Source organism: Eupeodes corollae, chromosome 1 (assembly GCF_945859685.1).
Source record: "Eupeodes corollae chromosome 1, idEupCoro1.1, whole genome shotgun sequence".
Taxonomy (NCBI): Eukaryota; Metazoa; Arthropoda; class Insecta; order Diptera; family Syrphidae; genus Eupeodes; species Eupeodes corollae.
In genome coordinates, this window is record NC_079147.1 from 22,615,488 (window position 1) to 22,687,375 (window position 71,888).

Sequence of the window (71,888 nt, forward strand, 5' to 3'; positions counted from 1 at the left end):
CTTGGTAAAAATTTACTCTCGACTCAAATAGCTTTTCAAATTTTGAAAATATTGTCTTCAAATTTTTTTATTTCACAGAAAATATTGTTTTCGATATTCAGTAGTTTTTTTTTTATAAAATTCCAACAGTCGTTTTTTTCATAAAAAATTAAATCTACAAAAAATAGTAAACGAATTTGGTAAATATTAGCAAGAGTTATTCTGCGTTTGATCTCAGCGTTCAGTGTTGTTTTCTGCGTTTACATCGGAGCCTAGGTAGACGAAGTCCTTGACTACCTCAAAGTTACGTCTGTCGATTGTGACGTTTTGACCAAGACGTCGGTGTTGTATTTCCTTTCTAGACGTCATTAACCGTTAAACCCATTTTTGTCGCCTCTGCCTCAATACTCACAAAAGCCCCATTGACATCACGCTGAGTTCTTCCGATTATATCAATGTCATCAGCATATGCCAGTAATTGGACAGACTTTTGAAAGATAGTGCCTCTAGTGTTGACGTGTGAGCTCTGCACTACTCTTTCAAGCACAATGTTAAAAAAAATCACATGACAGCGGCTCACCTTGTCTAAAACCTTTTTTGAAATCGAAATGTTCTGTTAAGTTATTTCCAACCTTTATGGAGCAGCGTGAATTCTCCATGGTCATCCTGCACAAACGGACGAGTTTGGCATATTGCCAATATAATTAAATTACAGAGTAATAAAGTTCAGCTTTCAACTGAATAAAAAATATGATTAGCTGTTATTTCGACATATGTAAGTGGACTGGACTAACTTTCCAGTCAACTTTCCAATAAAGTTGCCTTGATTGGAAAGCAATTTGTTGGCAGCTGGCCAATCAGATACTAGAAACAAGCCTTTCCTTCAAGTCTCTTATGTCATCTGAACGCATTAAAATTGTTAAAATTCACCCCAAAAATGATTTTTGGTAATTTTGGGGTCTTTTTTTAATAAATCAATCTTGGAGAATTGAATTTAAATTTTGATCAACCACTTACTGATTTGCTCTCTAAAAGTAGAGCACTAGGAAACGCCACCAGTGGTGGTCCTAGGCTAACAGAATGAAAAATCCCTATGTGCACCTCCACGTGGTAGAGAGTGGGTAGCGCTAACGCACATAAAGGGGACCGAATGGCTGCCGGTACAAGCAAACAACCCAGCTTTTCTGGCATGGGCACTGACTTGCCCTTGGGTTGAAGAAAATCTCCCTAAAGCCGGAAGAACTGCAAGTAGTGGTCAACGGCATGGTAGACTGGTGGCGGATGAGCCTATTCCTAGAAGGCCAACGGCACCAGCAAGTAGCGTCTGTACCAGTATTGGGCGGCTATAAAAGGCGTGTGGTTTCCCACATTGGGTGGCGTTGTTTTATTGTATGTGTTGGACTATCCAAAAGACGGGTTTGCCTTTCGAATCGAAGGCATGTGTGTATAATGTAGTTAACACATTATGCAGATAGTGTTATTAACCACATCCGGGAAAACACCTAGTGGAGCGAGAATTTATTCTTTTGTAAAAACATGACAACGAATGGTAATAATTCCCCAAGAGGTTAACTACGATCGGTAAATCCTTCTGCAGTTCCTTCGGCTGTTGTAAACCGTACATCGTATTTGGAAGTGTGGCATTTTTCATACAATAATGGCAATCGTGATGATATTAATATTGAATCGGCAACTAGAAACCGAAATATCACAAATATAACCATGGTAAATAATTTCGACTATCGTAAAAACAAAAGATTTGGAGCATGGAACGTTCGGTCTCTGTATGGGCAGGGCATTTATAAACAGGTGGAACGTGAAATGAAAACGAAGTGGAGGGGAAAAGGAGAGCTTAGATCAGCAACAAATCGGACGTGGATGCTGTATTCTGGGAGTATGAGACAGGTAGCGGGCAAAGACTGTATGGTGTTGGCATAATGCTGAATAATAAGGCTAAAAAAAGCTTAATTTCCTGGGAACCAGTTTCGGCTAGGATAATGACAGCAAGGTTTAACTCCAGAATTCGTAAACTCACCATCATCCAGTGTTACAGAACAAAAGCTCATTTTACTCACAACTGAACTCGGTCTACAGCAGAGTTCCAAAGGGTGACATAACTATCATCATGGGGGACCTCAATGCCGAAGTTGGCTTAGATAACACAGTCCTTGAGCGAGTTATGGTTAGACAAGGCATAGAACAACGAAATGGCCATGGTAATATGCTTGTCGACTTTTGTAATGCCCGTCTGCTGGTGGAAGTGGAAGTGGAACCCTTTTTCTACATAAGACCTGCCACAAAGTTACCTGGGTATCCCCTGACGGTCGAACAAATAACCAAATCGACCATTTTATAATACAACAACGATGGAGGAAATCGCTTTGCGATGTGAGAAACAAGAGACGTGCAGATGCAGGAAGCGACCTTCATCTGCTATTAGCGACAATTTGACTGCGAGCAGCTGCTATACGGAGACGTACAGACATGGCCACCAGACAAAGATTCAATACAATCGATTTTAGTGACCCAAATACTTGCCGTGATTTTTCAAACACTCTTAACGACAAGGCGTCAAATGAGGGCTTAAACGCAAATGTTCCCATTAAGACGTTTTGAGGCACGGTAAAAAGAGTTTTTATTGAAGCTGGATCTGAAACGGTACCGAGGCAATCTAGAGATAAGGATTGTGGATATCCCAAGACACCTCGGACAAATTGGCAGAAATCGCTGAGGAAGCTGCAAAAAGAGGTAACATGAAGATGCTGTACAAAATCACTAAAGATCTTGTAGGCCAACAAAATAGTGTCAACCATTCTGTTCGTGAAACGAACGGTAGTCTTTTAGTGTCAATGGGAGATCAATTGCGGAGATGGAAGAAGCACTTCTGTACATTTCTGAACAATGACAAATGCAAACGGTAATGCAAATCATCGACTGCCGGACATACGTAGATCTACCAGAGGCATTATTATTGACGGAAATAAGAACCCCGATACACCTTTTAAAAAACAACAAAGCAGCTGTTCTGGATGGCATACCTGCCGAATTCCTCAAAGCGGATCCCGACTTGGCTGCCGGTATCTTGTTGCCACTTGTTAAGTCTGTTTGGGAAAACGAAACATTTCCCAAGGAATAAGAACTGCAATAACTGGCGTGGAATCACCATTCTGTCCGTATTTCCAAAGTTAATGGCAACCATCATTATTGAGAGGATAAAATCTAAGATCGAGTCTACGCTCAGCGGGATTTTGCAGTGGTCGATCATGTGTTGACCACATTACCACCTTGAGAATTATTCTTGAACAATCGTCGGAGTACCAATCGTCGCTTTACCTCAATTTCGTCGATTTTGAAAAGGCCTTCGATCGCGTTAGTCGTGAATCGTAATGTTATCTGGAGATCGCTTGTTGCTAGAGGCATTCCTGATAAAATTGTTGCTATAATAAAAGAGTCTTACAACAACGCAAGGTGTTGCGTTTTGCACAATGGACAGCTTTCCGATGCATTTGAGACAGTGAGTAAGACAGGGTGATGTATTGTCTGATGTTTCTTGCTATTGATGATGTTAAGACGGCTACGGTGGATGAAAACGAGAGACTGGGAATGGCGCCTGAAGAAAACATTAAGCCATTTGGACTTTTGAGAGACAAGTGGCAGTAGAAAAGGTCACCCAGTTCAACTATCTGGGAAGCCATTTGGCACTCGATGGTGGAACGGACCTATATGTCACTAATAGAATAAATAAAGCCCGTAGTGCATTCGGAATGCTTTCTAGAGTCTGGAACTCCAGGAAAATAGCGCTCCGTACCAAGAGTCCAACGTAAAATCCGTGCTGTTATATGCCTGCGAAACGTGGAAGTGCTCTGCTGGCATCTGGATAAGGTTACACATTTTTGTCAACCGCTGTCTAGGTTACATCCTGAACATCCGGTTGCCACAAACCATATCTAACGATGAACTGTGGCTCATCAGGACTGGGCAAACAAAAGTGGACGTTGACATCGCGCAGAGAAAGTGGCGCTTAATTGGCCATACATTGAGAAAGCTTGCTAACATAGTAACGCAGTGTTTTCAATGGAATCATCCAGTTAGAAAGTGGCCTGGAAGACCAAGAGAAACATGAAGATCATCTGTCATGAAGGAAGCTCTGTCCCAAAACTTGGAGACGTGGTCCCAGCTGAGGTATCGTGCTAGGAATAGCGAGAGATGGAAAGAACTGGTTGCCGCCCTATGCTCCAGGAGGAGTTAAAGTGCTGCTACTAGCAGCCGCAAACGCAGAAGGCTAACTGATTTTTGATGCTCGAATTTTTATCAAATTCTGAATGAAAAGTTATCAATAATAATTCTACAATCAAAAAAAAGACAGTTATGAGCAACTACTCGAAAATGTCTGGCCACTACAAAGAAGAACTACTTAAGTTTTAAAGTACCTACATTAAATAAAAAATACTTTGTATTTTTGACAATTACTTGAAAAATACACTCTTGGAATGTTCGGCACCACTTTGATTTACCGGCGCACAAACAAAAAAATTAAATTTGTTTAACTGTCTTTCTTTATCGTTATTAATTAAACACAATATTTACTTAGACCTTAATATGATGAACAGCTGTTAAAAGTTCGCAATTCATTATATTATGTTACTTGATATATTTGAAAGAAAGATAAAAGGTTTTGAAAATTTGTTAAATAAACTTAAGACTAGTTTTGTTTCGTTTTTTTTTTTTTATTTTATATATGTAAATATAAATATCTATAGCCAACAAAACTATAAATTATTTATTTATTCATCAATCGAGTTACAATTACTCTTACAGACTACGAAACTTACAATAACTTGTTTACATATATGTACATACATTATTTGTTAATAAAATATAAATTTAAGATATTTTTGAACATTTCTCTTGTATAGTGAAAATTAAAGTCAAATTCAACTATAACAGCATTAATCTCTTTGATACAGCGATTAATAGGCTCATTTGCGGCATAATTAGTAGTATGATAATCTTGTATGAACAATTGATTTAGATTTCGGTTTCTTAGACAACGATTTGGTGCATAAAGACTGATCAAATTGAGCAAACACAAACAATTGATGCGATAACATAAAATATCTCTTATAAATATGATTGAAGATATTTTCCGACGGTTTTCGAGAGTATGTAAGCCAATAAGCTGACATCTTGAATTGTAAGGAGGCATATTTTCTATATTCCAACCGAGCCTTTTAACAACAAATCGAGTAAATCTCTTTTGGACTCTCTCAATTCTTACTGAGTACGTGATATGACAGGGATTCCACACTACACTACAATAATCCAGAATTGATCTAACATATGAGATGTATAATGATTTAAGAGCATACGGGTCTTTTAAATCTTTCGAATTCCGAATAACAAACCCTAACATTGAATTAGCTTTGTTGACTATAAAATCAACATGTTTGTTGAATCCTAAGTAAGAGTCAAAAATAACGCCTAGATCTTTCTTTTCATTTACTTTTTTTAACACGATATCTTCTAAAACATAATCAGACAAAATAGGAGATAAACAACGAGTAAACGTAAAACTTTGACATTTCGAAACATTGAGAAGAAGTTTGTTTTTATTGCACCATTGCGAAAGCCTATTAAGGTCTTCTTGTAACAGATAACAATCAAACGGATTCTTAATACATGAAAATATTTTAAGATCATCTGCAAACAAAAGACATGATGAGGTAGAAAAAGCAGAAGGTAGATCATTAATAAAAATGAGAAACAGGAGAGGACCAAGATGGCTTCCTTGAGGAACTCCAGATGTCACCCTTATTGATTTAGAAACTGTAGAATCAATTTTAACATGTTGAGTGCGTTCTTTAAGATACGAACTGAACCAATTTAGCATTTTGGAATGAAAACCTGTTTGATTAAGTTTATGTATCAATAATTTATGATCTACCCTGTCAAATGCTTTTGCAAAATCTGTGAAGATTACATCCACTTGATAACCATTTTCGATATTATTTAGAACAAAGTTTGTAAAAAGTGTTAAATTTGTGTAAGTTGACTTTCCAGACATAAAGCCATGTTGATAGGGAGATATTGTTTCTTTTAACAGAAAACTAAGTTTATCACAAATAAGTTTTTCAAACAACTTAGGAATCACTGATAATTTACTAATTGGCCTATAATTTGAAATATCTTTTTTCGAACCACTTTTATATATTGGAGTAATAAAGGAAGTTTTCCAGTCACTCAGAAATTCTCCTTTTTCAACCGATGTATTATAAATAAAACACAAAAACCTAGCAATCGAAGAAGCACAATTCTTTAGAAGTACAGCTGGAACTTCATCGGGACCGGCAGAAGTATCTTCAGTAAGACCAGATAAAGCCTTTTCAGTTTCTTGTAAGGAAATGTGTATGCTGCCAATGTTGATGCTGCTATTAGAATCAACATTTTCAAAACTGTCAGTTTGAATTGAACTTAGATAATTTGATTGAAAAAAATTCGAAAAAGCATTACAAATGTCTGATAAATTTGTGTATTGTGAACCTAAATATTCCATATTCTTTGGTATTCCATTACTATTTTTTTTTTGTCTTGATGAAAGTCCAAAAAGTTTTGCTGTTAGTTTTTAATTTAGATTCGATTGCAAATATGTAATTCTTATAAAGGAAATTATTTAACACATTAAAACTTTTTTCTAGAGTAACATAATTTGTCCGCAAACTATCATTTAACCCAGAATTTCGCAGCATTTTATAAGTTTTATTCTTTTTATTCTTCAAATTAATCAATCTCTTATTGAACCAAGGTGGCTTTGAGTTATTTTTAGTTAGTTTTTTTGGAACAAAAATATCAATTGCCGTTTTTAAAGTGACAAGAAAAGTATTATAAAATGAAGCTAAGTCAAAATTATTTGAATTTGATGGCAACGATAGATGGTCTATATAACGCGCTATACCAGAAAAATTTGCCTTATTATAATTGTATTTAAATGAATTAATTGTATTACTTTTAAAATATTTTAAAATTTTACATTCAAAGACTAAAGCTAGATGATGGATAGAATTTGAGAATATTGGAAAAACAGCTTCTTCAGTAGATATAATCAATTCTTTATCCACAAATATTAGATCTAAAATTCTGTTTAAACTATTTTTACAGTAATTAATTTGTTTCAAATCAAATGATGCAAAAGAATCTATGACTTCAGAAGCATAATCCTTATTAACGTTGAATGGTATTAATTGTAATTCATCTGAGTCAAAATTCCAATCAATAGTTGGCAGATTAAAATCACCAAGTATAATACAATTTTGATTGTGACTTAAATTCGATAAATAATGTTTACAGTTATTTACATGCTCTTTATATAAATCCAGCGAGCTTCTTGGGGGAATATAGCTTAACATAATATAGATTTCTTTATTATCAAATAACATTTTTATAATTAATTGATCTGAATCAAAAGATGATGAAAGGAGATTTAATTGACTTGACGCATGAACAGATCGAATTGCGATTAAAACTCCTCCACCCCTGGATAATCCAGTTGAGTGAGAACATCTGTCTTTGCGATATATAGAGTACTGAGTAGTATTGAACATCTCTGCGTTATGCTGATTAGGAGTGAGCCAAGTTTCTGTGAGAGCTATGACATCATACTGTTCCGAAGACGATGATAAGAGTAAATGTTGCATTTTTGTGCGAAGGCAAAAATACTCCATTACCAAGATCGGAATCTCAGACTGACATTTCGGTTTGCCTACAAGCTAAGTACACACGAAATGTGAGAAAGTGTGCGTGAAATGATGCAAAAACCAAACACATTCTCACATTTAGTGTTCCGCCCCATCAAAATGCTTCATTATAGTCTGCAGGCACATGTAAATGCTTTATTTAGAATGTTTTATGGCCTCGTTCAAAAAGTAAACAATTTTAACCAACAGAATCTGAAGTGCTGACACGGTCTTAAATTGGAAGATTTATATAGCTTTTTAATTTCAATCCAAATAAATGTTGTTAATGGATATAAAATAAGATTGACCAAATACATATATAATGATTTATTAGTGCTGGTTTTTATTTACTTAAATTATTTGCGAACGCAATATGAGCTGCAACTGGTAAAGTATAATTGGAAATGGACAAAAGTGTAACACAATACTTTGTAAAACGACAAAACAGACAATTTTTTCAGGTGTAGTTGGCTCAGAGCATTTTTTTGGCGACATTAGAAGTTCAGGTGGAAACAATAGGCGGATGCCTTCGTATTTGTTTGTACAGACAATGCTACGAGATTACGAGAAGCATACTTGTAAAGTTCCATTGCCAACTTTAGCTAGTTTAGATTCCTCAATTAAATTAGTACTTTCATCATTTAAGCAGTTCGATAGTTGCAAGACCAAATTTTAGTTTCGTTTGTTGCAGGAATATAAGTGAACATTTCTTTTTGAGGTACTATGTTAGAGTTAGGATTTCGTTTGTAGTTAGATTTTGAAATACAAATTTTAGGTAACCATGCTTTAAAATTAAGTTCCTTTGTGTAAAGCATTTTTAATATATACGTAACTCATTAATTTTGTTATTATTAGCAGCACTTTTATTAAACATACCCTTTAAACAATAATAAGTTAACTTGAACTTTGGTAACTAAACATTTTTACGGAATGAATGAAAATTATATTTTGCGTTAAACTGTGGGAATTCACTAAAAAAACTTCTTTACGTCAACAATAAACATCAATGTCGATTATTTGATCTATTGATGAGTTGAACATGAATTTAGAAAGATTTTTTCACGTTTTCATTTTGTGATATATGTCAAAATTTTCATTTTATTTGTTCTGCATTTATTCAACAGGTTCGCTATAATCGTTCTGATTAGTTTTTTGAAACATTCGTGTTCCTTTGATGCAAAGTTTTTTTTTATAGCAGACAAATGTATGCATCCAACAATCAAAAATGTTATGGATAAGGTTTTTTCGATTATAACTCTTTTTTTAAACTTAATATTTATTAATCAAAATGGAATTGAAGAATAGTTGCAAGCTTAAATCATTAAAAACAAACCATAAATATACTTGGATTAGTTAAATTAATACAGATTTTGATTACTTGCAAACAAAATATTTGGGCCGTTCATTAACGAAAATTTATTAGAATTCAATACAAAAAAATTGCGTTCGCATCCTTACTTTGATGGTTCTTCGAACGCATCTTTGATACAATAATTCGAGGTTAATTATGAAATTTCAAGAATTTCGTAGTGATTACTCTAAATTAGTGAATAAATTACAATAAAATGATGTTGAACATGCTTTTTTCAAGGCAAAAATGTACATTGGTTTGCTATCAACAAAATGAGTGCAAAATTAAAGCCTAAAACTGACTTTTTCAACGAAAAAAGTAAAAAGAAAAACCTGAAAAAAAACTTATTAGCCTCCCCATTTTGTTTTTGCTTTGCAAAGTCCCGCTAGCCCACGGCATCGTTTTTTTTTTTGTTTGTTTTCACATCTATTCATGGACTAATTGTCAAAATTACAAATACAACAATGTAAACAAAAGGGTTTGGGAGAGTGAAACGTACGAAAGATTCCGAGCCGGAGCATTGGTTTTCAAGCGCTCTACGTGACCCAGCCATCTTAGTTCTTGGACTTTTACCCTTCTGGCTAAGTCTACGTTGCTGAACGGCCCGTACAGCTCGTCGTTCCATCTTCTCCTCCACTCTCCTTCGATGCATACGGGGCCGTAGATCACACGAAGACCTTTTCTCTCGAACCGACCCAAGGTGTTTTCATCCGCTTTTGTCATAGTCCATGCTTCTGCACCGTATAGCAGGACGGGATGATAAGGGTCTTATACGGCAACACTTTGGTCCCTCGAGAGAGGACCTTACCACTCAATTGCTTTCTTAGTTAAAAGAAACAGTGGTTAGGAAGAGTTATTCTTCTTTTGATCTCAGCGCTGGTGTTGTTTTCTGCGTTTAGAGTGGAGCCTAGGTCGACGAAGTCCTTGAATACCTCAAAGTTACGTCTGTTGATGATGACGTTTTAACCAAGACGTGTCGGCCTTTTAGGTTCTTTCTTGATGACAGCATGTACTTTGTTTTGCCCTCATTAACCGTTTAACCTATTTTTTCCGCCTCTGCCTCAATACTCACAATGCCCCATTAACATCACGCTGAGTTCTTCCGATTATTTTAATTTCATCAGCATATGCTAGTAATTGGACAGACTTTTGAAAGATAGTGATTCTAGTGTTGACGTTTAAGCTCTGCAATATTCTTTCAAGCACGATGTTAAAAAAATCACATGACAGCGCATCACCTTGTCTAAAACCTTTTTTTGGCATTGAAAGGTTCTGTTAAGTTGTTTCCAACCTTTATGGAGCAGCGTGAATTCTCCATGCACAAACAGACGGGGTTGGCAGGGATGCCAAAACTAGACATGGCTCTATACAGCTCGTCCCTGTATATGCTGTCATATGCGGCCTTGAAATCGATGAAAAGATGGTTGATGTTGATTTGGTGTTCTTGGGGTTTTTCCAGGATCTGCCGTAATGTGAATATTTCATCAACTGTGGACTTTCCTGGTCTTAAACCACACTCATAAGGACGTCAGGTTGTTGACGATGGGCTTTAGACGTTCACATATTACGGCAGAGAAGATTGTGTTGGCGATGTTAAGTAGACTGATTCCTCTATAGTTGGTGCAGTTTAAAGGGTCTCCTTTTTTCAGGATCGGGCAAACAATACTGAGGTTCCATTTATCGGGCATGCTTTCTTCCGACCATATCTTACAGATAAGTTGGTGCATGCTCCTAACCAACTTATCTCCAGCTGCTTTAAAGAGCTCGGCCCGAAGTGATATACCACGGCTACAAAGAGGTAGTGGTCCGAGTCGATGTTATCTCTTCGGTGTCCTGGCGTCGATGGTCAATCTGGTTGACGGTAGATTGATCTGGAGAACTCCATGTTCCTTTGTGGATGTTGAGGTGTGGAAAACGCGTACTTTCTACTTTGACGTTTCACCCCGCAGCAAAATCTATGAGCCTGGATCCGTTATCGGAAGTGTTGTCGTACAGGCTGTTCTTCCCGATTATTCCACCAAAGATGTCTTTCCTTCCTATAGCTTGGCATTAAAATCACCCAGGACAGTTTTAATATCGTAGCTAGGACACTGCTTTATGTTTTGTCTAAGAGCTCGAATAACATATCTTTGGTGTTGCCATTTTTCTCTTCTGTGGGGGCGTGCGCGCATATTAGGCTAATGTTAACGAATTTAGACTTGATGTGTATGGGCATGAGGCGCTCATTGATGCAGCATTCAATTAAGCGCTGTTGGTTTTCGTGGTAGCAGTCAGCATGGTAAATATCGCAGTTGGCGGTGATGTCTGCTTTGTAGCAATCTAGGGCCTGCGCTAATTCTTCGGCCGCACGTGGTCTGTTAAGGGACCTAACATTCCACGTTCATATCCGAAGTTCGTTGTGCTTAATTCGTTTGCGTAGGTTGTCAACAGTAAATCCGTCCGTATCCGAGACTTGTTGGTGCTTCGCAACTATGATGTCTTTACGCTGCCAGGAAGTCACCCCGATGGCACAACCCCCAACCTGGAGGGGCTACCAATATCGTCCGGTGAAATATTGAGATTATTTATTGAAAATTCAATTTTACAATAATAACAAATTTGATTTGATTTTAGATGGCGGGCGTCTTTAATTAAGGAATTGATCTTATGTTTTTATTATATGAAGAACACGCTAAAAAATTTTTGTTGGAGTTCATATCTTTCGATCAAAATTACAGTAACAACAATTCTGGTAATAATAAAAATATAATAGAACTCTTAAATGAATATGGATGGAAAGCCAAAGATCCAAATGAAATGGGCCCGAGCCTGTCTTAAATCGACTGTTTATGGGGAAATTGAGGTGGCTTTATTTAGATTTTCAGCAAGTTAAAAATCAACGAGCTCCAGCCAACGAGCCAAGGCTCCACAATTTTATTTACCCAAATTGAACCAGATCTGAGCCAATTGGTTTTGATCGTGTTTATCCATTTTAATCTACTTCCTACAAAAAGTTGATTACTACAATAAGCACTAAAAGCACTAGGAAAGGGAGAGAGGGGTTGTTAGGTGTCGGTGCACATTGGTTTTGAATTCCTGAATATTGCAATGGCTGGGAAAGACAGACTGTGGAATTCCACATTCGCATAGTACGGCTAAAGAACGAATCTCTGTACTTGAAAGTATAATGGTTGAACTGTTTAAGGGGAGAAATGCAACTGGATATTTCTCTAGACCATAAATCATTAAAATAACTGCAAAAGAGGGTGAGACAAGAAACACTTCGACGATGTTCAAGCGACTTAAATGATCTTATGATGGTAATATCACCAATCAATCTAAATGCTACATTCAATACTATCCAAGAGGCTTAAGTAAGTTGCAGGAGCACCAGCGAAAATATGGGAGTTATACTCAAACTTTGGACGTATATATGTAAGGCTTGCAAATAACTGCCAGATCAGCGGGGGAGATAAAGTTCTTGAATCGCTTTAGAAAATCCAAACATCTTGCGGCATTTTTGGCGACATCCCGTATGTGATCATTCTACAAAAGGTATGGTTGGTGATACACGTGCTGAGAATATCGAGATGTTCAGTCTCCTCGATGCAAGTGCCATCTATGGATAATGGCAAGGGGGGTATATCTTGCTTTAACGATACAAGACAACATTGGGTTTTCGAAGCATTAAATTCCACGCGGTTTCTTATTCCCCATTGTACAATGCTGTTAGGTCGGAATCTAATAAGCTGATCATATTTTGCCGTTGCAGTTCCACATCAAAAGAGGAGGGTTGTGAGTCTGGAAACAAATATGAAAAGCTAAGAGTACTATCGTCAGCGAAACAATGTATTGGATTAGAAGTTGCAGACAAAAGATCATTAATAAAAATGAGAAATAGTGTTGGAGGTAAAACGGAGCCCTGGGGCACACCAGCATTTATTTTGTGGTTTTCAGACTTGAAACCATCCAATACCACTTGTATTGAACGATTCGAAAGGTAATTACTAATCCAATGAAGGAGGGATTCATGAAAACCGAAAGCATGCATTTGCGATAAGAGAGCCTGATGTCAAACCCTATCAAATGCTTTTGAATTATCAAGTGCAAAAATCTTACTTTCTCCAAAAAGATGTAAAGATTTGTTCCACTGTTCGGTGAGATGAACCATGAGATTACTAATGGACCTATTGCTACGAAAGCCGTATTGTCGGTCATTAAGAAGCTTTCGATTTTCGAGATATTTCTTGAGCTGATAATTAATCAGCGTTTTTCCAGGAGGAAAGAAGTGCAATCGGTCGGTAATCACACGGTGAGGAAGTTTAGCCTTTTTTGGGACAAAATGCAGTTTTCCATCCGCTCGGAACGAGACCTGAGGAGTAGGACAGATGAAAAAGCTTATGCAGTGGCCTTGCCAGCGTTGTAGAACACCTTTTCAGAACAATAGCGGGAATGCCATCCGGACCATTGGATTTATGTGTATGTTAAGATCTTTTAGGACTCTCTCTAGAGTATGAATGCAAAAAAGGATTTGCCCCATAGAATTACTAACTCGCTCAAGTACAGGCGGAGTCATAGCACTCACTGGTAGCGTTAAATTGGAGGCGAACTGCCTAAAAAAGAGATTAGTTTTTTCCAAAGAGCTAACAAATGGAGTGTCATTTACAACGAGCATAGGAACCGTCTGATGCTTTTAACCCTATTCGGGATAAAAGTTCTCATTCGCAGGAGAATCCAACTTGTGATCATGTCAGCGCTGGCGTCAACGTCACTATCGAGGAAGCATAGTGACCAGTTAAAGATCCAGAAGTAATTATTGAGACCATCCCAGTTGGCTTTCTCGTATTGCCAAACGGTTCTCTTCAGCTAAACATATCTGAGTATTTATGAATATATCCCTATGTAGTTAAATAAAATAAATAAGGTGCGGCATCGACCTCACATTCCTTTGTGCAAGTCATTTCAGGCACTAAGGGGACCTATAGCTTTTATGTCAAGTCCGAACGGCAATTTGGGAAAGCAGTTTTCATGACAAGAATTACTCTAGGAAGATTTGTCAATTGATCGCAAGAGGAATTACCCTTGAACATAAGGTGGCACAGGCAGATTGAACGAAAAACCTCTTGCAGCGGCGGCGGCTAAGCCATCAAGATTTAAAAATTTGTTATATTTGGTATCTTTTATGGACACTGAAGTTTGTTTCTTAATTTTATTTTTGATTCTAAATTTCATTCATTAATAATATATTTTTGAGGGTGGAGTGTTCGAGGTTTTTTTAATCTGCAAAACTAAACCTCTCATCTTTGGGGTTAATGGCCTCTAGAGTCTGGAATCTTGACTCAATAAACTTCAGGAACTCTTCAATGGTAGGACTGCTTCTTGGATATTTGATCGCGAACTCAAATTTTTTCCTGTGCTCTCTGTCCAATTTTTGCAATAGAAGATGCACAACTATTGGATCCCAGCTTTCAATATCAACATTAAGGTTAGTGATAACTTGCAGACACTCCTTCGTGTTGTCGTGTAGTCTTCGTAAGCTGGAACTTGTCGCTGTAGTAACTGACTGCATCAATAACTTGTTTAACTGTGCAGTCAGTAACAATCTTTTATTGTTGAAGCGTTCAACAAGGACACCCCAAGCTACCTCGTAGTTACTATCCGTAGGCTTGAAATTTTGAATTAGCTCTTGGGCCTTTCCTGTAACATTTGCCCTCAGGAAATATAATTTTTGTGCTGGTGGGATAGGTTGATCATGAATCATTTTGCTTGAATAAGTCATGAAATTGCAACCAATTCAAGTATTCTCCATCAAATTTAGGGAGCTCAATTTTTGGCAGCTTCATCATTATATTAAGAGGTTTTTGCTCAATTGATATTTCTTGGGATGGTACGGTGCTTGTTGCTAACATCAATAACGTCTCCTCTAGCCTCTCTTGTATCTTGAAGTAGTTCACTACTTTCTTTGTATCCAATTCCTGATCTTAATTGCGATATAAACAGTTGATCTCGTCTCAATTCTGCTCCAAACTTTGTAATTTTATTTGGCGGAATTGTAGGTAGAGTTTTATTCAATAATGACTCCTCATCGACTTTGTCCAACGATCTCTTCAATATATTTAGTATTAAATGAAACCGTGTCTTGTGGTTCATCTGAGTACTAAATATATTTTGGGATTCCGTACTTGTATTTCGGATACTTCTCTCTTGCTGTTTTGGAATTGCTCCTTTTCCTGCTGGAATATCCAAACTAAAGGTCTGAGTTTCGTCTTGTTTGCCCTTGGTATTTTTTTCTTGATTTGTTGCCTTGCCTGACCCATCTTCAATCTCTTCAGTGATTAGAAGTCGACGTCTTATATCACTCATAGTGAGCTCCGCAGCCTTACGCACCAGTTCGAAATATTCCTGTTTGAAATACTCGTGATGAATGTGTTCCGAAAATTTGTCTCGGAATATGGTATCGTTTTTCTCAAATTCCTCCCACAAATTCTCCAACTGACCCTTTTTCTTGTTTAGGTAGTCGAATGTCTTCCTAGTGGGACTATACTTATTATAGTTGCGGACAATGACACGAATTGATTCACCTATTTGTTGCTGTTGAGCCGCAATGTCTTCAATGGTTAAAGTATTATCGTTGCTTGCCATGGTTATATTTAGTAAAAGTTCGATTAAGGATTTTTAATTTCACTACAGGCCACTAAAAACTCTTTTTTAATATTGTCCTGTCACGGTCGCCATTGTTAATTTTTCAGATCGTAAAAATAATACCAAATCACGAGACAAATTGTAACTTTCTGCTTGAAGGTTGAACGGAAACTAAACTTTATTTCTTAAAAAAGTATACAGACCAAAATAAAGAAAAAACAGAAAATGCAACTTTGCAATAATATGCAAGCGTGAGAATTAATGAAAAAATATTAATACACAAAGTGAACACGAGAACCGTGAACTACAAAAATTTGAAATGGTCACACGTTTGCATAAATTGATAGCTACAAAATTATTATTATGTTTCATGACCAAATATTAAATAAAATTTGAAGTTTAAAATTAAATTTGAACAAAAACGTCAAAATAAGTATCCACGAAAAACTCCAATGTGAAAAGACATTTTCAAATATTACTGTACACTAACCTGTTTCCACCTTAGGCCCACAATCGACAGAATTACAAACTTCATATTCTAGTACAATTAACCATTTTTAACAGCTGTCATCTGTCAACAAAGAAAGGATGTCATAAAAATCAAAAGAGGAAAATAATATCAAAAAAAACATCAACAAAATTTAAAATGACGGATCCTTGGTTGGTCCGTGAAAAAACAATTAATCAAAAATCTTTAGAAAATTCACCAACCGATTTAAATTCCAACGAAACAAATTTCAATCTATCTGATTCGCAATCATCTTTACAATTCGAAGACAATTTTCTGCCAACGCACAACATCGCAAACGCCTCAATTGAAAAGGAAACAACTGAACACTCTCGACTTCCGGACTCTGAGGATTATCTTCAGTCTTTAGGTAAAATCACTTTTGCTTCGTATATTCGATGAGAGAAAATAAAATCAATGAAAATTAAAATTTTCACAGAGAAAAAATTAAAGAAAATCAAGAAGAATCCTAAAATTCTAGAAGCTCTTTCAGAAAAACGAGCCGAGTGTCTGCGCAATTTGTTAGAAGACAATCTTTTTATCAATAAAGACGAAACCCTTGAGCTTGACGCACCAATTTCTTCAGGTGATTCAGCAGTCCAAGAGCTCTATCGTCATCATATACAACCCGTTCAAGCGTTATCGGTAGGAGAAATTGTTCACATCGTAAAGTACGATCAATTGGAAGCTGAAGAAGACCTAGAAGAAACCGCCGACCCACAAGCACAAGACGACTCTAATAGTGAATCAAACAGTCGTTAAGCATACTAGTTTGTTTTGGATACAATATATAATCATAAATTAGCAAACGTTAAAACTAAAAAATGAATTCGCCGTTTGGAGAGGTTTTCCTGTTTCTAACAGACTTAGCTTGGAAGAGTCGCGTGACTATTCCAGTACTTGTCACAACAGTCTTCCTCATCATGGACATTCGTTTACAAATCGAAATCAATATTCAATCGGGGCAGGTAAGAACAAATTAGCTTGGATATTTTCGTCTTTTTTTTTGAAAATGTAAAGGGATATCATTTAGTATGATTTCTGAATTCGGTTTTCTTAAACATAATTCGAAAAGTCGTAATATTGCTTACAATTCTGAATGAGATTTTCAAAAATAAATGTATCTTACTAACTAACTTAAGGTGGCGCTACAGTCCGTTGTGGACCTGGGCCTCAACCAACATGCGTCTCCAGCCAGCTCGGCCCCTAGCTAGCTGTCTCCAGTTTCGCACGCCAAATTGATTGAGGTCTTCACCCACCTGAGTCGCGGTCTTCCTCTACTGCGCCGTCCCTCGGGATTGGATTCGAAGACCTTCCGGGCTATAGCGTTGATGTCAATTCGCTGTACATAACCTAGCCATCTAAGTCCTTGTACTTTAATACTGTTAACTAGGCCAGTGTCGCTGTACAGCCCGTACAGTTCGTCGTTATATCTTCTCCTCCATTCTACATCTATGCGTGCGGGACCAAAAATCACCCGAAGAATTTTTCTCTCGAAGCATCTTAAGACGCTCTCATCTTTCTTTAACAGGGTCCAGGCCTCAGCGCCATAAATGAGAACCGGGATGATGAGCGTCTTATAGATGGTGATTTTAGATGCTCGAGAGAGGACTTTACTTCTCAATTGCCTTCTAAGTCCAAAGAAGCAGCGATTTGCAAGAGTTATTCTTCGTTTGATTTCAGCGCTGGTGTCGTTGTCTGTGTTAATAGTGGTGCCTAGGTAGACAAAGTCCTTTGTCCAAGACGTCGTTGTTGAGTGTCCTTTTTTGATGAGAGCATATACTTGGTCTTGCACTCATTCACCACTAAACCCATCTTCTTCGCTTCCGTCGCAATGCTCAAAAACGCTCCACTGACATCACGGTTTGATCTTCCAATTATGTCAATATCATCTGCGTATCCGAGTAATTGGATGGATTTTTCGAAGATTGTGCCTCTAGTATTGACGTTTAAGTTTTGCACAATTCTTTCCAGAACGATATTGAAGAAGTCGCATGACAGTGCCTTGTCTAAAACCTTTTTTGACATCAAATGCATCGGTAAGATCTTTTCCGACCTTGATAGAGCAGCGTGCATTCTCCATCGTCATTCTGCACAAACGGATAAGTTTGACAGGGATGCCAAAACTAGACATTGCTCTGTAGAGCTGTTCCCTATGGATGCTGTCGTACGCGGCTTTAAAATCGATAAAGAGATGGAGGTCGATTGTGGACTTTCCTGGTCTAAGCCACACTGATAAGGTACAATCAGATTGTTGACGAATGGTTTCAGACGTTCACATAATACGGTAGAGAGGATCTTATACGCAATGTTAAGGAGGCTGATGCCTCTGTAGCGCAGTTTAGAGGGTCTCCTTTCTTATGCATCGGGCACACTATGCTGAGATTCCACTCATCGGACATTCTTTCTTCCGACCATATTTTGCAGATGAGTTGGTGCATGCTCCCTACCAAGTCATCGCCTGCTGCTTTGAATAGTTCGACAGCGATGCCGTCAGCTCCAGCAGCTTTGTTTGACTTAAGTTTAGATATAGCTATCTTCACTTCGTCAAGGTCGGGTAGGCGGAATTGTTGATCTGCGTCGCCTAGGTTGAGTGGTTTTATCTTCCTTACAGCGGAATTCGATTCGTTGTCGCCGTTATACAGTCTGCAGAAGTGGTCCTTCAATATCCTCAGCTTTGACTGCGGTTCCACTATGATGTTTCCACTTTCGTCTTTGCAGCCTTCGGTTCTAGGTGTACCTGAGAATTTCGTTTCACCTGTTCATAAAACTTTTGTACTTCATTCCTGCTTTTAAACCTCTCAACATCTTCGACCGCACGCTTCTCATGCCCTCTCTTTTTTCTTCTAAGAAGTCGGCGTTCCTCTCTCCTCTTCTGCTCATAGAGCTCATGAGCAGCTCTCGTCCTTTTATGCAGCGCCGTGGCGGCCGCTTTGAGTGCCTGTTGTTTGGCTGCATTTGCCTGCCGATATTCCTCATCAAACCAGGGGATCCTTATTGGTGGCTGCTTGAAACCCAGCACGTCAGAGCCGATTTTTTGGATTGCATCTTAGCAATGTTGTCACAGGTTCCCGATACATTGTGTTGGTGGCAGAGAACTTCCGTTCGACGTTGTTCCTTCTCCCAGAATCTCCTTGTTTTGCCTTGGGTCTGGAAACTCGAAGTGCTGCCTTGGCTACAACGAGGTAGTTGTCCGAGTCGACGTTAGCTCCACGCAAAGTTCGGACATCCATGATGCTGAAAGCGTGTCTGTCGTCGATCGCAATATGGTCAATCTGGTTGACGGTAAATTGATCTAGAGAAGTTCAAGTTCCTTTGTGGATGTTGAGGTGTGGAAAACGCGTACTGGCTACCATGACGTTTCGCCCCGCATTAAAATCGATGAACCTATATTCGTTATCGGAAGTGTTGTCGTGCATTTTGTTTTTCCCGATTATTTCACCAAAGGTCTTCCCTTCATAGCTTGGCCTTAAAATCGCCCAATACAATTTTAATATCGTAGGTAGGACACTGCTCATGTTTTGTCTTAGAGCTCGAAAAACATATCTTTGGTGATGTCATCCTTCTCTTCTGTAGGGGCGTGCGCGCTGCCATTGTTAAAATAGCAGCAAAAGTCATACTGGAACGCATCAGAGAACACCTTGAGGCCACACTCGATGCCGAACAAGCATGATTCCGCGCTGGATCATCCTGTATTGATCATATCAACACCCTGCGGATGATTATTGAACAGTAAGTTGAATATAGATAACCACTACACCTTCTGTTCATCGACTTCGAGAAGGCCTTTGATTTTTGATAGTCTTAACAGGGAGTATATCAGGTTAGCTTTACGCAGGAGAGGCTTCCTAGAAAAACTAATTGTTATCATTAAAGCAACATATGATGGATCCAATTGTCACGTTCTGCACGATGGTAGGTTGTCAGATGATTTTGAAATCCGAAGCGGAGTCAGCCAGGGCTGTATTCTGTCGCCAATATTGTTTTTGTTGGTGATAACCGATGTACTGCGCGCAGCTTTGTCAGGCAGCGGAGAGATCCAAAAAACTTTGACATCCTATTTAAAGCACTTGGATTACGCGGCCGATGTTTACTAACTCTCTCATAGGATCATGAATCCTCATCAAATGACAACAAGTGTGGAGAGAGAAGCAAAAGTTGTGGGGCTGAAAATGAATTTCGCAAAACAAAAATGATCAGAATCTAAACCCGACCATCCTCTCAATTAAATATTTCCTCGCAACCGGTGGAAAAAGTGAAGAGGTTTAAATACTTTGAAAGTATCCTCTCCATCGAAGGCGGAACCGAATAAGACGTCATCTGCCGCATCGGCAAAGCAAAAGTGGCGTTCGGTATGCTGTCAAAAATTTGGAGGAATAACTCTATCAGCTTAAGAACAAAGCTACGACTGTTTGGCACAAATGTCGAATCTGTGCTTCAGCCATTACAAGAAAGCTGGAAACCCTTCGTAACATCCTAAAGATTTGTTGGCTAAACCGTATATTAAATGAGGTCCTTCATAGAAGGACAGACCAGGAACCTATAGACATAGTACATACATATATAATACGAAGGCGTAAGTGGTAATGGATTGGAAATACGCTTCGAAAACGTAACGACTAGCAGGCTATGCAGTGGAATCCGCTCACATAAGAAGGAAGAAGATCTGGACGACCGAGAAGCACATGGCAAAAATTGGAGGGAGCTGAAACACATCTCCGGAAACCGCACACGATGGCGCGGAGGCGTAGTAGAGGCCCTATGCCCCTTGAGGGGTTCCCAACGGACTTAACAGGTCTGAGAACAGGAACAAACAAAGAGGTGCTCGTTGATGCACCTATAGCTCAAGACTTATTGCCTAAGTCTGTCTCCAATGGCAAAGCCACATGCAAATAAGAGTTGTTGGTTTCCTCCGTAGCAGTCAGCATAGTCGATATCGCATCCATCTCCATTTTCCCGGTCCATCCCATTGAATTTCCTGCATGGCGGTGATATCGGCTTTTTATAACAGTCTAAGGCCAACGCTTATTGTTCGGCTGCACGTGGTCTATTAAGGGACCTAACATTCATCGTGGATATCCGAAGTTCGTTGTCCTTAATTTGTTTGCGTTGGTTTGTAAACAGTACATTCGTCCGTATCCAAAGCATGTTGGTGCTTCGCAACTGGGTTTTCTTTAAGTGGTCAGGAAGTCACCCTGACGTACGACCTTTAACCTGAACGACCAGCTCCTTGATTTAACTCCAATGCAAAATCCGGCGTAACCATTCCTTACATTCGGGCTTCGAATATGTCGTAGTAGCCCTATAAACTGTTCACTAAGTAGTTCAACCTAACTGAAACTGTAAACACTACTTTTGAGTCTATCTTGGGAATTTCTCCGCTGCCGTCTGGATAAAAGAAGAGGTGCCTTAGTGGAAACATCTTAGAATAATCGTTATACCCGAACGTCTAAGAACACTCACTTGAGCCCAATTTCGGACGTGCTGTGTCCCCAGAGATTTTGAATCGCCGATTTTTAGTAGAAGATTTAACACTTTTTTGATCTTCGGTCCAATTTCCACCAATTAGTCTTAGGTTAGGTTGAAGTAGCTGTCCAAGATGGAAACGGACACACTTAGGCCAGTTTAATGGCGCATTGTGATACCACATGAATCTTGAGGCTTCCTACTAAGCTCAATGGAACCAGTTTGAGTCCCTTAAGAAATGTGAGAGGCTGATTATACTGAAACTGATATGATTTAGATCGTTTAGATCGTTAAAGAAGAATTCTCCTAGGTAATTGTTGCGTTTTTGAGCCAGAGCAGGGCATGTGCACAGAAGATGAAGAACTGTTTCTTCCTCTTCCTCGTTCATACAGTTTCTGTAAAAGTCATTTGAGAATACGCCTAGTCTCGTGGTGCTTTCCTATTAGAAAGTGTCCGGTTAGGACACCTATTATCGAGCTTATATGCGATCTGCTTAGAGAGAGCAAGCACCTTGAACGTTTTAAATCCAGTGTTGGCCAGATGTTTTTTGTGACTTGACACGTGGTGATGTTGTTCCACCTGGTGACTGCCCTCCTCACAGCGTCTTGCATTAGCAACAGTTTACAAGTAGCGATTGTTATGTCAATACTTGCCAAACGTGGTAGCATGGGCTGTACTGTACCGTTCCTGGCGAGTTCATCTGCCTTACAGTTATCTGGAATGTCTTTATGGCTCGGCACCCAGCAAAAATGAATATTAAACTGTTGTGCTATCTCCATTAGAGATGATCGACAGTTATGGACTGTTATAGATTTTGTAGAGACAGAGTACAGAGATTTGATAGCAGCCTGACTATCTGACAAAATACGGATATCAGAAGTTGATATCACGTTTTCTTTGAGCCAAGACAAGACTTCTTTTATCGCCAAAAGTTCCGCCTGGAACACGCTACAATGATTGGGGAGGCGGAATGACAGACTTAATTTCAGTCGTTCAGAGTACACACCCCCACCAACCCCTTCTTTTGTTTTTGACCCATCTGTGTAAAAATGGATTGACTCATCCTCCAAAAATGTCCTATCCTTCCAGAAAGATCTGGGAGGTATGGAAATCTGGAAATTTCTGTCGAATTGGAGTTGAGGGATGGTGTAGTCTGTGTGCTTTGGAATTGATTCTAAATACCTGAGAATTACGGAGTGGCCAATGTTGTTGTTAATCCACGGCGACGAAGCATTGAGGCGAATAGTAGAGCTTGCAGCTATTTGTTTGCTAAATAAATTAAGAGGTGTGAGGTAGAGCAAGGTGTCCAGTGCCGCAGACGGGGTCGTGCGAAGCGATCCGCTTATACTAATGCTAGCTAAACGTTGGACTATATATAATTTGTCGTGGTTTATAGCTTTCTTTAAAGCAATCCACTGTTCGTTGCGTTTCCAATTTAGTTTTTTTTTTATCTTAAACAAGACTCAGGTATTAAGCCTCGTCTTAATTGGATTCCTTTAATATAGGGAGGGTTGACAAATGGAATTTTGTATCTCCTCGAAAATAAGACCAGACCGGTTTTGTGTGGGTTAACACCCAGTCCACACCGATCACCCCAAAGTATTAGTCTGTCCCAGGCATTTTGTAAGAGTTCTTTTAGGATGTTTAAATGCTTTCCTGAAACTGCTATAGCAACGTCATCCGCATAGGATATCACTGAAGCCCTCCGCATCCAGACTAGTTAGGATTTAATTCACCCCTAGGTTCCAGAGGAGAGGGGATAAAACACCACTTTGCGGGGTCTACTAACGAATCGTCTACCAGAAGAATTGCCCAGTTCTGAGTTAATTATTCTGCTAGTAAGCATTAAATGAATTCACTCCCTAAGCGAACTCTCTACATTTAGAGTTGTTAGTGCAGATGTGTCCACGTTGTTAAAGTCACCTTCGATGTCAAGAAAAGCAACCATAGTGAACTCTTTATGATGGAGGGAATATTCGACGGTGCGTACTAAAGTGTGTAACGTTGTTTCCACCGATTTGCCTTCACAGTAGGCATTTTGAGACGAAGACAGAAGTCTTGTATCGATACGTGCCCTTAAATGGATATCAATCAATCTTTCCAAGGTCTTAAGAAGGAATGATGATAGACTTATAGGTCGTAGTTAGTCTTTAAAGTTAACCAAATTTGTGTAGCATCAATGATGCTTAAGTTTGCAAAGTTTAAAAATTTATAAACTTTTGAGATAATCAGGACTTAATTTGTGAGCCCAAGAACACTTAAATAAATCAGACGTTTAAATACTAAACAACAATAGTTTTACATGAAAATGTTAACGAAAACCATAACCTTTGTTGTATTTTATATTTTTAGCCGGCAGTTGAATTCCCCGACTTGGATGATGATTCCCTAGAAGAATATCCAACCGAGAGCGATGATGACATCGACGATGACGAGGATGAAGATGATGATGATGATATTGAAGAAAGCGATGTTCTAGAAGATTTAGGAAGATTAACACATTGACACAAAATCATAAAATAATAATCTCACTCAATTATTTGTTGTTCTTTTCTCCTTTTTTTTAAGTATAGGCAAATTAAATAATATTAATCAAGTGTTGTTTTCATTGTTAATTGTTTTTGTTTTTTTTTTTGATTTATTTAAATATTTAAAACAAAAAGTATAAAGAAAAATTACACAATATCTAATAAAACAGACGTAAATACATAAATATAATTTAGCAGTCCTTAAAAAAAGAGGTTATTCAAAAGTACACTCGGTGCACTTGGTTTTGTCTTAACTTGCAATTGCAAAGGGGACATTTCTTGGTCAGACGGATGGCCTGCATAATGCACGAATGACAAAAGATGTGCCCACATGAGGTAGACGAAGGTTGTCGGCCAATTACGCTATCCATACAAACGGCGCAGGTCAATGCCGGCATTGCTGTCCCATTGGGGCCTGGGGGGGTTCTGTTTGTTTTCTTCCCACTGCCATAGGTGGCTGGCGAGTCAATCTGAATAATTGATGGCTCGTCGTCGCTTTTATCAACAGGCTCTGGTTTTGGCTGTCTCTGTGCTTGTGCCCTTGTTCCACGACGGGTTTTCGAGGTAAAGTTTGAGCAGTTAGGTTCATTTTCAATATTTGGGAATCGGACTGGTACAATGTTTTCTGCCCTACGCCGTCTTCGCGAGGGACGTGTGTCGGTCTGTGATGTGTCTAGATTTTCGTCGTCAGCTGTTGTCGGTGTGCATAGGTCTACTATAGCTGTTGTACGGGCGCCGGCTGGCGGTGCATTTCCGGGGCGAGCTTCGACGAAGACCACGTCTTCTTCTTCCTCTGGTTCTCGAATTGAACTAAGAAATCTTTGGACTGAAACACAAAGGGAGATAAAGTTAATCTTAAAACAAAGGTAGTCCATCAACCGGAGATGAAATCAAAGCATACCTTGTTGCATAGCATCCTCGCGGGGACTTGATGGTATTGTTTGCATTGCTGCTTGAGGCCGGGTACTGTAGACTTCTTCCAGAAGTCTTGATGCACTGTCAAGAAGTTCTTCAACTTCCACCATATCGATATCAATGAGAGAATTATCCAAGGTGAACTAAAATGCAATTAAATTTGTTGCATTATTGTAACTCGAGTCTAAGGGAATTTCAATCATGTTGTTCATTTAGTTTTCTCACCAATTCGGCCTTATTGTTTGTTGTTTCTGAGTCAGACATTGTTGCTGCTGGAGATTGTAGTTTTTGGTGTTTAATTGTAAAAGAAATTAAGTCAACTTAATTTATTATTTTCTTAGCTCATTCAAGGCAAAGGGACTTCTATTGTTTCTTAAACCGTTCAAGTCAATTTACAGACGACAGAATTACAAAAGACATCAAACAAAAAAAGCTGTTAACTTTGCGTTGCAGTTGCGCAATGCTCATGTACATTTTCCGTCAACCGAACGTTCAGATGTTTTTTGTTTACATTGTACTAGATTATTTGTTCCAGGGACTCTCAAACATGACAACCTTTTTTAAAGGCAAGTTCACATTAAAGCACTTTATATCGATATCCTTACGAGCAGAAGTTCTATTTATTTTGAAATAAAATGTCTGGCTAAATAAAACAAACAAGTTGAGAAATTTCATTTCGTTATAAGGACAGGGCTTTGCTATGAAGAATAAAGTGTCATTCAAAGAGTCACACGTTGGGGCAGAATGACCTAAAACGTGGCATTAAATCAACCGTTAGAGCTAGAAGGATGAAATTTTGCACATGAACTTCTGAGCCCAAGCAAAATACATTTTTAGATCCAAGTCCCAGCCACGCCTACTAAAACGCCCTCTTTTCTTAAATGTGTCAATTTGTATTTTTCGACTTAAAGAATTTTTTGCTTAAGACCTATTTTTTGTCAACTAGACTGACCTTACTCACCAACTTGTGTCTCTCTAAAAAAAATAAGAAACAAAGAAATAAAAACTTTTATTGAGAGATTTATTGAGACATATTGTAAATTTAAAGAAATTTAATAATTAAATACAAACTCAAAACAAAGAAATTTTTGCAATGTATCTAAAATTAAAAGTCATCGCTGTCATCTTCACTGTAATCCTCATCACAATCGAACTCAAAAACAGTGTTCGATTCATCGACATTTGAAGGTTTAAGCAGACACAGGGCTTCTTTGGGTAAAGAATGGTTTTTTTGCTGTTTTTGCTTGGAAGTAATAATTGGATACGAGCTCATTATAAAGAAATTAAATATATCTTCGTTCATTTTTTCACAGCTGGATTTTCTTGAGAAGTTCTCACGAACATTTTTGAAATCTTTGTTTCGTGATTCCTGCACTTCCTCCGCAAGTTGTCCGGTAGGCAAAAGTGCAGATGATATAATTTCTGGGCCATGAATAAAATGCTTATGTAGAGTTGGAGGCATACGATACCAGAGATTTTTATTGACGAAGTACCTCGCTGTGTCGAACGCAAATTCCCTGTTTTAAACATAAATTTCATATCCACTGGAAACAAAGATCATAATTGTGTTCATTTTTTTAAAGAGTTCCATGTCTAATTTAGTTATTTCGGCTGAAAGTTCAGGGTTTCGAAAAAATCACCTAGCTGTGTTGCCTTCATATGTGTTACCAAATCCTGGCTTTGGTTTATCTACAATTAAGCCACAACGTTCTCGGAACTCCCTTTGAATTCCATTCTTGGCATTTTTTAATGGGTAATTCGTACGACCGATGTACAAGGCATTCGAACATTCGTATCCGATTGTGCAGAATAGACATTCCAAAAGAAAGGTGCTCTGTTTTTATTGGACGTCTTATCATATAATCGACATTGTTGAAGTCTTTCGAAGTGACGCCACACAAAAATCATTTATATGTTGATGTGGTGTCGGTTAAAGCATTTCAAACCTTACCTTATCATTGAAAAAATTAATGAGTGCTGAACCTTAACACACCTATTGGACGTTTGTTGAAGGTTTTGGATCTCTGCATCCACTCGGAGCTTTTTCGGATTTTGAAACATCAGTTGACTATTTAGTATATTCAATTTTTAGGGGTCTACAATACTTTGTAGAAGCTGGACAAGGGTTTTGTAAGACTACATGCCCACCACTTACTAGCCGAATGTGACAAAACAGGTTATAAAAACAGAAGAATCGTCTACTTCTGGACCGTGAAAAGCTTGTTTATATAAGGTATGTCCCAAGCTCCCATCGAAACCCAACTTCGATATTAAATAAAATTTGTCAAGCTCTTTTTTCAATGTGTCAAAAACACAATCCAACATAGAACCTAGTGAAGCCAAGCTTAAAGACTTACTTCAGCACATGTTGCTGTGATTTTCACCGCATTTCTGTCGGGATAGCAAGCTTTTTTTTGCATTTTGGACAATTTTGTAAGATGGAAATTTTTCTGGGGCACTCATTCTTTTTATGTTAAACTGATGCCGTGGTAGTTGCGCTGCAACTAATACCGCCAAAACATCTTCTCCCGTCAGTCAACTTCTCTTTTCAACTTTTCAAAAGCTCGCCTGCATTTTTCAGCTAGAGTGGGGCTTACAGTGGGGATCAGTCTGAAAGTTCGTAGACTCATTTGGGTAGCATAACTGAGAACACGAAGAGGTACAGAATCTCTCAGGCGAGGGTTTTTTCCCTTTTCGATCTTTGGGAAGAATTTTCAAACTATACTTCTGGACGACCTCGTTTAACTTGGACTTCTCCAGATCAATCTACCGTCAACCAGATTGACCATATAGCGATCGACGCCAGACACACTTCCAGCATTATGGATGTACGAACTTTCCGAGGAGTTAACATCGACTCGGACGACTACCTCGTTGTAGCCAAGGTAGCACTTCGGATTTCCAGACATAAGGCAAAACAGGAAGGTACTGGGAGAAGGTACATCATCGGACGGCTACAATCGCCAGAGGTCGCCAAAACCTTTTCCGACCAAAATACAAGGTACCTCTCTCGAAGTACTCTGCTGTCAACACAATGTATCGAAAACCAGTGGCAACATTGCCAAGATGCAATCAGAGAAGCCGCCTCTGATGTGCTAAGTTTCAAACAGCCACCAACAAGGAACCTCTGGTTTGATGAGGAATGTTGCCAGGCAAATGCAGCCAAACAACAGGTACGCAAAGCGGCGGTGCATAAAAGGACGAGAGCTGCTCATGGCTCTATGAGCAGAAGAGGCGAGAGGAACACTGACTTCACAGAAGGAAAAAGAGAGGGCATTAGAAGCATGCGGTCGAAGATGTTGAGAGGTTTAAAAGCAGGAATGAAGTTCGAAAGTTTTATGAACAGGTGAAACCGAAGGCTGCAAACACGAAAAAGGACACATCATAGTGGAACCGCAGTCAATGCTGAGGATATGGAAGGACCACTTCTGCAGACTGTATAGCGGCGAACTGAATTCCGCTGTCAGGCAGGATGATCCATTCAACATAGACAACGAAAGCCAACAATCCCGTCCTCCCGACTTAGACGAAGTAAAGATTGCCATATCTAAGCTGAAGTCTAATAAAGCCGCTGGAGCGGATGGCTTGAATGCCGAGCTATTTAAAGCAGCAGGATATAAGTGGTTTAGAAGCATGCACCAACTTATCTGTAAGATATGGTCGGAAGAAAGCATGCCCGATTAATGGAACCTCAGTATTGTTTGCCCGATCCTGAAAAAAGGAGACCCTCTTAACTCCACCAACTGTAGAGGAATCAGTCTACTTAACATCGCCTATAAAATCTTCTCTGCCATAATATGTGAACGTCTAAAGCCCATCGTCAACAACCTGATAGGTCCTTATCAGTGTGGTTTTAGACCAGGAAAGTCCACAGTCGATCAAATATTCACATTACGGCAGATCCTGGAAAAAACTCAATAGCACCAAATCGACACCCACCATCTTTTCATCGATTTCAAGGCCGCATATGATAGCATCTACAGGGACGAGCTGTATAGAGGCATGTCTAGTTTTGGCATCCCTGCCAAACTAGTCCGTTTGTATAGGATGACCATGGAGAATTCACGCTGCTCCATAAAGGTTAGAAACAACTTAACAGAACCTTTCGATGTCAAAAAAGGTTTTAGACAAGGTGATGCGCTGTCATGTGATTTTTTTAACATCGTGCTTGAAAGAATAGTGCAGAGCTCACACGTCAAGACTAGAGGCACTATCTTTCAAAAGTCTGTCTCAGCGTGATGTCAATTGGGTTTTTGTGAGTATTGAGGCAGAGGCGGCAGAAATGGGTTTAACGGTTAATGAGGGCAAATCAAAGTACATGCTGTCGTCAAGAAAGGACATACAACACCGACATTTTGGTCAAAACGTCACAATCGACAGACGTAACTTTGAGGTAGTCAAGGACTTCGTCTACCTAGGCTCCGCTGTAAACGCAGAAAACAACACCAGCGCTGAGATCAAACGCAGCATAACTCTTCCTAACCACTGTTTCTTTGGACTAAGAAAGCAATTGAGTGGTAAAGTCCTCTCTCGAGGGACCAAAGTGTTGCTATATAAGACCCTTATCATCCCCGTCCTGCTATACGGTTCAGAAGCATGGACCATGACAAAAGCAGATGAAAGCACCTTGGGTCGCTTCGAGAGAAAAGTTCTTCGTTTGATCTACGGTCCTGTATGCATCGAAAAGGAGTGGAGGAGAAAATGGAACAACGAGCTGTACGGGCTGTACAGCGACGTAGACTTAGCCAGAAGGGTAAAAGTCCAACGACTAAGATGGCTGGATCAGGTAGAGCGCATGGAAACCAAAGCTCCGGCCCAGGAAGTCTACGAATCCACATTCACAGGACAGAGCAGTAGAGGAAGACCGTGGATCAGGTGGAGCGCTGGAGTGCAAGTTAACCTCACCCAGCTTGGAGTGCGAAACTGGAGACATCTAGCTAGGGACCGAGCTAGATGAAGAAGTTTGTTGGGTGAGGCCCTAGTTCACACAGGAATGTAGCGCCACCTTATGTAAGTAAGTATTCATTTATAATATTTTTCCATTCGTTTTTGATGTTTTTCCTTGATTTAAGTCAGTTTTTATGAATCTAGCATAGAGGAAATATATTATTTATCATAATATTATGATAATATATTTCCTCTATGGTTATTAGATTGTCTTTTAGTCGACCTTATGTGCACCATACCTTAAATAACAGAGGTCTTCAAACTGTTACAAATATAAATCTATTACTAAACGTTACATTAATGTTCATCGTTGACAAATGTCATTCCTACTAAAACGTCAAAATCAGAATACCGCACTAAAATATTTGATTTTGTTATCCAATCCAAGTGTTTACCTTATTGTTTAGTTTTATTTTCTCTAATTAATATAGTTTTAAGGAAACACAATTAAGAAACATTGATTCAAAATAAAATGGTTTTACTCAGTTCAAACATGCAAGTCGACTCAAATGAAATCACCGACGAAATCGCTCTACGTCCCATAAACTGCGAACTGAATCCGCTCACAGGTGCTGATGGTTCTGCTCTTCATTCGCAAGGTAAAATCTTTTAAAGACAAATATTCCCATTCTTTTGCCTATAGCAATAACTCTTATGTTTATTCGCAGGTGAAACAATTGTCCTAGCTTCAATGTACGGTCCCATCGAAGCAAGAACACAACACGCAAAAATTGAAAAAGCAAATGTTGAAGTCATCTTTAGGCCCAAGTTTGGATTGCCCACAATCAAGGACAAGTTCAGAGAATGTATATTGAGAAACACGTGCGAAACTGCTTTACTAACAGCGCTCCATCCCAGGACAACAATTTCCATTCAACTTCAAGAAATGGATAATCGATGTGGGGTAAGTCAAATTTCTTTCTTTCTTTCTTCACTAGAGTTACAAAGATATATAAAACTTTTTCTTTTTTTTTATAGATGGAAGCTTGTGCTGTGAATGCAGCTTGTTTAGCTTTGCTAGCCGGAGGTGTGCCCATGAAGTTTACCATAGCAGCCGTTCACAGCATAGTCGACCGTGATGGTAAGCTTGTCCTAGATCCTGATCACAGGCAAGCTTTGGGCTCAGTTGCCAGTTTCACTTTTGTCTTCGATAGCTTGGATAAGAATTTGGTAGCGTGTAACACAAATGGACGCTTCAATTTGGCTCAGTACAACGATGCACTGCTTATGAGCAAGGCTGCAAGTGAAATTGTTTTCAAGTTCTATAAAAATATTATCGCCAAATCACACTGCAAACCTAATTCAGATGAAATTAAAGAAGAATGAAAATATTAAGCATGCTTTTTAAATTAATGTAGATACTTTGAACTTCTTGCCATCCGCATACTTTACAATACCTACCAATTTTTGTTACTATACTGAATTCTTCGATAAGGTTTTCAAAAATTATACTAAACATCACAATACTCGTGTATAACGTTCAAAATCATAAGAACTAAACAATTGATTCCATCACTAACCAAGATGAATGACGTTACCAACTATCCAATGAGATTATTAGTATCGATGAAATTGTCTGGACTACCATCTGATAATCTAAAATCAGATCGGTAATAATCCGGAATATAAACCAGCCTCGTCCTTTCATTTCGAGACCTACCAACAATTTTGTTGATTATATAACGCGGGGTAAAATAATAAACACTATATAAAGAACAAATACGAATTCAATATTCATAGTTCGTAGTTTTAAAACTTTCGCAGTACTGTTAAAATTGAGTTAGTTAAAGTGAACAAACAATTTGCGGTCAAGTTGGCATTTATTTTTATAATGTTGCTAAATTCGCCGAAATCTGCCATTTTCGGTGCAAATGTAAATAGGTATTTAGATACATTTATTTATACTCGTAATATTATTTTGTTTTGTAAGATTTTATTATGGAATTAATAATTTTACTTTTACAGGACTGAATCTGAGTCCAAACTTTGATAATTTATATTTTGCCTCCCAGCCAAAATGATGCACTTGATTTCTTTGAAAACCATACGGTATATTATTTATTATGTTTATTCAAATGATGGTTTTAACGAAAATTAAAGAATTTATATAGTTTTAATAGCTTAACCAGTCATAATAATTATTTTGTTTAGAAGCAATGTCTAAGCTAAAATGATGCACTCAGTTTTAACGGTAAAAGTTATACTGTTTTGACTTTGTTGTATAATGAAATTGAAGTAGCAGCTCTTATTCCCGTTCATTCGTGTTTCATTCGCATAATTAAATATTTCGAATTTGTGTTTTCGACATGGGACGCCAAACGAGTATCGAAACCCGCGATCTAATAATTTAACCTATAAAGATGGAAAAAGCCAACGAAAAATTGCAGAAATTTAAAAGTTAGCCCAAGAAGCTAAATAGTTACTTAAAAAGTGCGGCGCTGAGACAATACGCCGGACCTTAAGGGATGCCGATTTTAATGGAATATATATTGATGAAAGTAAATTAAATCTCCACGGATCGGCTGGTAAGGGGATGGAGGTAATTGGTATTGGAATGGTAATTTTGATAAAAACATGTATCTAGATATTTTGAAGCAACACTTGTTGCAAAGTGCTGAAAAACTCAACATCAAAGGCAGATTTCTTTTTGGAAGAATGGGGTAGACAGAAAATGAAGATAGCATTTCTAGCAAGATAATGGACTATGCTATATGCGCAAATTTACAGTCAGCTCATATACAATAAGTACTAACAAAATTCCATTTCAATTTTAAAAGCTGCTACCTTAGTTCGAAAAAGCTCTAAATCTTCCAATAATATTTAAAAATTAACTCCTAAAAGCATCAAAAAACTGATTCGATGAAAAAAAAAAAATTTATTTTGCTTCCTTAAACTTTATTGCGTAAAGTATTACTTTTAACTTAAGACTGGACCAAGAACATAATATAAATCGGACATTAACCCCTTTTAAAAAAACATAGCACAAATTCATCAACTTTTGACCAGTGGACAGTCAAGTTGTAAAAGTAAAGATTTGTTAGTAATTTAACGACATTCACCAAAAAGCGGTTTGCTGTCCAAAAATTTTTGTTTTCACTCAATGTAGAATTTGAAAAAAACTGTGGTCATGCTTTAAATTACATATTTCATGATTAGTTTCTAAGAAAAAGATCAAATATTCAGGTTCTTAAGACGAAACCTGGAAGCAATCATCAAATTTAAAAATATGCGATTTTTTTTAAAACTTTATCTAAATTTTTTATTTTTGATTTGGCTTCTATCTACAAAAAAAAACATATTTTGGTATTGCTCCAGAAGGGTACCCCTCTTTTAAGACACAATTTAAAATGATTTTCGAAAAAAAAACAATTTTTAAATCTTAAAATATAGGAAATACTTTTAAATAAACTTTTTGAAAGACATTTCTTGATTTTCTGTTAATACAAAAGATCTTAAGAAATTAAATAAATCTACTTTTGAAATAAATTTGTTTCGTATGCTCTAGAACTCAGATTTAAACACGATTTTCGATAATATAAATGTTCCAAAAACAGCAAAAGTGACACTTTTGTTAAACTAATGGCTGATTGAAAAATATAATAAACGTTTCATATTCATTGATATAAAAGCTTTGAATCTCTTGAGATTTAAAGTGAAAAGAAATTCCGAAACGTGTAATTTGTGAGTGTCACCAGCGGCGTATTTAGACATTTGGAGGCACTGGGCCCAATATGATTTGGGGGCCAAAAAAAGTGGGTATAATATACTTTTTTTTTTAATTCTTTATGTTAAAAAATAAATTTAAAATGAATTTGTGTATTATATATAATATATATATACATATATGTCAACGGCAACACTACCTAAACCAGAATCTCATCGGAAGAAGGAGAGATAGGGAGTCGTCGACGTCGTTTAAAAGGGATAAGTCGCCTTCTGCGCATTGTAATGTATATTTCAATTTCTAATCAGTAAATAAATATTATACTTTTTTACAAATCAAAAGTTTTGAGTTCATCTTGACAGAATCAGAAGTGGGATAACCTAGTTCCTGGTTAAAAGATTCAGAAATATTTTTTTTAAGAAATCCATTCAGTCTTAAGTTAGAATTTATTATCTTTGGCGCAACGACAACGAAAATGGATATAGATACAAACGGAGTAGCGATATACTCAACGAGAACATAAAGAAACGTCCAACGGGAAAAATCAAACAAAACGAATTCATTCAACGAAAATACTGAAAACGAAAGAGACAGGGTAAAGTTCCAACGAGTCTCGAAACGGAAAAGTAAACGAAATAGGAAAAAAAACTAAAAACTGAGGGGAAAAACTTCGGGAGGACAACGAAACAGAGTCGGCGGCACACGATTAGGAAAAAAAAGGAAGATACATAAAATAAAATGATTAAATTCGAAAGCTTAAAAGTTGCCCAATTAAATTGCCTTTTACAATCGAAAAACCAACCAAGAATTGGCAATAAAGCGCAAAAAGTTGCAAAATTAATTGAGCTATTTGGATCGGATGTAGTGGATTCGGAAGAATTAGAGTCGAGCGAGATGGCTACGGAAGTCTTGGCAAACACAAATGGACGACTTGAAGAATACGATGACAAATCTGACGAAAATTGTAGGTGAATTAGCTGTGGGTATAAGAAACGTCGATACGGCCACGGCTACACCACAATTGACGACGAACCCGAGAGGCCAAGAGTATCCTCCTCACGACAGAGAAGCGTCTAATGCAATGTCACACGGCTCAGGTTCGACGGAATCTTCAACCTATGGAACGCCACTCACAGCTCACATGATTCTTCCAAATAAAACACACGATATCATCGGAATCCTCAATGAATTCGATCCAATGAAAAGAAATCTATCGTCACAACAATTCATCACAAAAGTAGAGCAATTGCGTTGCTTATATTCGTGGAGCAATGAAATGATGCTCTTGGCGGCTCAACACAAGCTTAAAGGAATAGCAAAGAGTTGGGTTGATGCACTGCCGGTATTCCAGACTTGGTAGGATTTTACCAGTGCTCTACTTAACGATTTCCCTAGTTCAATCAACGTAGCAGAAATACATCGAGAACTAATGAAACGCAAACGTAAGTCAGGCGAATCTTTGGTTGAATATTATTACGCAATACTTACCATTGGAAGACGAGGTAAGTTGGATGATCTTTCTGTTAATTCTTACGTTATTAATGGTATTAATGATCCCAACATTACACGAACGCTCTTGGCTATGAACTTCGGGACGTGCAACAATCTTTTGAGGTCGTTAGAAAGTTTGTCCACAACAGTTCTTGCCTATTCGTCGAGAGGGGTATTTTCAACAGTTGGTTCAACTGAAGCTGAAGAACGTAAACCAGACATCGGACGAGCTATGAACTTCCAAAAAAATATAAAATGCTACAACTGTAACGAGATGGGACACATATCATCCAAATGTACCCAACCACCAAGAAAGGCTCGATGTGCGGTTTGCAATAAAGAAGCATTCAGCATTTGTTGACACGGGAAGTGATCATTCATTTATCAACGAATCAACATCTCCAAAGGGCGTAGAACGGAAAGAATCTGTAAAGCAATTTAAAGGGTTCCATCGTAGAATCAAAAGAAGTCATCGAGGTGGTTCTGCGGATGGATAATCAAGAAATGCACGTTACGTTTCAGATAGTACCTGATGAGATTCTACATCAAGGGATTCTTTTGGGTCGCGAAGTTCTATGCCGGAAAAATCATCGCATGATACTCGAAGCTGGAGTTTTGCAAATTCAATCGAGAACATCGAAAATCCCCACCATCGGTGACGAGCTGACAGTGAGCGATCGTAGGGTGGTGTTAGATCTTATCACAAGATTTGAAGATTGTTTTGGTGAAGATAATTCTCAACTGGGTTGATGCAATATGAAGACCATGGAGATTGCAGTAACGACAAGCAACCCTATAGTTGGAAAACGATACCAGGTCCCATTTGCCTTTAGGGAAAAGCTAAATGCAATCACAAACGATCTTCTGAAGCATAATATTATTCGTCCAAGTACGTCGCCACATGCAGCATCGGTGGTTTTGGTTCCAAAATCTAACGGAGAGAGTCGAATGTGCATAGATTATCGTGCACTCAATGCAGTTACGGTGAAGAAGCAGTGTATAATGCCAGTGGTAGAGGAACAGCTGTCACAATTAGCAGGAAACAAATTCTTCTCTACTTTAGATATGACTGCTGGGTACTATCAGATTCCCTTAAAAGAAGAATGCAAAGAGCTTACGGCATTCCTAACTCCAGATGGGCTATTTCAGCACAACGCAACGTTATGCCATTTGGTTTGGTAAATGCACCAATGGTTTTCCAAGAGGTTGTTCAAAAAGTAGTAAATTACGTAGACGAACTGATTATAGCAACAAATACATTTGACGAGGGTGTAAATGTGTTAGAAGAGGTGCTTCAAGCGATGACACGAGCTGGACTCAAGCTTAGACCATCGAAATGTGTTCTCATGGCAACGACGGTTTATTTTCTGGGGCATATCATTCGTCCTGAATGCATACGGCCAGTTGAAAATAAAACCAAGTGTATTGAGGAGTTTGACCAACGAACGTAACCGAGGTACGTCATTTCCTTGGAGTTACAGGGTTTTTCCGGAAATTTGTCCATGAATACTCTCGCATCTCTCAGCCGCTTACAAGACTTTTTTAAAAATCAAGTCAACTTCCAATGGGAACCTGAACAACAGGAAGCGTTCGAATGTCTTAAGGCTTCAATCACTAAAGAACTAGTTCTCGCACTTTTCGACACGAAGAAGTGCATACAGATGCATGTTCAATTGGACTTTCTGGAATTCTGATGCAACGAGAATCAGACGGATTCAAACCAGTTTCGTACTTCAGTCGTCAATGCAGTGATTCCGAAAGTAAATATGCCAGTCACGAATTAGAAATCTTGGCTATCGTTGAAACTTTGGAGCGATACAGGATTTATCTTTTAGGTACAAGGTTTCGAGTCATCACGGATTGTAACGCGATTGTGACTACAAAAAAGACAACACCTCTACCGCCACGCATAGTAAGATGGTAGTTACGACTACAAGAATTTGAATTCGAGTGTGTGCACCGACCAGGTATAAGAATGCAGCATGTTGACGGGATGAACCGAATTCCAACTCTTCCACCAAAGGAGCCAATGACAGTAGCTGACCAGGTATTGAAAATAGCTACTTTAGATGACAACTGGATATTAGCCATGCAATTACAAGATAAGAAACTCGCAGATATCATTAAAATTCTCAAAGAGGGAACATCAAGAACTGATTCGACGACACAACAAATACGAGAGGATTACCTGATTCAAGGTGGACGTCTTCATAGTAAAGTTTATGGGAAAGAGAGGTTGGTGGTACCAGAGCTGGTGAGGTGGCGAATAACTAGAGCTTGCCACGATGAAGCTGGACATTTTGGGACTGATAAGATAATCCAACGGATTACAAAACATTTTTGGTTTCCCAGAATAAGAGGATATGTGAAGTCTTATATTGCAGCCTGCCCAGAATGTTGCTTGAACAAAGTCAAGGGTGGGAAGACTGAAAGTCAGCTCCACGTAATGGAGGTTATGCCAATTCCTTTTCGAAGTGTCAACATCGATCATCTGGGTCCATTCCCAAAGAGCAAAAGAGGTAACCTGTATATAATTGTTGTTGTCTGTTCTTTCAGCAAGTATATTATCCTCAAAGCTGTGAGGAATACGAAGACAGCACCGGTCATCAGTATGCTGAACGAGGTAATGTAAATTTTTGGTCAACTTCATTTTCGTCAAAACGTGGGTAGGAAGATTTGCTCGTTCAAAACAAGGATATTTTTATAGAGTTTGAGATTTTGTAACTGAACCTCTCTACCAAAATTCAGGTCTGTCAGAATTTTTTGAAGTAAAGACTTTGTGCTAAACAATTTTCCGGCATAAAATTGTAGGTTTATACAACGTTCATCCCTTTACTGGCAAAAAGAAATGGTTGAGAGTTGTAAGTGCCTAGGCCCTAGTTCTTAATGGACTGTTTCGCCACCTGCACAATTTATTTATTTTAAACGTGGAAGAGCACCTTTGATAACAGCATGGATTTTATCAAAATCTATTGAAATAACTTAGACTCGACAAATGTACACTTCTTGTTAAATATCCGAATAGGGTTCATTGTTTGGCACACCTGAGCCCCTAACAAACCTTTTGGGTAAATATTTCCGAGACCTGAATTAAGTAGATACGAATTTTAAAAATCATAATCATAATCACAATCGGTTGAACGAGTAGGGTTTTTTTTTTAAAGTCAGTTTGCAATGTTAAAGGCCAAACACAAAAGCTATTTTCATTTAAGACCTTCCTGTTCTTTCCTATGTTTCTCTGTTTCACATTTTTAATGGATTTGTATATTTTTTTTTCTAAAGAAAATTGAATTACTAAACACAGCTCGATGTCATTAAATCTACCAAAACCCAAATCATTCACAACCACCTTCCTTTTTATCATTTTTGAATAACGACAAAATAAGAAAAATTGAAAGAAAACAAATTAGCATCAAAACGTACAAAAAGGTACAAGGACCAACAAACGATGTAAAATACTAAGGTAAGTCGAAAATGAAAATAAGAAGAAATTACACCCATTAAATCGAATCAGATCAATATCAAAGGAACCAAAAGCAAAGCCAAGGAAAAGGACTCGCTTGTTTATATTCAAATTGCTATTAGAACTGATTCCTTCAAGGCCTTAATTTAATATTCAAGGAGTAATAATAATTATTATTATCCTCTGTGCACCTTTCGAATTTTGTGTTAATTTTCCTTCAATAACACCGCCGCCGCCGCACCATACCACAGTAGTCAGAACCGAATCGTCGTGGCATCGGAATGGATGGCGGGAATTATTTTCATTTGTGAAATTCGATTAGGAATGTAAATTTTCAAACAAAGAATATTAGTTGTTGGAAATGGAAAAGAGAATCGCACTTGAAGAAATCGGAACAATCTAATCGAAGTTATTCTACTTCTGATATAGCAGAGGCAGAGGCATACAGGATACAAGGACAGCAGTCGATACAGGATTTTGGGGATGGAGGCTGTTGGTGGTAAATCGACTTGTTTTTGTAAAATGGAAACTTGAAATACAATCAATAAGGGCAAGCTTTGGGTTCGTAAAAAATACAATAATTTTATTTGTTACAGTGTTTTAGAGGGCCCCAAATTAAAACGGTGGGTTTTAAGAAATTTGAAGAAATTGTAATCTTAGAACTATAGTTGACGGTCAGTTATCATCCATCGGATGGGTGAAAATTAAAAATGAAGTTCATCATAGCTTTCTCACAGCGGCTACTGGGCAGGCTCTTCTAATCTGGCAATTATGGTAGGGCTTGTCTTGCAAGATTCGGGCTAGGGGCTAGTGAACCTTTCCTAATGAAACCCAATTTAAGAACGAACCAAAAGATTTGCCTCGGAAATAAAACGGAACAGCGTAAGCAACAAAAACGGCTTAACGATTTAAGAAGCCCTATGTATAAAGCAGATTTAGCAGCACAGTACGAGATTAGGTGGCTTGGGAGTTGTGTTTTCCGAAAAAAACGAATATAACGTATAGTTTTTGTATTATCTAAAGCTCCAAATGTCAATGGCACATTTGTTTCCTGATCTGCATGTGGTATTGAATGAAGAAACTCTTCAATATTACTCATCCACTTGCAAACATGAAATCCAGCAAGTAAGAAATTTGGTGATACGTTACTTTTGCTACTTCTACTTAATCTGTACACGATACAATGTTTATCTGGTGGATGTATTGATCATGAACCAACAACACTGACCCGAATGCTTACTTGGACCTCATTCTTTGCCCAGCATTAGTCTGTTGCCTGTGGCCTGTCCCTAACATTGGAAATCCGGCTCGAAGGACCAAAATGTTTTGAATTTTACTTGTGCATAATGTAAATAAAATTAAATGAAACACACTTCTCCAATGTTTAAATACAAGTAACTATATATGTATTTATGTTGTCCATATCACGTTCTGTGTGGCCTATGGGGGGCAGCATCCAACAACACCTGGTACCCAAAACACCACGTGCTCGAGGTAGGATTTCTAGTCAGCATTATAAAAAAACGTTAAAAACATCGGCTTCAACGCGATAAATGAAAGGCTATGCATTCTTCGCGTGCGAGGTCTCATTAACGTTCACGGACCTACTGAGGAGTCACCAGATGATGAAAAAGATGCCTACTATGAACTCATAGAGATAACTCAAGGTATGACTTTGATATCATCCTTGGTAACACTAACGCCAAAATAGGTCCAGAGTCATTATTAAGGCAGTACATTGCCCTTGAATAATACATGAGAATAATAAAAGCAATGGACTTAAAGTAATACAAAATGCTAGCATCCAAGAATTTGATCGTTTCTAGTACCTGGTTGCCACGTTAAGATATCCACAAGGTCATTGGATATCTCCTAATGTAGTCACTCGTAACAAAAGAGACCAAGATTTGAAATATCGTCGTCACAATACGAATCGGATCGAGATACGTTCGTATCGAGTTGGGAACATAATTTCCGATGGCAGACTGCCAAGACTAGAAGCAATGCATCCGCTCCCCTGCGTGATGAAAATGTCAGCAATAACTACATGGACGTGGTAAGACTGGCCTTCGAGTCGGTCGAAGTGGAGGACAGAATATTCCTAAAATCAGTTTGGTGGGTGAAGAAGAAGGGACGGCCAACACAGCGTAACACCTCATTTGACAACGACGCGTACCGACAAAGCGCATGCCACTATAAAACAGGAATACAAAACGCTAAACAGAAGGACCAGAAAAAGAGAGAGGAACACCGGCACCTGAGAAGAGGAGCGAGTGTTTAAGGATGTAGAGAGATGTCACAACATAAATGAGGTTCGTTAATTTTCCAAAAGGTTAAAAAACCTATTTTAGAGACGATCAGTCTGTGCTTGAGTATGTAAACGCCATTTCTTTAAAATATCGTGTTTTTCAATAAGAGCACTGCAATTTTTTTTTACATAAACAAAAACGGTTTTAGATATAAATGGAATTCTTTATTCCTGTAAAAGTAAGTTCGATGCCATTATGCATCGAATTTTATTCCTTTTGCATGGCCACCACGGGAATGCTTGCAGAAGTCCAGACGCTGATGTTTCGATGTTTCCAAGCATAAATCGACCGATACTGCTGCAATTTCGATATTCGTACGAAGCGTATCAATCGCCACTGGCTTGTTGGCATAGACCATAGAATTGACGTAGCCCCACCGGAAATAGTCTAACGGAGATAACACGTTCTCCAAACTTGGTTTCTAATAAATTGATTGTGACATTCGCTGTGTGGCTTTTGTTGCCGTCCAATATTCGGTTATCATTGAACGGTAGCGATCCCCATTCATAGTAATGTGCCGGTCTTGATCAGAAGAAGTACGGCCCAATAACGCCACCGGCCCATAAACCACGCCAAACCCTAATGTTTTCGGGATGCAATGATGACTAATTGAGTATTCACCCAGAAATGAGCCTCATCGCTGATGATTTTACGGTGAAAATTCCAATAATTTTCAAGTTGTTGCTCAGCCCATTTCACGAACATACGATACTTTTAGTGATCAAGCATTTTCAGTTCTTGCGTCAATTTAATCTTGTAAGGTTGTAGACCAAAATCTTTTCGCAAAATTCGCCACAACGACGTCCCAGAGATGCTCAACGCTTGAGAACGACGTTTAAGAGACACATTTGGGCTTTTTGCATCTTAACTTTTTAATTTTTTCACTAGACGCTTAATTGTTGATCTGCTAGGACAATTATGACGACCATAAATTGGACGTAGCGCTCTTACAATGAGGCCACTGACTCCGAATTTCGGTAGAAAATGATAGTAAGTTTTGGCTCGTATATCTTTCGTGCATCTTTCCATCTAAAATGGCAAAACTTACTGAAAAGAGCATTGCTTATCCGATTCTCAAGAAAGTAAACCCTCTGATAACGTCTGCGGCCGTTCGTCAGCAACATTCAGACCAGGAAAGTCCACCATTGACGATCACACTACACTAGATCCTGGAAAAAAACCTACAAATTTTAAATCAATACTTACCATCAATTCATCGATTTCAAAGCCATATTAAGAGTTTTTTATCTGTCGCGGGTAGATTTTGTTTTGGTGACATCTGTCAAATCTTTTGTTTACTATTCAGTTGTTTATACCAAATCATCATGGCATCATCGCATTGCGCCCATTTTACGGTTAACGTGTCACAGTCGACTCTTCAACTTTTGGTGGCCAAATTTGAGATCAGCAAACACCCGGTACGTTCAAGCAACATAAGATCTACCAAGAACATTGCCGCGGTCCGTAAAAGCGTACAGCAGAAACCAAGGCAGTCTATTGCTCGCCGTGCACAAGAACTCTTCCTTTCGCAGACTTCAACTTGGGGAATTTCTCGTCGGGACTTGAACCTACACCCGTACAAGATCCAACTGACCCATGAGCTCAAAGTTAATGAAAATAGACAACGCCGCCGTTTGTTCGCTGACTGGGCTTCGAATAGTTTAGCCGAAAAATCATCTTTAGTGACAAGGCGCATTTTTGGATGAATGGTTGTGTTAACAAGAAAAATTGACAGGTATGGAAAGACACCAACCCACGCGAGGTTCACTCGAGGTGATAATGCATCCTCAAAAAGCTATCGTTTGGTGTGGATATTGGCCAGCTGAGTAATTGGTCCGTACTTTTTTGAAAACGACGTTAGTGAGACGCTCACCGTCGTTATGAAGCAAGCGCTACATAACTATGATAATTAATTCCTTATGGCTTAAATTGAACCATATGAACCTAGACGACATGTGGGTTGACATTTTCCATGAACGATTTGCCCTAATGGTGGACTTAACACAGGCCATCGCTCAAATTCACCCGGATCTATGTGGAAGAGTCATTGAAAATTGGACTACAGAGATTGTTGCCATCGTAAAAAGCCGAGGCGGGGATTTAAATGATGTCATATTCCACACTTAATGACAGTCCTTTCAAGACTGTTTTATTCTACAGAGAGCACTGTCTAGTTTTGGCATCCCTGTCAAACTTATGAGTTTATGCAATATGAAGACAGAGAATGCACGCTGGTGCTTCAAGGTCGAAAATGATGGCGCTGAGGCTTGTCGGCAAGATGGGAATGTCTTAGGATATTTCCGGTGAGTTTTGGTTCCATGTGCATAAATGGAGAGTGGAGGAGACGCATTTTGATTGAGGCTCATGTCCGTCCAGGACTGTTGCCCCACCTTAAGTAATTTAGTAAGTTCATATTTTATTGCCGAGCTTTTATGAAGACTGAAGAAACTGGACTTCAAAACTTTGACAATCAATATTCATAAGAGCTACATTTTTTGACGCAGAGATATATACAATATACATATGTATGTATGTGTAAGAAGAAGAAGAGATGGCACAACAGTTTAATATTCACCTTTGCTGGGTGTCGGGCCATAGAGACATTCCAGGTAACTGTAAGGCAGATGAACTCGCCAGGAACGGTACAGTGCAGCCCATCCTACCACGTTTGGCACATACAAATCGCTACTTGTAAAATGATGCTATAGCAAGACGCTGCACTGTGAGGAGGGCAGGCACCAGGTGGAACAACATCACCAAGTGTCAAGTCACAAGAAACATCTGGCCAACTTTGGATTTAAAACGTTCAAGGTGCTTGCTATCTCTAAGCAGATCGCATATAAGCTTGATAATAGGTGTCATTACCTGACACTGTCATATTCTGAAATGACTTTCGCAGAAGTTGTATGGACGAAGAGGAGGAGGAAACAGTTCTTCATCTTCTCTGTGCATGCCCTGAACTTACTCGAAAACGCAAGAATTACCAAGAAGAATTCTTCATTAACGATCTGAACGATCTAAATCATATCAGCATAATCAGCCTCTCACGTTCCTTAGGGACTCAAATTGGTTCCATTGAGCTTAGGAGGACAAGATTCATGTGGTATCACAATGGGCCATTAAACTGGCCTAAGTGTGTCCGTTTCCATCATGGACAGTCACTTTCACCTAATCTAGCCTAAGTATGTGTCTCTTTCTTTGGAAACAGAAAATCACAGGGTGCCAGCTCTGGGGGTTAGGGTGAGACTGTCAATTCTAGCTGTAGGTTTTTTCGGGATGTTGGCTATTCCGGATTCTGAAATTTTGTGATTTTTGGTTTTCGGAACTTTGAATTTTCGAAAATTTGTGTTTTGATCAAAACCCTGTTTTGGAATATGGCAGTTTATGATAGTAAAGTAAAGTCCTCCTAGTCACTTGTTTCAACCACATGTACTTATGTATTTATCAACCCGATGAATTATTGAAAATTAATTAATATTAACTTTTCCAGATGCCTGGTTACCATTTTATAGAGGAACTGCCATGGGCTCCTTTAAGAAGCCTTCTTACCATTGCAGCAGGTCCCTTCGACTCACTTGTATTTTCTTTTTAAAATTGCTTAATCCAAATAGAATCTCTGCCTGCGAATAAAATCGCAAAGGAAGTTTGCATCAACTTTGCTTCGATATTCGTCCTTTTGTATTTTTTTTTTATTTCGGAGGACTCTTTTATTGAATTGGAAATGGCTATTGTTATGCAAATCATTGAAAAGGAAGCTAATTTGATTGTATTTTTGTGTCTGTCTTAGGATATGTCGGAGCATATTGCAATCGAATTGACATTGGTTAATTGAAATCGATGAAGTAGCTAAGGTATTTCGTCGGTCGTAGGAAGGAGTTTTCCATTAACTTTTTTATTTTTTTAACTCTTAGAACTGGGCTTTTCTTTTCCTTTATGTGTATGCGCCACGTGTGTCAGTTAGAGCCTGCAACCCTGGTTTATTTTGTTATGGTAAATCATTGACCTTCCTTTTTCCTGAGAGTTTTACAATCATTCTGGGATTCCTTGTGTTCTTATGTGGTTTCTTTTTCCGAAAAATAAATAACTTGGAAAACGAAGGAAAGCTGTTTTGTGCTCCTATCCTTGGACTATATACTTTACCACCTTTATGTATGTTCTGGCCTGAGTTTAGTACACCTTTTTTTTTTTTTGTTGGTTTCCTGATGGACGATGCCCATGTGACTTTTGAACCGTAATATCTCAAAGTGTCACTATTTTGGGATACATTTTCTTGGAATTAACTTAAGATCATGATGTTTAACATTTTTAGGGAAGGATATGTACATAATATGTGTGCTTGCCCATAATGCATCAGTACCTTAACTTACTTTAGCTCGGGTTTATTAAGAAATTTGTTAATCAACTTGAAAGTATACATAACCTCAATCGAAATGTTTGGTATGTGGTGTGTAAGAAGCTTCTTTGGTTATTTATGAACAAGGTAATGGAATATTTTTTTGGTTCTTGAATTTATTACATTATATAGACTATAAATTAAACCCAAATAAAATTAGGGAAAGAACAATAATTGTTGCTCCAGGGGAATAGCTTATTTGGATGAAATGTACATCTACTTTGTCCAGAACTCAAATCGAGACTTCAAACAACTTTGCTTAGCAAAACATAAAATCCTTGGAGAACCTTCATACCCTCAGCCTTACGATCCAAGACTTGGGTATTTTTGAACTGGATTCACCATTATCCTTCAAAAAATTGGAACTTACTATCATATTCAGTATTCCAGTTGATGCAGGTGTACATACACAAGGGTGCATTCTGAGCCCTTTACTTTTTTCACTTTTTGTTGATGATAATTGTGATATTCTTCTTGGAGAAGTGATTTTAGGTGAAAATGTTATGAAGACAATATGTACTCAGAAGATCCTTTGCTGTCTGACAACCCGTTATTAATTCAACTCCAATTAAATAGACTCCAATAATATGGGGAACCTTGGAATCTACCACCCTTATCACAGGCCCCGACGTAATAGATTCGTACTACGAATCCCGAAAAAAGGTATCATAGCTCCGTTCGTATCGAAAAATTCTGCTACGAAATTCGGAGTTCTGAAAATTGGTATCACTAGCCCCGAATGAATAGTAAGTTTGACAGATTTTTCTACGAACAGATTTTTATGTAGGAATAATTAAAAACTAGACATAACAGTTTTGTCTACCAAAGTGAATGGATACAAATCGACAAAAATGTAAGTTCAAATACAAAATTATTGTGAAAAATATATATATTTTGTTTTTAAAGGTCCAAAAAAGTAATTACAAACAAAACACAGTACCAACGGCTATTGGATTTGCTCCAAGAAAACCCTGAAATTGCTCAAGGGTACACAAAAGCAACAAAAGAGGAAGTCGCCGCCTTTTGGGATACAGTAAAAGAAGAACTAAACAGCCTTGGTCCACCTTTAAAGGATGCCAGCAGCTGGAGGAAGGTACATTTAATTTACATAATGCTGCGAAAAGGTCTAAAATCTCTCTTTGTTTTAGGTATGGTTAGACTGGAAGGCGTATATTAAAAGAAAACTAGTAGAAAATAAAAAAGAAATCAAGGCTACAGGTGGTGGAATGAACAGAACGCATTCTTTTTCAGACCTTGAAGAAATTGTTATCAAGTTAACTGGTCTTGAAACATCAACAAGTGAATTTAAAAGCTCTCGTTCGTTTGGCATCAACAGTTCTTTGGAAGATCAAAATCAACAACTTAACGAAGTTGTTGTTGAAGATAATCAAAATCCAGATGTGTCGATGTCCTCAGACGTTGCTGATTCGGGAAGTGTTCGTCAACGCCGGCGTCTTCCAACCACTTTTCAACAAAGCCACTCAAACGATACCGCCTGCCTTTTGCGGGAACAAATGAAACTTCAAAAGGAATTTTATCGTCAATCAGAAATTTTTTGGGAAAAGCAAAATAAAAATGCAGATGATATCTCAAGCAGCTTGCGTCGTATAAATAGAGGAGTGGAAAAACTCTCTGAATTAAAGAAAAAATGTCTTAAAGAGTCCCAGAGACATAACAAGATAAAAGAAGAACTCTTGCAGCGTAAAATTGAGCTAAAACTTAAAGTTCTTGAAATCGAGGAGTCAAAATATTAAGTTTTTATTTTGTTTATGAATTCTGAATGTGATATTTGAAATGTAACTTTTTTTAAGTGTTTATTTTGAAAGTATTTATTTTTGTATGTTTTGAATTACAAAAAATAAAAATGAACTGGATTTTCTTAAGTTAATGCACTCAAAATGTTGTCTCTTATTTGGACGGCTACATTATGGTAGTTCGACTCATCGTTCCCTCCTTCACTTGCTTCTTCCGTTTCAGGATCAGGTTCAACACTTCCAAAATCATCTTCCACCTTAAAATGAATGCATATATTATGCAGAGCACATGCAACATTGATTATTTGTGCGGCTTTTTGAGGCGAATAATGTAGTTGACGTGCTGAAAGTATGCACCTTGAACGATTTTTTATTACTCCAATAACTCTCTCCACCATATTTCGTGTTTTGCTATGCATCAAGTTAAAATTGCTTTGAAGACTACCGGGCTCGGGACAACGATATGGAGTAATAAGCCATGGCTCGAGAGGATATCCGGCGTCACCTTAAATAAAATGCAAGGAAAAATATGATATATGTTTGTACATGCGTACATATATATTTGTATACTACCTAAAATCCAGGTGCTTCTTTCGCCTTCTCGAAATTTAGTTAAGAAATGTGCTCTCGCCGAACTAAGATTCCACACATGAGAATCGTGGTTTGAGCCTGGATACCTTGCATCAACAAATCTAATGCGCATCTTGTTATCACATATCTAGAACAAAATATATATGAATGAATATAACTACACATTATTGCAACATTTTATTCATACCACCATAGCATTAAGGCTGTAGTATCCTTTTCTATTGTAGTATACAAATTTTTCTTCCACTGGTGCAATTATTTTAATGTGTGTTCCATCGACACCCATGATGGTTCCTGGGAATCTTGCTTTGGAGTAGAAGTCACGTTTAGCTTCAAGTTTTTCAGCGTCAGTCATTTCCAGTTTAATAAATACTGGACACAGTTTTCTTTCTAAAACATTTAACACTGTTTTCAGGTTTGCAGAAAACGTAGACTGTGCCATTCCAATCTCAAAGTCTTTTCCTACGCCGTATTGATACCCTCCTTCTGCCAGGAATCTAAGCACAGCTGCTAATCTGCTGATAGGTGTGATTGAAAATGAGAACACACACGGGTCCAGTTCTTGATCCAGCTCCTCCAATAAATATTTAAATGCTGCTTTGTTCACCCTATAGTTTTTTCTGAATCTGGATATGGACCATATGTATACACTTTAAGAAGATAGATTTAAATTTTACTTACATTTTGTCATCATTGTCAAATGGATTAAATGCATCCCTTAAAATTTTTCTTTGTATTTTTAATCCGCGTTTTCGTTCCAAATTTTCTTCATTAATTGCAAAAATAGCGACTGCAAATGAATCCATTTTAAAAAATACACAAAAACAGCAAGATCCAAGATTAAATTTCAATTTTGATTTTCACATTTTGACGTTTACCAGCTGATTCCGAAAGTCCGAATAAATGGTTTCTGTGTGGCAATGCTTTTTCACATTTCGTTCGGGGCCTATGATATGAATTCGTTCGTATTCGTAGTGGAACGAAACGTTCGGAACTTTGCTTCGAGGGAGCTTGTGATAAGGGTGTACATTTCAACGTCCCGAAAACGAAGACAAAACACTTTGAGTTTCGTTAAAGGAGAAGACAACCTAAAGAAACTGGGCGTCTCACAAATAATAGAATTGAGATTGTGTTGGACGGGAGTTCAAATAAAGAAAGAAGGAGGAAAGGGAAGTTAGCACACAAAACTATTTGGTAAAATTGTTTATAAACTAGATTAAAATTAGTGGCAAAACATTTGGAGAACCATTGCGAATAGAAGCCATTAGGTGTTTTTTTTCGAATTTCCAAAAGTAATATCTCAAAAAATTAACGTGATTTTTGAGATAGATTTTTTTTTGTATGATAAGCGCACACTGTAGACACAGTGTGAACACTAGGAAAGGGAGAGAGGGGCTGAAAGGAGTTGTCGGTGCACATTGGTTTTGAATTCCTGAAGATTGCAATAGCTGGGAAAGACAGAGTGTGCAAGGCATTCCACATTCGCATAGTACGGCTAAAGAACGAATCTCTGTAATTGACAGTACGACCGAAGTTGGGCTCGAGGGTATATTGATGAGCATTCTTAGAAGCACGAGTATTACGGTTGAAATGTTTAAGGGGAGGAATGCAGCTGGCTATTTTTCTAGAGCATAAACCATTAAAACAATGGTAAAAGAGGGTGAGACAAGAAACATTTCGACGATGTTCAAGTGACGTAAATGACCTTATGATGGTAATATCACCAATAAATCTAAATGCTCTACGTTCAATACTATCCAATAGGCTTAAGTAAGTTGCCGGAGCACCAGCCCAGATATGGGAGTTATACTCAAGCTTTGGACGTATATAAGTCTTGTAGATAACAGCCAGATAAGAGGGGGAGAAAAAACTTCTTGCATCGCCTTAGAAAACCCAAACATCTTGCAGCATTTTTGGCGACATCGCGTATGTGATCGTTGCACAAAAGGTGGTTCGTGATACACATACCGAGAATATTGAGATGTTCAGTTTCCTCGATGCAAGTGCCATTTATGGATAATGGCAAGGGGAGTATACTTCGCTTTAACGATACAAGACAGCATTGCCTTTTCGAAGCATTATATTACACGCGGTTTCTTATTCCTTATTGTACAATGCTGTTTGAGTCGGAATTTAATGAGCTTATCATATTTTGTCGTTGCAGTTCCACTTCTGAAGAAGAGGGGTGTGAATCTGAAAACGAATATGAAAAGCTAAGAGTACTATCATCTGCGAAACAATGTATTGGGTTAGAAGTTGCAGACGGGAGATCGTTAATAAAAATGAGAAAGAGTGTTGGAGATAAAACAGAGCCCTGGGGCACACCAGCATTTATTTTATATTTTTCAGACTTGAATGCATCCATTACAACTTGCATTGAACGATTCGAAAGGTAATTACTAATTCAATGAAGCAGGGATTCATGAAAACCAAAAGCACGCATTTTCAATAAGAGAGCCTTATGCCAAACCCTATCAAATGCTTTTGAAATATCAAGTGCAATAATCTTACTTTCTCGAAAACTATGTAAAGATTTGTTCCTCTGTTCAATGAGATAAACCATGAGATCACCAGTGGACCTATTGCTTGCTACGAAATCCGTATTGTCGGTCATTAAGAAGCTTTCGATCTTCGAGATATTTCTTGAGCTGATAATTAATTAGCGTTTCCATGACCTTGGAAAGGAGGGACGTAAGTGCAATCGGTCGGTAATTAGAGGGTGATTAAGATTCGCCTTTCTTGGGAATAGGCTGGACAAATGCAGTTTTTCATCGGCTCGGAACGAGATCTGAGGAGTAGGACAGATGAAAAAGCTTACGCAGTGGTTTTGCCAGCGATGAAGAACACCTCTTCAGAACAATAGCGGGGATACCATCCGGACCAGCATTTGTATGTATGTTAAGATCTTTTAGGACTCTCACTACAGTACGAGTGCGAAAAAAGATTTGCCCCGTAGAATCATTAACTCGCTCAAGTACAGGCGGAGTCATAACACTCACTGGCAGCGTTGAATTCGCTGAAGAAGTTGAAAATAGAAAAATAAGTTGGAAGCAAAACTTTTGTGAAAAAAAACTATTTGTCCTAAAGTGATAAATATAAGGATTTTTTTTTAAAATGTAGAAATTGTAATAATGTATGATTTCATTGAGTATTTGTATTCTTTTGAATTTTTTTATGGAATATAATATCGTTTAAATGCTCTCTAAGGGTCATATCGCACATGTAGTTCAAAAGGGACACAACTCAAAAAACGCAAAATTTGAGTTATTATCAAAAAAGTTCCAAAAACTTCCACCCAACATATTTATTAGAGGTGCATTTACTCAGATTTAATATTTTTTTCTATGAGATGACACTATGTCGTTTTAAATGTTTCAAATGAGGTCAAACTACCTTCGACAAAAATGACACATTTTCAGTTGTTATCTGGTCCTCGCAGCAAACAGGTGTGCCAAGTGAAATCAAAAGTGACTTATTTTGAGTTGTGTCATTTATGGTGTTTAAAACTATAAAATTTCAGTGCGTTAATTTGAGTTGAGACACTTTTGTTGATTTCTAGGTGAACATTTTTGTATGTTATTTTGAGTTAAGCCACTTTAGTTGACTGAGGTAAATATGAATACTTTGTTTTATTTTGAGTTCTGTCACTATTGAAGAATGATCAGTTGAGATTTAGAGTTGTGTCTCTTTTGATGATTTATTAAAAATTTAAGTTTTTTATGATTAAATGAAGACAAAATAGTTTTAATTTAAAACAAAACTTTTTATCTGTATATCGCGAATATGTTTATATGTGTAGTTCCTAAATAATGTCTTTTTTGGTACATTTTTCGACCGTTTTTTGAGTTATGACACTTTTGATGTTTGAATTTTGTATGTATACATTTTTTTTTCAGTGATTGAAATAGATTCACAATGCATTCAATGAGTCGTGCAAGATTTATGGTGCTAATGGCAACCCACAATTTACAAGCTGATTCATATGCAATATATCCCAAGCCAAAAGATGATTTGCTTCAAAATCAAGAAAACCACCAAACAAATTTTATGAATTTACCGACAGATCAAGACAATCTCCACCTGCCCGATCTCACAACGAATCCTGATGAAATTAATGCAGGTAATGTGTTGTGCAATTTAGATGATTATATGATGCAAATGGAAACAGAAAACTCTCAAATGGTTACATCTGCAATTAATTCGTTGAGCGATCTTCTTCAGGCTCCGAGTCGGTAGAAAACAAAGAAGAAGTAGAGAAAAAAGGAAGAAAAAGGGAACGAAAACCTGAAAATTGGACAAAAAAAAAAGTTAAGCTGTTAAGAAACTCTGGGAAAGCATATGTGCCATCATCTAAAACTAAGAAACAATTTTCTGCGAAGAAAGTGCGTTTACCATGTGGAGAAAAGTGTAGATTAGGTTGCAGTGCGAAAATAAATGACAAAACCAGGGAGGAAATTTTCAAAAACTACTGGGATCTTGCTGATGTGCAAAAACAGAGAGAATTCATTGCCAGGCACACTTATGAAATCAAACCTAAATACCGGTATTCAAGTACAAATGATTTCAGAAAATTAAATACAGGATTTTTTTTTGAAGTAAGCACCAATCGTGTAAGAGTATGCAAGGCATTTTTTAAAGCCACCCTTGACATTAATGATAGACCAATTCGAACGGCATTACAGAAGATAAATGACACCGGTTTCCTTCAGAGCTAGATGAGAGGAAAGCATGGGAAACAGCCCAGAGTTGACCCTGAAATTAAGGAGAGTGTCAGAAATTTTATTAACTCTATTCCTAGAGTAGAATCACACTATTTAAGAGCTCAAACTACACGGGAATTTATTGAGAGTGGTAAAAATCTTTCAGATCTTACCGTGATTATAAAAAAAATCGAGAGGAAATTCAGCTTCCATTTGCTCAATCTTCAATGTTTAATCGCATATTTCGAGGAGAGTTTAACATCTCATTTTATATACCAAAGAAAGACCAGTGTGATCTCTGTGAGTCGTTTAAAAATGCAGATGAAGAAGGGAAACAATCGTTGCTCGAGTCTTTCAACACCCACCAAAAAGAAAAAGAGCTATCTCGCAAAGAAAAGGACACTGATAAAAAAATGCCGAATGGTACACACGTTGCTGTGTATGACCTACAGGCAGTTATGCCGTTACCAAGAGGACTTGTTTCTTCATTTTATTACAAAAGTAAAATGAACTGCTTCAATTTCACCATAAGTGACTTAAATCTGAAATTTGTGGAGTGTTACTTCTGGAACGAAACAGAAGGCAAACGAGGTGCAGTGGAAATCGGGAGCTGTGTGCTTCATTACATAAAAATGTTGTAGGAAAAACACAATAATGCAGATTTGGACATTATTTTTTACTCAGATAACTGTTGCGGCCAACAGAAAAACAAATATTTGCTATCTTCCTACGCATATGCAGTAAATAAGTTCAACGTTCGAAATATTACTCACAAATTCCTTATTCGGGGGCACTCTCAAAATGAAGGTGATAATGTCCATAGTCTTATAGAAAAACAGATCAAAAGACACCTCAGATCTAGCCCAATCTATTTACCTCAGCAGTATGTTACTTTGATCCTAACAGCGAAAAAAAATGGTCCACCATATCACATTCACGAGCTTACTTACAAGGATTTCTATGATTTAAAAACTCTTCAAGAAGAATAGGGAAGTAAGTTTACAGTTGATACTGATAGGATGCAAGTGAAGTGGCACGATATTAAGTTTATACGTGTGGAAAAAGAACACCCTTATGCATTCTTTTACAAAACTTCTTATCAAGATGAGGTTTACAAAAGAGTTAACGTACGCAACGTAAGAAAAAGCCAACCTTCAGAATCTATTAATTAACTTCCCATAGGAAGTTATTGTAATGGGTCCGATTTGTCAAATTGAAAATTTTGACATTTCTCGACGTTTCAAGGTCCCTAGAGTCGAAATAAAAGATTTTTAGAAAGATGTCTGTGCGTGCGTGTGTACGTACGTTTGTACGTCCGTACGTTCGCGACGTTTTTTTCGTCGTCCATAGCTCAAGAACCAGAAGAGATATCGACTTCAAATAAATTTTGTTATACAGATAATAAGGCAGAAAGATGCAGAAAGGGCTCTCAAGAAAATTGCGTATGTGGTTTTTTTACCATAGCAGTTTGAAAAAAAGGTGAAAATTTTGGTTAACCCTTAATATCTTACGAACCAAAAACGCTAGAGACTTGAATTAAATTTAATATAATATATTGTAACGTGATACGAAACAGGTATATTTTTTGAAAAAAATCAATATAACGGTTTTTTTTAAAAATCAATAAAACTGAAAAAAAAAATTTGTCACCTCCAAAATTTTACGACTGAAATATGATTTCATCTCTAATACAATTTTGTGCAACGAAGAATAATGTTTTTGACATCTGATAAAATTTTGAGAAAAATCTAATTGACAGTTTTTTTATAAAAAATAAAAATCTAAAAAAAAACATTATTCAAAGTTCGTAAAAATAGAATATCGATTCAAATATCTTTTCAAAAACTTGAAATTTATGCTTCAAGCTTATTTTATCTTGTAGGAAATATTGTTTTCAACATTTTGAAAAATGTTGAAAAAAATCGAATTGACAGTTTTTTTACAAAAAATAAAAACCTACAAAAAAATTTATAAAAGGTGGTAAAAATTGATTTTCGACTCAAATATCTTTTCAAAACTTTGAGATATGGGCTTTAATTTACTTTTATCTTTCAAAAAATATTGTTGTCAACATTCAGTTAAAGTTTGAAAAAAATCGAATTGACTGTTTTTTAACAAAAAATTAAAACTTAAAAAAAAAATTTATAAAAGCTGGTAAAAATTGATTTTCGACTCAAATATCTTTTCAAAACTTTGAGATATTGGCTTTGATTTACTTTTATCTTTCAAAAAATGTTGTTGTCAACATTCAGTTAAAGTTTGAAAAAAATCGAATTTACAGTTTTTTTTACAAAAAATAAAAAACTAAAAAAAAATTTATAAAAGTTGGTAAAAATTGATTTTCGACTCAAATATCTTTTCAAAACTTTAAGATATTGGCTTTAATTTACTTTTATCTTTCAAAAAATCTTGTTGTCAACATTCAGTTAAAGTTTGAAAAACATCGAATTGACAGTTTTTTTTACAAAAAATTAAAACCTAAAAAAAATGTATAAAAGTTGGTAAAAATTGATTTTCGACTCAAATATCTCTTTAAAAATTTTAAATATTGGCTTCAAAGTAATTTTATCTCATAAGAAATATTGTTTTCAACATTTGGTAAAATTTTTAAAAGATCGAATTGACAGTTTTTTTTTACAAAAAATAAAACTGTAAAAAAAACAATACTAAAACTTCGTAAAAATTTACTTTAGACTCAAATAGCTTTTCAAAACTTAAAAATATTGGCTTAAAACTTATTTTATTTTACAGAAAATATTGTTTTCGATGTTCAGTAATTTTAATATAAAAATCCAACAGTCCGTTTTTTCATAAGAAATAAAATCTACAAAAAATAGTACGCAAATTTGGTAAAAATTGATACGAGTACATATAGACAAACTTTTAAGCAAGACAAATCGACAGACGGGATGGGAAGTTATCAGTGTGGGTCGCATCCCAGCCTCTTTTTTTTCTCTCGGATTGACCCAAGCGTACTCAAAAAAAATTCCTTTGGCTGACAACAAAAAAAAAGATATACAAGATCTTATAAACAAAAATATAATTCCAAAATCTTATTTCGATTTATTTTATAAAAACATACTTGCTTTAGATTAAGAAACCTTGTATGATTGTTGTATGAATCTCCAACTGTATTTCCTTTTCATTTTTAATACATTAATCATAAATCTAAAACATTTAACACGTTGCAATATTTCCACATTTTCATTACAATTATTTATTTATTTAGATTGACGACTTTTTATGTTAATTCTGCTATTTCTATTCTATTTCTATTTTTTAATTCTTTCTTTTAATACCTAAATAAAAACAAAGTTCCATTATAAAAATGGCCTTTTTCTTATGATGATTTCTTATAATCTTATCCCCCGACTTGTTAAGGTAAAACTACTTATCTGGTATCATCCAGCATTTTTCTTGACAATATGAATTAAAAATACTAAATCAAAACTGTCACAACTCAAAAAAAAATCAACAAAAGTGGCAGAACTCAAAATAGTACATTCCTGTTGGAAAGAAATGTTCGTCAAAACTGTCATAACTCTAAAAACATAGTTTTCAAGGTTTCCAAAAAAAGATTAACGGAAATATTATTTCCATTGTGATTCATACTCTATTTCCTTTTGTCAACATAGTTCAATTTGTAGTAAAACCGTATCTAGTCTAACAATATCGTGTTTTGCCTTTTCAAAGATACTGTCTCTTTAAAGAAATTGACAAATCTTCCAAGAATAATTCTTGTCATGAAAAGTTTTTATTTAAATAAGTAGTTCGGATTCGGCTTAAAACCGTAGGTCCCCTGTATTTCTGAGAACATTACTTACACACATGAATGGTTGAGAGTTATAAGTTCCTAGGTAAGGACCTTATTCTTCTCAACGGACTGTTGCACCACCTAATTTATTTATTTATATCTTCCCCAACGTCGTCATAGTCGTTGTTCTCAAATAAATATGGACCGAGACTCTTGGACCTTATGTGGATTAGAATGTTTTCGAATTTGACAGTTTTGTGCATTCAGAAATAGGCCGCAAGTAAGGGTCGTAGTTTTGGAAGGCTCCACCAGTATGTTGTTAATTGTCTATATGCCATGGTCGTTTGCCTCCAGCTGAGTTTTTCTGAGCGATGTAAAATCAATTTTTGGGTTCTTTGACGTACAGGGAGTGTTGGTTTGTCCAGTGTAGGCTCCAATTTACTCCCCATATATTTCACAGTCGTAAATAAGACGGCGCGTTCAAGAAGTTATCTGCACAGAACATCTAATGTATTGTTTTTGTTATTTGCATGTTGTGTTAAACAGTATTTTCTTCCATATTGCTTAGCAAAACAGATAATATAACAGAATTAAATTCAACAATATGCTAGCAAAGTTTGGAGAATTATATTAAAAAGCCCTTTGCTTATGCCTATAAAATACAATTACTGACAGTTCTTATGAAACCGAGTATCTCTAGCGAGTGTTTGAGCTTTTCGATTTCGGTGAAGAGTCTTAATTTTGCAAATAGTGAAAAGAAGAACAAAATAGATTAGGTTTGAATGCCATAATTGTTATATATTAGAGCTAAAAACATAGTCCATAAAAGGCTTAAATGTTCGAATTTATCAGATCACTAGGATTATTATAGTTGAAGTCTTAGGCAGATTATTAAATTGTATAATCCTCCTCTTTATACATACAACATCTTTAAAAATCATTTCCAGGTGCTTTAAGTTAAGCCGACTGTATTTACGATTGTTTGCTTAAGTTGATGTCTATTGGTATAAGTTGGAAAAGAACATCAAGAGGAGCTGAGTGATCCACTTATTCATAAACAGGCTCTCTGTTGGACTTAGCTAGGCTTGCAGGCCGTCATCTTGTTATTGTATACGTAAGGATTGATATACCTGGAGTTGGCAACGAGACTAGGCTAGCCTCGGTCTCATCTTGTTTTAGTTTGAGTTTCCTACTTTTGAAGCTTCCAAGACGAGACGAGACTGAGAAAAGTCTTGTTCGTCTCGTCAGTGTTTTCGCAATTATTAGAATCAATTAGATCTGTTTAAATTAAAACGTGTAATTTTCGGATACGAATACTTCTAAAAAATGTCATCGATAAAGAAACTTATAACAATTAGAATTTGTACCCTATACATTTTTCGATAACATACAGTTCTACAGAAATCAGAAAACTGGGATATTGGCCCTCAATTAAAGTCAGACTTCAACTATCCCACAAACAACGTGATTCAATCCTTGTAAATATTTCAATCAATTTATTCTTGCAATGTGCGAGATTATTATCTTGAAGATTGAACGTCACACAAAATCACACTTCACCTTAAAGTACATTCATTCAAATAGATAAAAACAACAAACACGAAAAACTGTAAGCTATATCAGTCTAAGCTTTGTGCATTGGAAAACTGGCTCCAATCTACCGACCAAACGAGGACGACGAGACGAGACCCCATAAATAACCAAGCTATGACAATAAGATGCCACCACTACCGCATATCGCCTATATCAAGACAACGACGAAAACTGAAGAAGTTTAAGTTGAAAAATAGCATATACCTACCGTTCCCCGTTCACCCGAATACAAAACGACAACGGTAACAACAGCAACGCCAACAACACGGTTTATATCTAAATTACATGCACAGTGAGTGGAGTCATTTGTCACTTGATAACTCGCCTCCAAAAACACACCTTTCGTTCCCACAAACCAGAAAGATATAACCAAGTTATAGAGGAAGGTATATGAACTGCTGTACATTAGAGACTATACGAGTAGCATACTACCTTTCCATCCTGGGATGTTCCTTTACACAATCCCTAGACCTATGTCCTAGGGACATGAAATGAAACTACATCACATACTACACGAAGCAAGTACAACAACTTTCATTCTAGCACAAAATGTGGCATATCTATTTTTCCTTGGTTAACTTTTTAGAGCCTTCGTATCTCTCTGACAGTTTGCAATTTCCTTTTCAGTTCCGAATATACTCGTACCTATGTATATCTTACTTTACCTAACAACTTTAACTGTAACTAGATACTCGTACAAACGGAAAAAGATACTTTAAATTTTATTTTCTTGAAATGTTCCCCCTTTTCAATATGAAGAATAAATGAAGTATGGAGCTCTTCACGAAAAAATCAGAAGCGATCCAATAAAAAAAATCCAACACAATATTTACCCCAATGTGCACGCAAATAACTGCGAAAAGTTATCATTAGGTTCTTTGTTATCTAGGGTCTGGAAAAATAGGGGATTCTCGACTGGTAACAATTTAGTGAACTTTACAATAGTAGAAATAAAGGTTATTTTATTGTAAGACGATTTCCATTAAATGTTCAATATTTGCAATTTTTTAAATAAAATAAATTTGAATTTTATTAATTTCTTGACGAATACATTCATTCAGGGCACTAATAATTGGTCGAACTTTCACTCACTTCTATTAACCGCACTTTAACATTTGGAGTATAATGCTGTTGGACTCCAAAACTTCCTGTATCAATTCGAAGAGCAAGGATTGATAAATGACAGATACTTTAAAAGAAGTATTTTAAACAATATGTCGGCAATGGTGCAGTCAGTTGTTAAAGTTTATAGAAATTTCTATTTTATACTTAATAGGAAAAGACATTTGAACAGGGATCTGTCGCTTGAAAGATACAAATGTAACGGTGGCCGATTGACGTTACCCAAACGTGAAAGTGTTTTGATTTTGACAGGTACAATTGGTGTCCAGATTTGACAAGCGTATTTTAGAAGTTGCCGAACTAATGTTATGAACTAAACGGTGATTTTTTAAGAGCTTGAAAACTTTAAAAAAAAAAACGCATAAAATTTGTAAAATCTCATCGATTCTTTATTTGAAAGGTTAGATTGGTCCATGACATTTACTTTTTGAAGATAATTTCATTTAAATGTTGACCGCGGCTGCGTCTTAGGTGGTCCATTCGGAAAGTCCAATTTTGGGTAACTTTTTCGAGCATTTCGGCCGGAATAGCCCGAATTTCTTCGGAAATGTTGTCTTCCAAAGCTGGAATAGTTGCTGGCTTATTTGTGTAGACTTTAGACTTGACGTAGCCCCACAAAAAATAGTCTAAAGGCCTCAAATCGCATGATCTTGGTGGCCAACTTACCGGTCCATTCCTTGAGATGAATTGTTCTCCGAAGTTTTCCCTCAAAATGGCCATAGAATCGAGAGCTGTGTGGCATGTAGCGCCATCTTGTTGAAACCACATGTCAACCAAGTTCAGTTCTTCCATTTTTGGCAACAAAAAGTTTGTTAGCATTGAACGATAGCGATCGCCATTCACCGTAACGTTGCGTCCAACAGCATCTTTGAAAAAATACGGTCCAATGATTCCACCAGCGGCGTACAAACCACACCAAACAGTGCATTTTTCGGGATGCATGGGCAGTTCTTGAACGGTTTCTGGTTGCTCTTCACTCCAAATGCGGCAATTTTGCTTATTTACGTAGCCATTCAACCAGAAATGAGCCTCATCGCTGAACAAAATTTGTCGATAAAAAAGCGGATTTTCTGCCAACTTTTCTAGGGCCCATTCACTGAAAATTCGACGTTGTGGCAGATCGTTCGGCTTCAGTTCTTGCACGAGCTGTATTTTATACGGTTTTACACCAAGATCTTTGCGTAAAATCTTCCATGTGGTCGAATAACACAAACCCAATTGCTGCGAACGGCGACGAATCGACATTTCACGGTCTTCAGCAACACTCTCAGAAACAGACGCAATATTCTGTTATGTACGCACTGTACGCATTCGTGTGGTTGGTTTAATGTCCAATAAAGTAAACTGAGTGCGAAACTTGGTCACAATCGCATTAATTGTTTGCTCACTTGGTCGATTATGTAGACCATAAATCGGACGTAAAGCGCGAAACACATTTCGAACCGAACACTGATTTTGGTAATAAAATTCAATGATTTGCAAGCGTTGCTCGTTAGTAAGTCTATTCATGATGAAATGTCAAAGCATACATGTCTGAAATCCCGCGTGATCTGTCAAATACTAATGCATGAAAATCCTAACCTCAAAAAAATCACCCTTTACATAAGAGTCCGAAAATTTTTTGGATTCCCTCTTAATTTATCCAAGATTTAAACTAGCCTTATAAGTAATTTCTTTAGTGTGTTGTACAAATTCCGATTTTCCATTGAATAAAACACCAAGTACAGACATTTTATTATTAAAAGATAATAATACTCCGTCAAGCATATAATAAAAGAAATTACAGAATGCTTTCTCGAAGTCCTTAAGCATCAGTTAATCGTCTATAACTAAAATGAAGAGAATATAGGACCTGAAATACTACCTTGTGGAACTCCAGAATTAACTTTGAACTTGTTTGATTCGCAACCATTAAAAAGTACAGATTATGATCTATCCAATATATAAGATTGAAGCCATTTAACAAAGTTTTCTCGTAATTTAACAAGTAAAATGCGTTGTGAAAGTTTAGACAACGAAGTCCAGAGGTTAAAACAGGACCTAGATTTTCGAAATTCGGTGTTTTTCTCGTATTTTTCTATTATTTCTTTTTGATTTAGTATCAACATAACACAGTATCTTTTGGAAAGGTCAACATTTGTTATAAGGAATGGTACCTTTTAGTTTATTATTAATAAACTTTCGGAAACCGAAGAATTTTTATTTTTCCCATTCTTTGTATATTATAATCTGCTATGAAATAATTGTAGTATCGCCGAAATCATCCTTCCTTACATACGTTGCCAAAAATAGTCCGTAAGATTTTTGTATCGAACGTGGTTAATTCGTGGTAATAACTTTTAAGCAAGAAGCCAACTTTCAGTTCCATAGGTATGATTTGGCAGAACTGTGGGCCTGTACATCAGCAACTCAAAACGGTGATAAGGTTTCAAGATCAAAACGATTATTATTAACAATAGCGTAAATAATTTGCTTACCGTAACTTTATCAATACCTTCAACGAAAAATAATGCTTCTTTGATAACTTGAACATTTTATTAAACTTGGTTTTTCTCTAAGAGAAATTTTGAAAATTTGCAAAAAATGTCATGTTACCAAACATGCCAACTATTTTGTAATGCTTTTTGTTACTGTTCGTTTTAGAGTTAAGCGGTGTCAGTAGCAGCAGCACCATCATCGATAGCCCCGTCTTTCTCCGACTATACAAACAACTATGAAGATTCTCCGGAAAATGAACCTGTACTAACTGGAAAAAGCTTGGTTTCTTAAAATTTTGTAAACCTTCTACATTAAACATACAAACATATGAAATAACGAAATTGAAATCCATTTTTGGCAGCCAGTACCCCTAAACACCGAAAGGAAAAGGATACAGTGCAATAAATTAATGCTCTTATGGAAAATGATTAAATTTTTCAAGACAGAATATTAAACATTAGCGTAATCTGAAGGTTTCAAGAGGCGTGTTATTTTGTCAGTGCAGCCAAATTCGATTCCCCAAAAAAACTTATCCGCAGTTGCCCATCCGCAGCTGTTTTATTTTATGTTTAAGTTGGTAGACTTGTCTAGCTGTAAGATATTAAAACAAAAAAAGAGGCTGGGATGCGACCCACACTGATAACTTCCCATCCCGTCTGTCGATTTGTCTTGCTTAAAAGTTTGTCTATATGTACTCGTATCAATTTTACCAAATTTGCGTACTATTTTTTGTAGATTTTATTTTTTATGAAAAAACGGAGTGTTGGATTTTTGTATAAAAATTACTGAATATCGAAAACTATATTTTCTGTTAAATAAAATAAGTTTGAAGCCAATATTTTTAATTTTTGAAAAGCTATTTAAATCGAAAGTAAATTTTTACCAAGTTTTAGTATTGTTTTTTTTAGAGTTTTATTTTTGTAAAAAAACTGCCAATTCGATTTTCTTCAGAATTCTATTGAATGTTGAAAACAATATTTCTTATAAGATAAAATAACTTTAAAGCCAATATTTCAAAGTTTTGAAAAGATATTTGAGTCGAAAATCAATTTTTACCAACTTTTGTTAATTTTTGTTCGGTTTTTAATTTTTTGTAAAAAAACTGTCAATTCGATTTTGTTCAAAATTTAACTGAATGTTGACAACAATATTTTTTTGAAAGATAAAAGTAAATTAAAGCCAATATCTCAAAGTTTTGAACAAATATTTGAGTCGAAAATCAATTTTTACCAACTTTTATACATTTTGTTAAGGTTTTTATTTTTTGTAAAAAAACTCTCAATTCGATTTTTCTCAACATCTTTTAGAATGTTAAAAACAATATTTCTTATAAAATAAAATAAGTTTGAAGTCTAACTTTCAAGTTTTTGAAAAGATATTTGAATCGATATTCAATTTTTACCAACTTTTGTTATTTTTTTTCGGTTTTTAATTTTTTGTAAAAAAAACTATCAATTCAATTTTTTTTAAATTTTACTGAACGTTGACAACAATATTTTTTGAAAGATAAAAGTGAATTAAAGTCAATATCTTAAAGTTTTGAAAAGATATTTGAGTCGAAAATAAATTTTACCAACTTTTATTTTTTTTTTGGTTTTATTTTTTGTAAGAAAATCTGTCAATTCGGTTTTTCTCAAAATTTTATCAGTTCTCCGTTGCTCAAAATTATTTTGGAGATGAAATTATATTTTAGTCGTTAAATTTTGGAGGTGAACATTTTTTTTTTCAGTTTTTTTAATTAAAAAAAACCGTTAGATAGATTTTTTTCAAAAAATATACTTCTTTGATATCACGTTACAATATATCATATAAAATTTAATTCAAGTCTCTAACGTTTTTGGTTCGTAAGATATTTAGGGTTATACAAAATGTTCACCTTTTTTCAAACTGCTATGGTAAAAAAACCAACCACGCAATTTTCTTGAGAGCCCTTTCTGCCCTTTATTATCTGTATAACAAAATTTATTTGAAGTTGATATCTCTTCTGGTTCTTGAGCTATGGAAGACGAAAAAACGTCGCGAACGTACGGACGTACGAACGTTCGTACACACGCACGCAGACATCTTTCTAAAAATCTTTTATTTCGACTCCTTGAAACGTCGAGAAATGTCAAAATTTTCAATTTGACAAATCGGACCCATTACAATAATTTCCTATGGAAAGTTAACAAGAAAATTTTATTCAAGTTTATTTTAGAGTTTTTGTAACGTTTACTTCATTTATAAACCAAAGGAAATTATCTTTCTGCTATGCTGAAATTCGTGTGCCCTGGCAGCGTAGAAGTCCAGAAAGTTCTTACAGGTGGCAGGGTCGAAAGATCTAAAGTGAAATTCGTATGTCAAATGTGAAAATTTTGAAGTTTAATTTTGACAATAGGGGTACTCATGGAGCCGAGTAAATTGTTAAAATTTGTATAAATAACCTTTACTTAATTTTACTTACCTACAACGGCCACTTTTGGCAACAAATGATAAATTTACAAAACTACAAAGCATTTGTGTTCTTTCTTCAAAATTGTTTTTTTTCTTAAACCAAAAATTAAACTTTCTGCATCATTGTTTTTAATTTTGTGGTCAAAAAAACTTAAAAATATATTTATATTTGTAATTTTTGTGAAAAATCTCCGATTTTTCCTGGCAAATAGCAGATGAAATCTAGTTCTGTAATTGTTTACAAAACCTCTTTATATACAACAACTTTTTTTTTTAATAAAACAATAACAAATTTTCATTCAAACGTCAAACAGAGAAGTGTGTTTGAAAGTGAATGTGCTTATACCTTTATGTGAATTTTGATACAATTCGGGATTCAGAATTTTGAATCTGGAATTTCATTTTTTTGAATTTCAAGTCTCAAAAAGATCATGAAATCTTTGATTTGTCTTTTTTCTCACTTCACTTCCTCTTTTAACTTTCAGATTCCCAAATTTGACTCTACTCTAAAGGTATGACAACAACGGGCACTTTTTGCAAAAAGTCAAAAAAATGTCAAACTCATTTTGTGACAGTTCTCTTACCCTAAAATTTAAAGTAAGGGTGCAGAAAGCTTTTTTTGATTTCAAAAACAATTTTCCAAATGGCGCTATAAAGAAAACCCACTTTGATTTCAGAGTTTTAACGAAAAAGTTCGACATAAAATAAAAAGTTAAAGAAGAAGGTTTGTTCGTAGACTACTGCATTAACATGTGGTGTTGAAGTGAGCTTGAAGCTCGCCTAAATTCTTTATATACCCGAATCGAGTTAAAATGAGCTTGATTCTCCCACCGGAATAGAGTCAAAATTTGTGAAGAAAAACCTGTGTAGAGAAGTTGGTTTTACAGATAATGCATTATGGTCTGTTTATTTGCATGTTTGTGTACAAAAAATATAGTTTTGTTTTATTCAAATTAAAAAAAATTAACTATTCAGTTCTTCATTGTTTTATACGAATCAAACAATCTCACTTGCACATCATACGAAACATCGAAACACCATTTACATTTTAGAAAGTGCTGTCAAACTTAATCATTTTTAAATCTTATTGTGGAAGGGGGGGGGGGGGGAAACACCAAAACGAATTATTTAGTCTAAACTGAGATAAACCTTTAGTGGAAACATAGCAAAACTTAATTATCTTTACTATTGTTTACTCTTGCAAAATAAGCCCAATTAGTCATTAACAAAACTAAATAATATCAACAGTAACAAATTGATTTGTTTCTCAATGGAAAACACATGATTACAAATGCACAACTACTCAACGAACACAGCCATCGAGATACAAATGCAATATTAATCGTACCAACATTTGAAAACGAAATCACATAAGATCTATTTGAGACTCGTATAAATGCCAAAAACCCATCTGTATTAAGATTCTGCTTTAACTTTTATCGGTAGTATTCATACTGCGGATATTGTTTTTTGTTTGTGTTAAATCCTACTATACTATTGATAGATTTTCCAACAAAACACGGGTAATGTCATCTTGCCGGACGAATCAAAATTCAATCTCTATATTGGAGATGGGAGGATGCTTGCGCGAAAGAAAGACTAAGCTCTAATTGCATTTTGCGGATGTCCCCATAAATCAAGGTGTAATGGTGTGGGGATGCTTCTCTGGAGATAAAAAATGTCGAATGAACTTTCTAGGATTCAAAAGCCAATGCAGAAATTTACCTTCGAGTCCTGAAAAATGTATTGGAGCCCACGGTGCTAGAGCTTTTTGAGGACACTTGCAGTTTCATTTCACAACAGGACAATGTTTTTTTTCATACAACCAAAATTGTAAGTATGAAGCTTTGAAAAAGTTAAAACTTTTATGACTAAAAATAATATTTGGATTTTTTTTTTATTTCAAAAGGTTAAAAAGTACTTCGAAGAAAATAATATCGATGTACTAAGTTGGCCTTCCCACAGTCCAGATCTCAATCCAATTGAGACAATTTGGTCTATGATCAAGCTTGAGGTTTCAAAGAAGCGCCCAAACTCAGTTGTTGAATTAAAAAAAACTACTTACCCGGACGTCGAACACGATACCTGCATCCACATAGAAAAACATATCTCGCCGATGTGCAGACGTAATAAAAGCAAGAGGAGGTCCAGCAAAATGCTGATTATACAGAACATGTTTTTGAGAAGCAATACAAAAAAACTGAACCAATTAAGTATTTTTCTTTAATCCTTAAAAATGAGACAGGTACCTAAACACCTCATTTTTCGGTATAGTCACTTTTTGCTCCCGTTATCATTCTAGAAAAATCTTAAAAATTCTTATTGTATAAAATGTAGCATGTTTTAAAATTAATGTTTTGGCACATACCTTTTATATAAGTATTTTTTCTGGAGTATTTCCGCTTGCTTTTAAATGTGCCAATATTTTGCCATTTTTCAAGAAAGGCGCAACTAATGATCTGGGTAACTCTTTTACTTTTCCCTAGATAAGTAAGATTTTTGAAAAGGCTGTACAAAAAAGAAGAACATTTTCAGTGATGCTAAGTGATGTTAAGTTTGGTTTTCAAAACAATAAATCAACAGAAGATGCGTTGTTAAATTTGTCTTCTCAAGTATTTGCCTATCTTGACAGAAAAAACCATACAGCCTTATTGTTTGTTCATACATCAAAATCCTTTCACATGGTTATTCACGAAATTTTGATTATTAAACTTGAAAGTGCTGGGTTTCGAGGTTAAATAAGTAATTGGTAATCGTATTTAAAAATGATCTTATTTAAATATAAGAGCTCAAAGAGTGAAATTAGATGGTATTATGAGTGATATAAACACATTGAATTTGGGAGTTCCACAAGATTCGGTTTTAGGACCAATACTTTTTTTGGTATAAATTTATTAATAATTGTTGATAACGTTTCAATTTCGTAGTACCCGTGGCGTGATGGTTAGTGTGTAGGACTGTTTGACTGACATTTTACAATGTACGAAGTGCCAGAGGTTTGGCCATGCCGGAGCCCAAATTCTCTTACACCCAAATGGTGACAGGGAATGGGAACACGAAACAGGCTTTACCCACGGTTGTCCCAAAGGCCCCGTGCCTAAGCCACCACAGGCGCAGCCTGACATTGTAGCCTTGTTGTTGAGCATTCAAAGACAACTACAAGAGGGCTGCAAAGTCAAATAAAGGAGCAAGGCAAAAGGGTAGATCATCTCTACTCTTTGTTGCCTGGCCTGGCGCAATTTAGACCATAATGGGCGCGCTGCCGGAGACGCGAATAAAAGTCCTAGCTGTGAATGTAAATTCACTGATTAGGATTGAACGAGGAGCCAATATGTTCCAATTGTTGAAAAACTACAGTCCCGATGTGTTTATGGCTAGCGAAACCAAGCTAAACCACAAACGCAAATTGACTCATAAAAATTACAATATCGTAAGAAAAGACCGGCCTGACTCCACTCAAGGGGGGCTCTCTTTATACGAGAAGGCATTAATTATAAAGTCATATACAACAATGAATTGCGAAAGCTCAAGACGCTAGAAGTTTGCGTTGTATGCATCTCTCTCTCTCAAGGGAAGCGGATGTATATGATTGCGGCTTATGCGGCTGGAGCTCCGCAGGTCACTTACTTTGCATCAGAACTCGAGATTGTTTTTAGAGAACTTAAACTGAGCTTGGAAGAAAACTATTTCATCTTGGCCGGTGATTTGAACGCAAAACATGAAGATTGGGGAAATCAACATAGTAATCCCAGAGGTAATCATCTTTTTAATTTGATGAATCTTTACAGCGTTGAATATGGCGTCGACCTGCTGGCTACTGAAAGGCCATCGTATCCAAGAAGCGGCTCCTTTCTGGATCTTTTGCTGTACGACACCAGACTGACAGTAACAGACAAAGTGGGTAATCACCCTCGAAACTGCTTACAGACAGTCGAGTACGACAGTGATCACTGCGGACTGGCTGCTGTAATGCAGATTCCGAACGAACGCGTGGAGTTGGAGGAATACGTTGCAACGCACTCTTACAATTACATTAAGATGCGTTGGCCTCGTTTCACCAACGCCTTAGCGAGAGAACTTCGTTCGAGTGACATAGCCCCACCAAACAACAGAAACCTGACAAATACAGAAATTGACCAACATTTACAACAGATGGACGAAACAATAAAACGAACAATGGAACGGACAATCCTAAAGTACAGAGAACGGGACCAAATGGACGCTTACAGAAACGCGACAATTGACGCATTACGTAGGCACAAAAGTGGCTTACTGACAAGACTCAAAAACTTGCACAGACGACTTACAAACCCACGCGACTTGGAGGTTAGGACACTGAAGTCGTCAATAAAAAATGTCAATCTGTTGATTAAGGAGAACTACAGGCTATCAATTAACAAGTATTGGGACCGCAAGATCCGGTCAGTTAATTCGAGCGACCCTAGTATGTTCCCTAAAATCAACAAGATATTCAGAAAAAAGAACGACAATGACCTTCCGAGTCTGAAACTCCAAAGAACCGAAGAAAACAGAGACGTACTCATGACAGCGCAAATAGATCCAGAAGAAGCCATCTTTGACGATGACTTTTATATAATTGAAGATCCGAAGGAAAAAGTGGAGGCGGTGGGAGCTGCTTTCCAGCAAGTGTACAAGGTGAATGTTAGCATTCGCCCCAACCACGACCTGGAAAACAGAGCCCTACTTAATCACTTTTACCTTCGAAATGATATGACACAATGGCGATCTGAGAACCGCGGTTTCATTCGGTTCAATGACGATTCCTTGGCAAATGCCATAATCGCCGAGCAAACGGGACCAAGTCCCTTGTTAGTGACGAAGGTTGAGCTTCAGCTCATCTTCAATTCAATAAAAAACAAAAAGTCAGCAGGTGTCGATGGTATATCCAACGTTGTACTAAGACATTTACCGATGGAAGCAATTGACATATACACCACGCTCTTCAATAATGCACTGAATAATGCATATTATCCAGTGCATTGGAAGACCGCTGTGGTTCATCCTCTCCCGAAAAAGGGAAAGGACAACTCCAACCCGTCAAATCTTCGGTCGATAAGTCTTCTTCCGAGCATCAGCAAAGTTTTCGAAAAGATCATTAATAGGGCTCTGACTAAGTGGGCTGCGGACAACAAAATTATTCCGGATAAACAGTTCGGGTTCAAGGCGGGTCATGACACAATTCATGCTGCGTCTAAACTCGTTTCTGATATCCAATGGAATAAATCAAAACAACAATGCACAGGTGCTGTCCTGGTTGATTTGGAAAAGGCCTTTGACACCGTATGGTTAGAGGGTCTTTACCTAAAACTGAGCAGGCTTGGCATTAGCAAGCCATTGTTGTATATACTTTATGATATGCTTAACGGTAGAAAGTTTGTTGTCAAAAGTGGCAATGTAACTTCTACCACAACATTCTCAATTAAAAATGGTCTTCAACAGGGAGCGGTGAATTCGCCGATTCTCTTCAGCATTTACACCAGCGATCTGATAGGTAGTCTTACAAAGGCAATTGCGTACGCCGACGATCTAATTGCGTACAGAACGGCCCGAAAGGTTGAGGTTATTAGAATTCTCTTGCAGCGTGATTTCGACAAGATTCAGCGATATTGCGACGACTGGAAACTGAAAATAAATGTCCAGAAGTCAGAGACAATTCTGTTCCGAACTCCGTTGGCTAGGGCCACGAGGGATACGTGTAAGAATTGGCGCAAGATGGTCATCGTTGATCTTCACGGGCAGCTATTGGCGAGCAAAAGTGTAGTGAAGTACCTCGGTATCTGGTTAGATCAGTATTTATATTTCGACAGACATATAAATGCTGCTCTGACCAGGGCCAGAGGAGCCTTCACTCTGACGAAACGGCTGTTTTTTAGCAGTCGGCTTGACCCCAGAGTGAAGGTAATTTGCTACATGGCCCTCATACGGCCAATGATCGTTTATGGTTGTCCTGTGTGGTTCAACGTTGCACCTTCCCAGATGGAAAGGTTTCGGGTGTTCGAGCGGCAGTGTTTACGACGCTGTACCGGCTTATATCGAACAGCCGAATCTTCTTATGTGCATTATTATTCAAACGAGGTCCTATACAACGGGGCCCGAATCAACAGAATTGACAATTTCGTGATAAAACTCGTTCGAGGTCACATTGCAAGAGCTATGTCTTCGACCAACAATTTAATTTTCGGGGCGTTCTATCCGAAAGACGAGTATTTTGAGAGTGCACGCTTGAGCGGCTTCATTCCCCCAGAGGCATTCCTCTTTTTAGATAGATGCGGTCTGATACAGGATAGATTGGCAGTTCCGTTAATCTACCACGTCAGACGAAGAACCGTGGATAGGCGACTCCTGTACAATCGGGACGTCATGGCACAAGGCGGAGCAGAGCTCCTTCGGTTCAGTAGGGCTGTGTCCGAACGGGACCGAACTTATAAAAGATGAAGCAGGAGAACCAGTTTTGGTGGCTTCAATCGGCACTTGATATTGGGTAGTCGGGATGGGGCTTTAAGCCTTGGCCGGCTTACATACTTGTTTTATAGTTTTAGGGTTTAGTTTTAAGTAGAATAGGCATGGTGGCACGAAAAAAAAAAAAAATAAAAAAAAAAAAAAAACAAGAAATTAAAAAAAAAAATTAAAAAAACATTAAAAAAAAAATAAATAAAAATAAAAAAAAAAAAAAAAAAAAAAAGACAACGAAATATGAAAAACAAAAATGTTAGATAGTTAGATTTGCTGCTGTGGTTGTTCTAGTTTTAAGTAGTTTATAGGTAGAATAGGTAGTTAAAGTTAGTTTTTAAGTTTTATTTAAGGACCTTATTTTAAGTAGTTTGTAAGTAAAAATAAATAAAAAAGGTTATTGATATTAGTTTTTTTCAAAATTTTCTAATAAAAACAAAACAAATAAAATTTAAATGGAAGTAAAATAGATCTTAAGGCCGAAAGGCATTAGTAATTAGTGTTATAGTTTAGCTTAGAGTGTCCGTATGGGACCATTAAGTTAGTTGTAAGTTATGGATAATTTAGGCTAGTTTATGAATTTTTGTCTAGCTTTAAGATAGGTTTAAGATTGAATTAAATAAAAATGAATTTGAAAAAAAAAAAAAAAAAGTGCGTTGGACTGTCATGCAAGGGGTCTTGGGTTCAATCCCTGCCTGTGCCACCTTAATTTAAAAAAAATATTTTTCGCGGGTACTGCCTCTTGCGAGGAATTGACAAATCCTTCAAGAGTAATTCTTGTCATGAAAAAGTGCTTTCTCAAACTAGCCGTTCGGATTCGGCCTAAAATTGTAGGTCCCTTCCATTCCTGACAACAGTACTCGCACACAGGAATGGTTGAGAGTTGTAAGTCACTAGGCCCTGGTTCACAACGGACTGTTGCGCCACCCCATTTGATTTTGATTTGCTCCTTTTATTGTTCGTCTTCGATTTGCTGGTCAATTCTTTCACCATCACCATCTCGTACTTCGTTCAAAATTTCGGTATCGTCCAACTCCCCAAAGCAATTTTCATTTTCCTCACCATCAAAATTTTCACCGAAGTTAAATACCGCTGGTTCTGGTTCATTGCACTCGATTAAATCTTGAATTGAAAACTCATGTCATTATCCAATTTAGATGATGTAACAAAACATTGTGCATACCTTGGTCTTCTTCGCTTCTTTTAAAAATTCCAGACTTTTTAAAGCAATTTTGTATAGTTTGCGGGTCAACAAGCCACCAAGATCGTTTTACAATCTTCAAAGCATTTAGTAAATTAATTTCTCGTAAGAAACTTTTCATATCACCGAGTTCTAGAGCAAGAATTTGCTTCCTAACCACTAACACTTTCGGTAATGTGATTTGAATAAGTGGATGTTCCTTAGTACAGGTGTGCAGGTATGACAAAAAAAATAATTTGTTAAAAATAATTATGTGCATAAATGACATTTGCATGGTTTTTTTTTTTTTGAATTTTTGAATTTTTCATGTTTTTTGAATTTTGTGATTTGTTTGCAAGTTTCTTATATCCAACCAACTTTGCATGAAAAATAAAAGTTTGTGTTTGAGAAATGTTTCTTTTATCAGTGTATTTCTTATAAACGTGT

The 71,888-nt window shown here is 36.9% G+C and overlaps 6 protein-coding genes across 6 annotated transcripts; 4 read left to right on the forward strand and 2 right to left on the reverse strand.

The window, feature by feature from the left end:
• Positions 1–16,239: 16,239 nt before the first annotated feature.
• LOC129941708 (uncharacterized) lies at positions 16,240–16,951 on the forward strand. The gene is made up of 2 exons (XM_056050407.1): positions 16,240–16,559; positions 16,629–16,951. Exons 1-2 carry the CDS (start codon positions 16,328–16,330, stop codon positions 16,949–16,951), a joined length of 555 nt encoding a protein of 184 aa, XP_055906382.1. The 5' UTR covers positions 16,240–16,327.
• Positions 16,952–17,013: 62 nt separating this feature from the next.
• LOC129941709 (trigger factor) lies at positions 17,014–24,251 on the forward strand. Its single transcript, XM_056050408.1, has 2 exons — positions 17,014–17,157; positions 24,008–24,251. Exons 1-2 carry the CDS (start codon positions 17,014–17,016, stop codon positions 24,158–24,160), a joined length of 297 nt encoding a protein of 98 aa, XP_055906383.1. The 3' UTR covers positions 24,161–24,251.
• Positions 24,252–24,264: 13 nt separating this feature from the next.
• On the reverse strand, positions 24,265–25,557 carry LOC129941707 (uncharacterized). The gene is made up of 3 exons (XM_056050406.1): positions 25,324–25,557; positions 25,085–25,241; positions 24,265–25,009 (listed from the first exon to the last, which is right to left on the reverse strand). Exons 1-3 carry the CDS (start codon positions 25,360–25,362, stop codon positions 24,402–24,404), a joined length of 804 nt encoding a protein of 267 aa, XP_055906381.1. The 5' UTR covers positions 25,363–25,557; the 3' UTR covers positions 24,265–24,401.
• Positions 25,558–30,369: 4,812 nt separating this feature from the next.
• On the forward strand, positions 30,370–31,380 carry LOC129939557 (exosome complex component RRP46). Its single transcript, XM_056047599.1, has 3 exons — positions 30,370–30,644; positions 30,714–30,949; positions 31,024–31,380. Exons 1-3 carry the CDS (start codon positions 30,518–30,520, stop codon positions 31,369–31,371), a joined length of 711 nt encoding a protein of 236 aa, XP_055903574.1. The 5' UTR covers positions 30,370–30,517; the 3' UTR covers positions 31,372–31,380.
• Positions 31,381–45,987: 14,607 nt separating this feature from the next.
• Positions 45,988–47,243, forward strand: LOC129940627 (uncharacterized). Its single transcript, XM_056049017.1, has 3 exons — positions 45,988–46,218; positions 46,272–46,458; positions 46,514–47,243. Coding segments are annotated over exons 1-3 (795 nt in total). The 5' UTR covers positions 45,988–46,216; the 3' UTR covers positions 47,120–47,243.
• LOC129940626 (putative nuclease HARBI1) lies at positions 47,100–48,696 on the reverse strand. Its single transcript, XM_056049016.1, has 4 exons — positions 48,392–48,696; positions 47,898–48,336; positions 47,693–47,837; positions 47,100–47,624 (listed from the first exon to the last, which is right to left on the reverse strand). The coding sequence occupies exons 1-4, from the start codon at positions 48,514–48,516 to the stop codon at positions 47,245–47,247; spliced, it is 1,089 nt and encodes a 362-aa protein (XP_055904991.1). The 5' UTR covers positions 48,517–48,696; the 3' UTR covers positions 47,100–47,244.
• Between the last annotated feature and the right edge of the window lie 23,192 nt (positions 48,697–71,888).

Coding starts and splice junctions, on each gene's coding strand:
- LOC129941708 (XM_056050407.1), top strand. CDS start 16,328: ATGACGGATCCTTGGTTGGTCCGTGAAAAAACAATTAATCAAAAATCT. Junction 16,560..16,628: donor GGATTATCTTCAGTCTTTAG/GTAAAATCACTT, acceptor AAATTTTCACAG/AGAAAAAATTAAAGAAAATC.
- LOC129940627 (XM_056049017.1), top strand. Junction 46,459..46,513: donor ATGCCAGCAGCTGGAGGAAG/GTACATTTAATT, acceptor TCTTTGTTTTAG/GTATGGTTAGACTGGAAGGC.
- LOC129940626 (XM_056049016.1), bottom strand. CDS start 48,516: ATGGATTCATTTGCAGTCGCTATTTTTGCAATTAATGAAGAAAATTTG. Junction 47,838..47,897: donor ACAGCCTTAATGCTATGGTG/GTATGAATAAAA, acceptor ATTTTGTTCTAG/ATATGTGATAACAAGATGCG. Junction 47,625..47,692: donor AAGAAGCACCTGGATTTTAG/GTAGTATACAAA, acceptor ATTTTATTTAAG/GTGACGCCGGATATCCTCTC.
- LOC129941707 (XM_056050406.1), bottom strand. CDS start 25,362: ATGTCTGACTCAGAAACAACAAACAATAAGGCCGAATTG. Junction 25,242..25,323: donor CAAACAATAAGGCCGAATTG/GTGAGAAAACTA, acceptor ATTGCATTTTAG/TTCACCTTGGATAATTCTCT. Junction 25,010..25,084: donor CGAGGATGCTATGCAACAAG/GTATGCTTTGAT, acceptor TTTGTGTTTCAG/TCCAAAGATTTCTTAGTTCA.
- LOC129941709 (XM_056050408.1), top strand. CDS start 17,014: ATGAATTCGCCGTTTGGAGAGGTTTTCCTGTTTCTAACAGACTTAGCT. Junction 17,158..24,007: donor TCAATATTCAATCGGGGCAG/GTAAGAACAAAT, acceptor TTATATTTTTAG/CCGGCAGTTGAATTCCCCGA.
- LOC129939557 (XM_056047599.1), top strand. CDS start 30,518: ATGGTTTTACTCAGTTCAAACATGCAAGTCGACTCAAATGAAATCACC. Junction 30,645..30,713: donor TTCTGCTCTTCATTCGCAAG/GTAAAATCTTTT, acceptor GTTTATTCGCAG/GTGAAACAATTGTCCTAGCT. Junction 30,950..31,023: donor AAATGGATAATCGATGTGGG/GTAAGTCAAATT, acceptor TTTTTTTTATAG/ATGGAAGCTTGTGCTGTGAA.